At 40.2% G+C, this 72089-nt stretch overlaps 1 protein-coding gene across 1 annotated transcript; it reads left to right on the top strand.

Annotated features, from left to right (window-relative positions):
* The first annotated feature begins 25684 nt into the window (after positions 1-25684).
* On the top strand, positions 25685-57131 carry LOC126094768 (patatin-like phospholipase domain-containing protein 2). Its single transcript, XM_049909318.1, has 12 exons — positions 25685-26018; positions 44465-44577; positions 45107-45226; positions 46168-46356; positions 46474-46557; positions 46692-46868; positions 46954-47129; positions 49584-49738; positions 49821-49902; positions 53056-53212; positions 53325-53481; positions 56416-57131. The coding sequence occupies exons 1-12, from the start codon at positions 25841-25843 to the stop codon at positions 56667-56669; spliced, it is 1842 nt and encodes a 613-aa protein (XP_049765275.1). The 5' UTR covers positions 25685-25840; the 3' UTR covers positions 56670-57131.
* Positions 57132-72089: the final 14958 nt, after the last annotated feature.

The following is a 72089-nucleotide window of genomic DNA, read 5'->3' as shown; positions in this document are numbered from 1 at the left end:
AAACTATCACTATTAAAATTAATATAAAGGTATATTCATACATGATTTTAATACAGTTTCACAATTCACATATCTGAAACCAGACCAAATTTGCAGATTCATTAACCAATATATGCTGCTTTTTGTCTGTGACACTTGCACTCTAGGAACTTTCCCTGAACCCTCATCCCATACCAAAAGACACACTGGGGTTAACATTTTGATTATTTCATATGGACCCACAAATTTGGGCAACATCTTACTCATAACCTTATCAGCTCCCTCACTGACCGCCCAGAACATGATCTCCGATTTTTACACTCGTGGGTCGTCTTCCCTGCTTTTACTTTTTTATCTCTTTATGATGCACCGATAATACGTTCGCCTTTGCCTTATGTCAGTTTTCCTTGATACTGGTGGGATCACTCTTCTTAGGAAGAAATCATCTACCCTCTATAAATTAAACAATGGCGCATTAGTTGCGTGAGCCGACATTAACTTAGCCAGGAAGTTCCTATGACTCTCGTGATCTGCAGTATTGAAAGGTGTAACGTCGTTGCCTTAATTTGTGGTGTAAGCGGAACTGATAGACAATAAAAGCGGGTTAAAAGCTGTGAGCTGTCTGGGGAAGTTAACCTTGCATTACTGCGCAACTGTTTCACCAGGTATCCAGTCTAGCTTACCAAATTCCCAGCCAGACTAACATTAATTATAATTTTTTAATAGTCATACGACATCCAGTGATATGTATATAAAAAAGAGAATTTAAATAAAAATAAATAAATCAGTTTATATTTGGAAATTTATTTTAATATTGATCATTGAAATTTCAGCATATTAAACGTGAGTCATTTAGGATTGTGAAAATGTGAGTTTGTAATCTTACGGAACACATCAAATAGGGAGCCAAGATTGGGAGACTGCGTACAACACTGCATTCATAAAATAACATACGAAGAACGTTGAAACATATGCAAGAGAAAATTAACCACAACCAACCGATTCAATTTTCACCCAAAGAAGTTACATTCGTAGCACAATCCTGTCCGTCGTGTAATTACCACACACTAGTATACTAAATTCATACTAACTCTCTGTGAAATCTTCCCAAAAAGAATAGCTGAGGGCTATTTGATGCTTACACCACATGCTTCACGTGGTCAACTTGGTTTACACAAAGAGTGTAACTCCACAATAATTTGATAATTAAAATGAATTACAGTGAAACGCGATTTGCTAAAGAAAAACCTCGAACTGGTTACTATCGTCTTACTATTAACCTGATGGGTCAAACAACTGTATAAGCACGTGGTACTGGTCTCACAAAGTACACCCCACGTGGGTTGAACATAAAGAAAATTTGCTATATTGAAAAATATTGTCAAGACGAGACGTTATAGTCTCACGGACATTCGCATTTAAGATTGATGATCTTAGTAAGAGTTACTGATCAACACGTGGTTCCACTTCACTCACAAAGTAGTGACAAAGCAACTACCGGAAGATATTCTGAACTTCACACGTGAATTACACTGCGTTGCAATTTAAGATAACATTAGATATTTTAGAGCTAAACCTGAAATAAAGGTGATTAAATTTTCAGTTAGGCTGAACTTAAGAAATCCATTGTCCTACGGACTTAGCAGACACGCGCTTAGCCGGAGATCTTACCACTTCGGACGCTCGCCACGGACAGACTGACGTGATCCCTTCCTGAGGGGTGGCTCACAAATACAAACGGAAGTGGCCAGAGGGGCAGCTTCCTATACCAACATGACAAGAGACGGACAGGACCATACTAAGGATAGAAACCTCTTTGCTTTTAGAAAGCGTAGCTACCTGTTCTGACGTTGGTCCTACTGTTCTCTAGCAGACAGGCTTGTCTGCTACCCTGAGGCATGCAACTAGAAATACATTTGCTCATTCATCCTCTCACACAGAAGGGAAGGGGGATGACAGTATCTTATCATATACAGTATATAAAAGAAAGCGGATGTAGGTTCTGTATGAGACTGTGTGACAAGAATTACATATAAACTGTGTTTTAAAGTGTAGTAGTGTGACAGATCGTTCTTGTTTATGTGTAAAAGTAACACATTTCACTGTTCAGTCTCCTCCCAGATAGTCAGAAACACCACAGTAAATTTAGAAGAGGAATTTATGCCGTAAATGACAACAGATTTAAGAAATTAACATGAAAGGAAACCAACAGAGGCCTTTCAGTATTAAACGCGTAACTTAGCCTTGGAATGAATTGGTCCCATCTCGTGTGATCTTCCTGGTGGTACATAATCAAAGCCACCTTAAGATTACTATTTACCCTTTCCGCAAAGGAGAGTTGAGGGTAATAGGGAGTGGTGGTTACATGGTAATGACGTGACTAAAATAAAACGTTTTATATTGATTGACAGGAATGCAAGTGCCTTATCGGTTACCAGAGTGTTAGGTAACCCACGGCTTGCAAGAATGTTTCTCAAGGCCATTATACTTATCTACCACAAACAAATAATTATTTCCATACTTCGATCTAGGAAGACGGCCCAAAGAGCCTGTAAACAATCTACCCATAGGAGACTGTTCCCTAATCGATGCCAATCAACCCTGTGGTTTATCATTATTCACTTTACTCAGTTTACACACTTTGTCTCACTAACCTTCAGATATCCACATCTATTCCCTTCCACGTAAAATAATCCCAGATTTTCGTCCTTGTCTTGTATATGCCTAAATGGCCACCTATGGCATACTCAAACACCGGTACCAGTAATTCTTTAGGCAGTATTACATTCTCTTACTGTGAATCTGTGTCGGTAACATAATATACAGGTTTTGAGAGAGCATCTATTTACATCTTTTTTATTTTCTAGTTTTTTAATATCACTTAATTCACTATTCTTATCCTGGCATGGACGCAGGTCCTTAAAGAGTTCTGGTAGATTCACTAATATATTATTCACCCTTACTTCAACTTTCTGTAGTTTTCTCCTATTCTCTTTTTCCTGATTTTCCTTGGATTCTTCCTGGAACATATAAAAGACTATCTGCAATAACATTTTGCGTGCCCCGTATCTGCTTGACCTCAAATTTGAGAACAGACAAATGTATCGCCCATCGAGCACATTTTCCGGTTTTATGGGCGAGCCAACTCCAACTCAGTGCCGATTTGTCAGTTTCCAACGTCCAATTTTTCTGCTCCAGAGAGAGATCAAACTGTTCTATACAGAATAATATTGCTAGTGCTTCTGATTCATCCACTGAATAACGAGCTTCTAATTCCGACAATACCCTGGATGCGTATGCTACTGGCCTACTTCATCCACCATTCTCTTCCTGCAAAAGGATAGCCACTATCCTGGTCATGGACGCATCAGCCTGAGATATAAGCGTTTTTCAAAATCAAACACAGGCAACACCGGAACGTTCATCAATGCATTTTTCAGTCCTTCAGAAGCAGCTTGTTGCGAATCTGTCCAACTTAATTGCTTCCCTTTTCTCCTCATTTCGTTAAGGGATGCCGCTGACTGATCAATTTGAGATCCCTGTCGATAGCACTCATCACTTTGTTCGAATAAAGACCTAGTTGTGCAGCACAAGAACGATATTTTCTGAATCCATGCTGATTACGTTTCAATAGATCGTTTTCTTCAAGATAGTTCACAATAATTCGAACACAGTATATGTTCCGAGCTTCTACTACAAATCAAGGTCAGTGATACTGTCTATTATTCATTGGATGACTTCTCCTTTCTTCAGTACTAGTGTGACCAGTGCAACTTTCCAGTCTTTGGGTACCGATCTTTCATCGTGCAAGTGTTCGTATATGATTGCTAAGTATGGAGCTATTGTATCAACATACTCTGAAAAGAACCTAATTGATATACTATCTAGACCAAAAGGACATGTCTTTATTAACTGATTTAAACTGCTCCGATGCAGTAAGGCTATTTACTTCTAAGTTACTCATATTGGTAGCCTTTCTTGATTCAAATTCTGGTATATTCACTTCACCTTCTTTGGTGAATGAATTTTGGGAACTCTGTTTAGTAATTCCCCACTTTAGAGGCACGCTCATCGGTAATATTACCATTGATATCGCGCAGTGAAGGGACTGACTGTCTTTCTGCTGGTGCACTTTACTTGCGACCGGAATCTCTGTGTTTTCTGCCAGATTGTGAGACGGAGTTTCGTAGTGAAAGCTATTAAAGGTATCTCGCACTGAAGTCGAAGCTAATTTTCGAGCTACAGCAAAAAATTGCCAATCTTGGAGATTTTGTGATCTTTTAAATTGGAAAGCTTTTTTCCGTTGCTTCGGCAATGGTGTTCTGACCTGTTTGTACCATGGGGGGTCAGCACCATCTTATATTAATTTATTCAGTATAAATCTCTCTTTGGCGCCAGAATTTAAGCCACATCTGTTCTCTTACATGTCTGCTTTTTTTAAATAGAGATATTTTGCCTTTCTTCGATGGGTTTGGATGTTACGGTGTCCAGTCTAGCTACAATGACCTTGCGAGCAGTAATGCTTAAAAAAAGTCTCTCTGCAAAGGGCACCCTCGTCAGGACCTTGATTCAATGCCGCATTTGAAATTCTCGAACTGCTCCCACTACATAATTCCGTATCTGATCGTCTAACCTACGTTCCATTTGTTGTACCTTCCTTTCTGCGTTTTTAACATGTTTCTGTCTCTTCTGACAGTCAGGAGTACATGCAGATGCTACCGGTTCTGCAGTAGCATGAGACAAATACTATTCTCGACGGTTCCGGTCAGTTGTCTGATCCTGCATTTTGGTTGGTTTCTCTAAGCGTTCGCTGAGATCAGTAACATGTTGTTTTACACTACGTTCAGGAATCGGAAGACGTCCTTTCTTCGTGTTTGGTATATTGTACTACCACATTCTCATTCAGATTTTGATTTTGAACTAATTCTGCAATGGAATGTGCAATTTTGTAATGTGGACGTAGTGATTGTTAATGCACTTCCTATGTTCTTGCAAAGTGCCATTTATGTCTTCTATCGATTTTTCAATTTTTGTCATCAGTGCATTTTGTTCAAGGAGTCTCTCTTCTACTGTATGCTTTAAATGAGAAGATCTCCCTTGTTTTTGTGCAATTTCACGTTCTTCGTTCATGTGTTTCATTTCGTATTAATTCATTAATTTTCCCTATTTAAGTTCGAAATTTAAAACAAAAGGATCCACTTCAAAGGCTGTAAAAAAGGGGAATATGTGACTATTCTCATTTACAACGGAAATTGTTACGAACACTGATTATTTTTATTTTAGAAGGAATCGTGTTCATTGACTGAGATAGACTGACAAACTTGAGTTTTGGGCTATAAAATTCATTGTTGGTCAACGGCACGTTTCTTGACAAATGACCATGTATATATTTAATGCCCATAGAAAAGTACGTTACTGTGTAAAATGCATGTTCGACTTTCCTATAATAAAGTAAGAAAACAAGTTGCATCTAACTTAATTTAAATGGCCAGAAGTTACATTTATTGATTACACCAGGGAAATGAGGTTTGTCGTTTTAAAAAATGAAACAGGTTTTAAATATAATACTCCAATTATTATTAGTAAAAGTTACAGTAGGTACACTTACAGCCATATTGCTGTGATGACCGAAAAGGAAGCACGAAACAATCTAATGTTGCTCATTCTATACATAGAATAATTGAAGCTTCATAAAAAATTGGTGTAATATCTAGTGTCACAGAGGTTAATTTTCAGACGGCTTTGCTTCTTCATAAGTACAACCAAAAGAAATAGTTTTTTGCCGTTCATTCAATGGAATTGTTTCGTGGAAGTCCACAAGCAGGAATGTCACTTGACATTATTATTATCCTGTGCCTTTCGTATTATTCACTCATGTCCAAACGTTCATCTTTGCATTTCTATCAAAAGATCCGTTATACAGTCCCCTTCAGTGGTGAAGGTAGCGTTCATTAGTGTAACCTGCTTTCACTATTTGACCACATGTTATTCACTTTAATTGCTATATAAAATTGTAGAAAAGTAGAAGATATCAGTCATTTTGTTACTGCAGTTGATTATATAGTGTTAGAAGTAAGATAATTACTTGATTTGAACAATGTTGGTCGCCATTCCAATGTGGCTTTGCAAAACAAACAGTATCATAAGGCAGGGAGTGATCTGCTAACGGACTTGCCGCAGTGGTAACACCGGTTTCCGTCAGAATATCGAAGTTAAGGATGGGTGACCATCCGGTCTGCCGAGCGCTGTTGGCGAGCGGGTTGCACTCGGCCCTTCTGAGCCAAACGGAGGAGTACTTGATTGAGAAGTAGCGGCTCCGGTCTCGAAAACAGACATACGGGTGGGAGAGCGGTGTGCTGACCGCATGTCCCTCCATATCCGCATCCAGTGACGCCTATGATCTGAGGATGACACGACGGCCGGTCAGTACCGTTGGGCCTTCATGGCCTGTTCGGGAGGAGAGAGGGAGTGATCTGTCATTGAGTGGAAAGTGTTCTCATTTCGTTGGGGACATGTACGTATGTCAATAAGAATTATCTGAAAGCTTGTAAATTTGCGGTCTAACGCACTGCTTCCCGAGCGGGAAGGCGTGCCAGTCCCGGCACGAATCCGCCCGGCGGATTAGTGTCGAGGTCCGGTGTGCCGGTCAGCCTGTGGTGGGTTTTTAGGCGGTTTTCCATCTGCCTCGGCGAATGTGGGCTGGTTCCCCTTATTCCATCTCAGTTACACTACGTCGGCGATTGCCGCGCAAACACTTTCTCCACGTACGTGTACACCATAATTGCCGGCCGGAGTGGCCGAGCGGTTCTAGGCGCTACAGTCTGGAACCGCGCGACCGCTACGGTCGCAAGTTCGAATCCTGCCTCGGGCATGGATGTGTGTGATGTCCGTAGGTTAGTTAGATTTAAGTAGTTCTAGGGGACTGATGTCCACAGATGTTGAGTCCCATAGAGCTCAGAGCCATTTGAACCAATACCATAATTACTCTACCACGCAAACATTGGGGCTACACTTGTCTGGAATGATATGTAAGCGTCGTCGTCTTTGCTATCGCCATTAACCCTACAATGATCTGCCCCCTGCCGAGCATCTACGGCTCTCTTTTTGTTGACGATTTTGCTATATATTGCACTTCTCCATGGACATGTCTCACTAAGCGGCGTCTTCAGCACTGTCTTGATCGTCTTTACTCCTGGAGCATAGACAGTGGCTTTCGCTTTTCCCTGACAAAACCGTCTGTATGAATTTTGAGGCGGCGCAAATGGTTTCTCTCGCCGTCTCTACATCTTGGGCTGTGGCCCTTCTGTTCGTTGAAACTACGAAATTTCTGGGGCTCACGCTCGCAGATAGATTATATAATGGTAAGACAGAGATTCAGGAACCAGGTTTTAAATTGTAAGACATTTCCAGGGGCAGATGTGGACTCTGACGACAATCTATTGGTTATGAACTGTAGATTAAAACTGAAGAAACTGCAAAAAGATGGGAATTTAAGGAGATGGGACCTGGATAAACTGAAAGAACCAGAGGTTGTACAGAGAACAATTGGCAGGAATGAAGGAAAGAAATACTGTAGAAGGAGAATGGGTAGCTTTGAGGGATGAAATAGTGAAGGCAGCAGAGGATCAAATAGGTAAAAAGACGAGGGCTAGTAGAAACCCTTGGGTAACAGAAGAAATATTGAATTTAATTGATGAAAGGAGAAAATATAAAAATGCAGTAAATGAAGCAGGCAAAAAGGAATACAAACGTCTCAAAAATGATATATCAACAGGAAGTGCAAGTGAATGACTAGAGGACAAATGTAAGGATGTAGAGGCTTATCTCACTAGGGGTAGGATAGATACTGCCTGCAGGAAAATTAAAGAGACCTTGGGAGAAAAGAGAACCACCTGTATGAATATTAAGAGCTCAGATGGAAACCCAGTTCTAAGCAAAGAAGGGAAAGCAGAAAGATGGAAGGAGTATATAGAGGGTCTATACAAGGGCGATGTACTTGAGGACAGTATTATGGAAATGGAAGAGGATGTAGATGAAGATAAAATGGGAGATACGATACTGCGTGAAGAGTTTGACAGAACACTGAAAGACCTGAGTCGAAACAAGGCCCCCGGCGTAGACAACATTCCATTAGAACTACTGACACCCTTGGGAGAGCCAGTCCTGACTAAACTCTACCATCTGGTGAGCAAGATGTATGAGACAGGCGAAATACCCTCAGACTTCAAGAAGAATATAATAATTCCAATCCCAAAGAAAGCAGGTATTGACAGATGTGAAAATTACCGAACTATCAGTTTAATAAGTCACATCTGCAAAATACTAACGCGAATTCTTTACAGACGAATGGAAAAACTGGTAGAATCCGACCTCGGGGAAGATCAGTTTGGATTCCGTAGAAATGTTGGAACACGTGAGGCAATGCTGACCCTACGACTTATCTTAGAAGAAAGGTTAAGGAAAGGCTAACCTACGTTTCTAGTATTTGTAGACTTAGAGAAAGCTTTTGACAATGTTGATTGGAATACTCTTTTTCAAATTCTGAAGGTGGCAGGTGTAAAATATAGGGAGCGAAAGGCTATTTACAATTTGTACAGAAAGCAGATGGCAATTATAAGAGTCGAGGGGTATGAAAGGGAAGCAGTGGTTGGGAAGGGAGTGAGACAGGGTTGTAGCCTATCCCCGATGTTATTCAATCTGTATATTGAGCAAGCAGTAAAAGAAAAAAAGAAAAATTCGGAGTAGGTATTAAAATCCATGGAGAAGAAATAAAAACTTTAAGGTTCGCCGATGACATTTTAATTCTGTCAGAGACAGCAAAGGACTTGGAAGAGCAGTTGAACGGAATGGACAGTGTCTTGAAAGGAGGATATAAGATGAACATCAACCAAAGCAAAACGAGGACAATGGAATGTAGTCGAATTAAGTCGGGTGATGCTGAGGGAATTAGATTAGGAAATGAGACACATAAAGTAGTAAAGGAGTTTCGCTGTTTGGGGAGCAAAATCACTGATGATGGTCGAAGTAGAGAAGATATAAAATGTTGACTGGCAATGGCAAGGAAAGCGTTTCTGAAGAAGAAAAATTTGTTAACATCGAGTATAGATTTAACTGTCAGGAAGTCGTTTCTGAAAGTATTTGTTTGGAGTGTAGCCATGTATGGAAGTGAAACGTGGACAATAAATAGTTTGGACAAGCAGAGAATAAAAGCTTTCGAAATGTTGTGCTACAGAAGAATGCTGAAGATTGGATTGGTAGATCACATAACTAATGAGGAGGTATTGAATCGAATTGGGGAGAAGAGGGGCTTGGGGCACAACTTGACTAGAAGAAGGGACCGGTTGGTAGGACATGTTCTGAGGCATCGAGGGATCACCAATTGAGTAATGGAGTGGAGCGTGGAGGGTAAAAATCGTAGAGGGAGACCAAGAGGTGAATACACTAAGCAGATTGAGAGGGATGTGGGCTGCAGTAGGTACTGGGAGATGAAGAAGCTTGCACAGGATAGAGTAGCATGGAGAGCTGCATCAAACCAGTCTTAGGACTGAAGACCACAACAACAACAATGCTCGATAGGAAGCTCTCTTGGTCCTCCCATGTGTCTTACCTAGCAACCTGCTGTACGCAGTCACTCAGTCTCCTACGTGTCCTCAATGGTACTTCCTCGGGTGACGATCGTACCACTCTCCTTCGTTTGTACCGGTTTCTTGTCCATTCGAAATTCGACTATGGATACTTTGTTTATGCGTCTGCTCGCCCAACTCTCTTACGCCGTCTCAGCACTATCCACTATCATGGCATCCGTTCGTTCACTGGCGCCTTTTACGCCAACCCAGTTGAGAGTCTGTATGCTGAAGCTGTCCTACCGCCGTGACTTTCTCCTAAGCAGGTATGCATGCCGTTTGTCTGCCATGCATGGCCACCTCTCGTGTGCCTCCTTCTTTGATGATCCTCTGATTGTCTGTATGGGGCTCGTCCCTCTTCTCTGTTACCTCTTGGAGACCGCTTTCGCCTCTTGCTACTGCGGGTTAACTTCTCACTACCTGCAACTTTCCCGGTGGGTGTGAACCCTTCACCATCTTGGCCTTCATTCGTTTCCTAAGGACACTACTCCAGCCTCTGTCTGTCGCCTCCAGTTTGACGACCTTCACATGGAACTTCGCGATAGTACCTTTGTCTACACTGATGGCACTCGGACTGACCATGGGTTCGGGTGTGCCTTCGCCATTGGGACCCGTGTCTTTCGGTATTGGCTTCCGGCACACTCCCCAATATTTACAGCCGAGCTCTTCGCCTTGCATCTGGCCACAGAGTACATCCGGCGACATAGCCTTTCCAATTGTGTCCTCTGTTCAGACTCAATCAGTGCTCTCCAAACTCTATGTGCGCTGTACACTGCTCATCTCTTAGTGCAGAGGGTCCAGGAAAACGGTCACTTGTTTACTCTTCGTGGAGCCAGTGACATGTTTCTGTGGGTCCCTGGCATGTCAATCTGCCAGAAAGCGAGGATGCTGACGCAGCTACCAAGACTGCAGTCCTCGTACCTCAGCCCACGAGTACCTATAATCCCTCCGATGATCTCTGTGTTGCCGTCTGTCAGGAGGTGGTGTCCCTTTGGCATTGTCAATGGTCCTCCCTTCACGGGAACAAGCTTCGGCTCATTAAGCCTCTCCCAGCGCCATGGACGACCTCCTCTCGGCCCTCCCGCCGGGAGGAGATTACTTTAACTCGGCTGCGTATTGGGCACTGCGTTTTTAGCCATCGTCATTTGCTAAGAGGCACTACCGCACCACTTTGTACATATTGCACCCAAATTTTAACTGTCCACCACTTCCTGCTGGAATGCCATTTTTTTAACAACTTCTGTTCCAGCTTGGGTTTGCCGTCTGATTTGTCAGCCGTTTTAGCGAATGACACGCGGGCTGTCGACCGAATTTTACTTTTTATCCGCCGAAGCAATATCGCGAAGGCCATTTAATTTTTAGTTTTGGACCTCCAGTTCTGCATGGTGTTTTTTTAGTCCTTTTTCCATGTGCCTGTTTTTAGCTGTCTCCTATTCTGTCCATTGGAACTGACGTATGTCGTTTAACTCCTCTCCGTGTTTGTGTTCTATAGGTTTGGCTTGGGTGCGTATGGCCCCAGTTGTTTTTTGCGCCCTAAAGCAAAACAAAACCCAAACAGTACAATTCAACATATGTGTAACAACAGTAGCCCTGTGGCTAGCTGTGTGTTTGTTTTCTCTGGAAACTTCCATCAAATCTTATCAGTAATCGCAAAAGGGACGAGGTCAAATGAATTCAAAGCATCTACATTTGCCAATTAGCAGAGCATGTTAATATAACTCCAAAATTAACAAAATAAATGAAACGTTGTACTAGCGAATACGAAATCACACAAAAAAATTAAACTTAAACTCAAAATTAATACATATCCGAAAATCTTCGAATTCCCAGGACAGATATCTTGCCATCGTACACTACTGGCCATTAAAATTGCTACACCACGAAGATGGCGTGCTACAGACGCGAAATTTAACCGACAGGAAGAAGATGCTGTGATATGCAAATGATTAGCTTTTCAGAGCACTCGCACGAGGTTGGCGCCGGTGGCGACACCTACAACGTGCTGACATGACGAAAGTTTCCAACCGATTTCTCATACACAAACAGCAGTTGACCGGCGTTGCCTGGTGAAACGTTTTTGTGATGCCTCGTGTAAGAAGGAGAAATGCGTACAATCACGTTTCCGACTTTGATAAAAGTCGGATTGTAGCATATCGCGATTGTGGTTTATCGTATCGCGACATTGCTGCTCGCATTGGTCGAGATCCAATGACTGTTAGCAGAATATGGAATCGGTGGGTTCAGGAGGGTAATGCAGAACGCCGTGCTGGATCCCAACGGCCTCGTATCACTAGCAGTCGAGATGACAGGCATCTTATCCGCATGGCTGTAACGGATCGTGCAGCCACCTCTCGATCCCTGAGTCAACAGATGGGGACGTTTGCAAGACAACAACCATCTGCACGAACAGTTCGACGACGTTTGCAGCAGCATGGACTACCAGCTCGGAGACCATGACTGCGGTTACCCTTGACGCTGCATCACAGACAGAAGCGTCTGCGATAGTGTATTCAACGACGAACCTGGGTGCACGAATGGCAAAACGTCATTTTTTCGGATAAATCCAGGTTCTGTTTACAGCATCACGATGGTCGCATCCGTGCTTGGCGACATCTCGGTGAACGCACATTGGAAGCGTGTATTCGTCATCGCCATACTGGCGTATCACCCGGCGTGATGGTATGGGGTACCATCGGTTACACGTCTCGGTCACCTCTTGTTCGCACTGACGGCACTTTGAACAGTGGACGTTACATTTCAGATGTGTTACCACCCGTAGCTTTACCCTTCATTCGATCCCTGCGGATCCCTACATTTGAGCAGGATAATTCACGACCGCATGTTGCAGGTCCTGTACGGGCCTTTCTGGATACAGAAAATGTTCGACTGCTGCCCTGGCCAGCATATTCTCCAGCTCTCTCACCAATTGTAAACGTCTGGTCAATGGTGGCCGAACAACTGGCTCGTCACAATACGCCAGTCACTACACTTGATGAACTATCTTATCGTGTTGAAGCTGCATGGGCAGCTGTACCTGTACACGCCATCCAAGCTCTGTTTGACTCAATGCCCAGGCGTATCAAGGCCGTTATTACGGCCAGAGGTGGTTGTTCTGGGTACTGATTTCTCAGGACCTATGCACCCAAATTGCGTGAAAATGTAATCACATGTCAGTTCTAGTATAATATATTTGTCCAATGAATACCCGTATATCATCTGTGTGGTGTCACCGCCAGACACCACACTTGCTAGGTGGTAGCCTTTAAATCGGCCGCGGTCCGCTAGTATACGTCGGACCCGCGTGTCGCCACTGTCAGTGATTGCAGACCGAGCGCCGCCACACGGCAGGTCTAGAGACACGTCCTAGCACTCGTCCCAGTTGTAGAGCCGACTTTGCTAGCGATGCTACACTGACAATTACGCTCTCATTTGCCGAGACGATAGTTAGCATAGCCTTCAGCTACGTCATTTGCTACGACCTAGCAAGGCGCCATGACCAGTTTATATTGAGATTATATAATGTATCAACAAGAGCGATGTTCACCAATTATGGATTAAAGTTAAGTATACAAAAGCTTCGTACTTTATTTATTAGACTCAACTCCTTTAACTGTTCCAGACCTCACGCCAGTCTGCGTGAGCTTAAACGCGTGCATTTCGGTCTCCTCTAGCAACACGGTGTTGGCGCTTTCGCCAACACTACAATCTGCATTTCTTCTTGGTGTAGCAATTTCAATGGCCAGTAGTGTAATTGTCCGATCTTTCTAACTCATCTTTATTTTCCTCCCGGAAAGGAGAGATCAAACACTTTTAGTTCTTTTGAGCCACGCCAGCCTACCCAGAATTGGGACAGGGGGAACCTAGCTCGGAAAGATAACTTTTCTCACGGCAAGGTATGTTTGAAATTGCACAAGAGTGCAGTCGCAGCAACAAGAGCTGCAGTTGGACCCACAGGGAATGCTGTCATACAGTCTTCAGCGGTTCGTGTATTCTACAGTTCGTAACTTGCGTCAGTGAGCTTCATCAGTCACCTCGTTATATGTGTACCTATGCCACCCTGATGTGAAGGGATTGCGGCCCGGCGGTACTAGCAAGACTGTACATCGCTGGTTTAGAGTCAATTGCCAGTTTTCGCACCTTAAATACATAAATCATTTTTCAGTTCGTTCTGATCTTTTGATGGCTTTACTAGATGGCAAACAACAGCCTCATCAGCGAACAATCTAAAAGGGCTGCTCAGTTTCTCTCTTAAATCGTTTTTGTAGATTAAGAACAGAAAAGGGCCTCTAACACTTCCTTGGCGAACCTCAGCTATTACTTCGGTTTCACTAGATACTTTCCATAAGTTACTAAGAACTTTGACCTTTCAGGGAACGATACTCCACAAGGTACGCATTTTATTAGAAGCTGCGTATGAGGAATGGTGTCCAAAGCCTTCCGAAAATCCTGAAGTATGCAATAAAACTTCAGGTCCCCTGCCGATAGCACTCGTTACTTCGAGAGTCATCCACAGAGACAGAAATAATTCTATGCGTCCCCTTTGCACTATGATAGTGCCTTACTGTTGTTATTTACAGGCCTTCATCCCACGTAATGTGTTTATCTATGGGAGAGAGCTATGCGTCAAAGAATTTAGTAGTTCAAACAAGATGTTGGCAAGAGATTGTCCTTTCATAAAGACTAACACTTAGTCCTAAACAAAGATAAGTAATGTCTGTCTACAGTAACCTTCAGCCATACCATTAATGAATCAACTGAAGTGAATGTTTTCGTAAAATGTATTTGGGAATAGCAATTTGTGAGGATTTGAAACGGTTCAAATGGTTCTGAGCACTATGGGACTTAACATCTTAGGTCATCAGTCCCCTAGAACTTAGAACTACTTAAACCTAACTAACCTAAGGACATCACACACATCTATGCCCGAGGCAGGATTCGAACCTGCGACCGTAGCAGTGCCGCGGTTCCGGACTGCAGCGCCTAGAACGGCTAGACCACCGCGGCCGGCGATTTGAAACGGAAAGATCACATCAGTCCTGTCGTGACTACGGCAAATGTTGGGCTGAGATTTGTTGGTGAAATATTGAGAAATCACATCATGTTTGCTGAAGAAACTGTTTATTATGTGTCCATACAACCTGTAATTAAATGTTAAAAATATTCAGCGTATTTCACAATTCCTGAGGGTTGTATAACTAAGTAGATCAAGTTTTGATAAGGAATCTGTGTACCGTTTGGATTTAAAATAAGTTTTAAGATCGGATCACTTTCAAATCCCCCTCTTCACGGTACGAACACAAATTTAGAAGAGGGAGCCGTCATCAGTCCCTGTTGTAATTATGCCGTAATTACCATTTTCGACCGATTGCAACAATGGTTGCGAGAAACTGGCACGTTCGCAGCTAGGAGGATTGACTGTTGTGCTCCAAGGACACAGCGCACTCTCTAGTTTGAAGGGGACATCCTTCGTCAGGTCAGGTAGAGGAGAACACGACGACGAGTACTCGTTAACACAGCCCATGTCATGGACTCCTGTAGCGCACACATGTTGGAGCTCATTGTCTCCACCGTATGCGTACCGTGAAGAGGGAGACTTGAAAGTGATCCGACCATCAAATGTACTATACATTCGAGCGGTACATTCCCAGCCAAGGGTTCCTTATCAAAACTTCATCTACTAAGTCCCCTCCATAACCCCTAGAAGCCTATAACAGGAATTGCGAAACTCTAGCATATCACAAAGCCATCAAAACACGTACAGGAAAGGATACATAAATATTTGTAGGCCTGTTAGGCTAGCGGAAGCTTCAGTTGTGCTGGAAGACAACTGGTCCACGCCCAAGAACCATGTCTAATATCTAAAGTCTCACGAACGTCTACTTAGAAAATCCCTTGGAGCAGTGTCCCGGGAATAATGTGCACTTCATTCCTCTAGCGTATGACTACTTCGGGGATAGTACAGGTAAACTTGACGAACAAGAACTCGTAGTTTTATGAGCAGTCATTCCTCCTAAGCGCCATCAGTGAATGACAACAGGAACAGCTTTTAATTCACTGCACAGTCTGCCACGCACTCTGAAATGATTTTCATAAGAGCATAGATGCAGCAATCTAAATGGCTCGTGGAGTACGATATTTCCTCCGTATTTTTTTCCCCGACTACTTGATCTGATTCATCCATGACGGACACCCAAATGAGGCTGTGTACCAGAGTACCCTCTGTTGTTAAAAATGGCGGGGCTTGTGGCGTAGTGTGGGCGAATGTTTCACGGTTTTTTCGCTGTTAATCTCGAAAGACAAATTAAGGCCAAACAATGTGCGGATATTTTAAGTAGCCAAATACATCATTAGCACAGACCTTTCCTCCCCTCTCCACTTTCCTGTTACGACATCGTCTATGATGACAATATCCCCCTTTGTCAAAGGATTGGCATTAGATATGATCTGACGATCATCTAGATGAATCGTTACTCCTTATCTGATACCTCCAGTCACCCGACTTGAAAATTATCAAGCATCTGTAGCCGGCCTTGGAGCAGAAAACTGCAAAAACTTCCCCGAAAACAGTTCACGAATTGTGTACGTCTATCCCCGCGAAGTATCGCAAAGATATGGTAGAATAAGTGCGGGTCAGGTTTGCATTACGCATTTTGTATTATTTATTACACTGATAACGATTTGTGATAGCACATTTCATCTTAAAGTTTGCCTGTTTCTATTTATCAGTTTCACTAACCTTCGGTGCTCAGTTAGGTTCACCTGCGATCTAGAGTTTCCGGAAGAGATTTGCATCGATTTCTAATCGAAAGAATTTGTGATCTTCGACGTCGTTCATTGCTTGCCTATCATTTCTGAATATAAAGGTAATGTTCTGACTGACTGACTCATCATGCCAAGCCCAAACCGCTAAGGATAGAAACTTGACGTTTGGAGAGGGATTGTCCGAATTTCCACTCATGGCAGGGGTGAAATAGGGGACGGAAGGCTTTTTAAAAGTATGCCGTTATTAAGGGAATTTTGAAGCTAGAACTACGAAAACTGGTATTTGGTTTCTCAGTCAGAGAATAAAAAATACGTGTTTCAGAATTTTTGGAAATTCAACCACTGAGGGGGTAAAATGATGGGTAAAAGTTCTTTTGAAAATAAATAGTTACGAAAGGATTTTTGAGGCTACATCTATGACAATTGGTATTTGACTTCTCGATTAGAAATAAAAAAACACGTGTTTCAGCGTTTCTGGAAATTCAGCTTCTAAGGGAGTGAAATAGGGGATGAAAATTTCTTTTTTAAATATTTTGTTACATTAAAAAAATTTTAAAGCTACATCTATAAAGTTGGTACTTCACTTCTCGGTTAGATATAAATAAATATTTGTTAGGCAAAAAAAATCGCTAAGGAAATATTCCAAGAACCCAAAAGGCATGATTAACATAAACTTTTGACTCGAACTACCAGAATCGCTTTGTGGTCAGAAGTACACTCGGAAAAGACCATGTTTATATGGCCTTAATTAGTGTGAAAAGCTTAGAAGGTGTTGCAATTTGTGAACAACATACACTTCTATTAAATAAAAATATAAAATATCTGCGGCCCATACAGTCTAAGCGAGCGAAGCAACGGCCGCTAAGCTAGAATACGAAAACACTTCCCTCTTAACTGAACTATGAGTCAAAATCAGCATATACTGTGACCATATATTTGCTGCAAGCAATATGCCCCGTTTTGTGGACGATCTACAATACATTAAAGTGCCTCTGTTATGTTTGAGTACTCTAGGAACGAAATGTTTCTTAATTACGTGGATCGTGGGTCATATCAAAGATCATTCAATAAATTTACCGTTCACTAGTCTTATCAGTTTCGGGAGACTTAATAACCAAATTTCCATTGTAAATAACGCAGCACCAAGCAACATTTGCACACACTATCTACATATGTGCTGTGTAAAGTTAACGGTTCAGTGTGTTTGCAGAGGGGGCGATTTTGAAATTCTGTCCTTCAAGATTTCACTAGTAGCGCGTACAAACAGAGCAAGATAAGAACTGCGTGAAGAGCAAAACTGGCAGTTGAGCCCAAAACACAAATCACGCAATGCAGAGCTATTAAACTTGATTGTCTTACGGAAAGCAACAACCTCAAAGCCTCGGACGTCAAACTAGTTGCGCCATGTCGATAATTTTTGGCAGTGACAGCATCGATTAGCATCGCCAAAGCAAGTGTCTAGAAAAAAGTGGTGTGTTACAACGCATAGCTAGATTATTAGTTGTGCGTATTCAATACTGTACAGTGCCTCCATGTACCGAGAAGCTAACTTTAGGGCGATGGGGGCTTACCACTATCTTTCTGTACATGTAAATACATGTTAACAATTATTGACTACAAGAAAAAAAACGTTAATTAGTTACAAACTACGGCGTGCATAGACTTTATTCGACATGTGAATGTCACTATAGATATTCGGATTTAGGTTATGACATGTTCGATGTGCCTGCCATCGTTGGCGCAGATGTGGCGCAAACGAGTAGCGAAATTCTGCATGCCCTGCTGAAGTGTCGGAACATCGATGCTTTCGATGACTTCCTGAATGGCTGTTCTCAGCTCAGCAGTGGTTTTGGGGTTATTGCTGTACACCTTGCCTTTAATATAGCCCCACAAAAAGGATTCGCATGTGTTCACACCCGGAGAATATGGCCCATGTACGTAGCCTCTGGACATCTCGATGCCAAAATGCGGTTCCCAAAGTGCTCCTTCAGGACATCAAACACTCTCAGACTTCGATGGGGTAGAGCTCCGTCTTGTATGAACCACATCTTGTCGAAATCAGAGTCATTTTTGATAATGGGGATGAAGTCCTCTTCCAAAACCTTCACGTAACGTTCCGTAGCCACCGTGCCATCAAGAAATATCGCACCGATTATTCCGTGACTGGACATTGCACACCACACGGTCACTCGTTGAGGCTGAAGAGACTTCTCGATCGAGAAATGCGGATTTTCAGGCCCCCAAATGCGTCAGTTTTGCTTGTTAACGAATCCATCCAAATGAACGTGGGCTTCGTCGCTAAATCGATACTGATACGCATACTAATTCCTATCACGCCCCGCGGCCAACCGTGCAGTTTGGACGTCCTAACGCAAACCGTTCGGGAGTTATTACGATTTTATTTCATGTAGTTGAATAATTGTTACCCTCTAAGGGCTAAACGTTTAATTTCACTATACTCGTATGATTGGTGAAAGCTTGTATAAGGGATGTTCAAAAGAAAAAGTGCAGAACAGCACTGTGGGTGTAACTGAAGTCTTTATTCAAAAGTAATCGCTAGAAGCCTAAGCTCCACTATCTCACTGTTTCACAGATAAAAGGATTCCCTGTTCCCAGGATTTCTGTAGCTGTGAAAGGAGCCAGTCCTGCACTGTATCCAGTTTGTCGTCCGAGTTGAAATACTTCCTTCTGAGAAACTGTTTTAGCGAACCAAACACATGGAGGTCTCAGGGCGACATATTGTTCGATTTGTAGGGCGGATGCTCAGATTACTCCGACTTGTATTTGTCCGTTACGCTTTGTGTGACCTTAGAGACGTATGGACGTGCGTTATGTGTAGCAGGATCACTCCCTCCACGAGCAGACCAGGCCGTTTGCTCTTGATTGACTTCCGTAGGCTACGGAGTGTCTCACAGTACACGTCACTGTTAACGGTTCATCTGTGCTCCAAAAATTCGATGATAATCGGACCTCGGGCGTTGAAAAAGGCTGTGAACATCACCTTGTCTGCTGAGGGCACAGCTGTGAATTTTTTAAGGGGAGGTGACAACGCTACATCCGCATCCCTAGACGTGTCACTACGTTATATCAAAGCGGCATAAGTATATTTCAGCCCGTTTGTGTGTTACAGCGTTTCATACCTTTTCATTCGACCAGTTCTTATAAACAGGATAAATGGTTGGTTTCAATGTCCCGTCCACGTCGTAGTCGTTAGAGGCAGAGTACTAAGACTGGATTGGACAAGGATGGTGCGATAAATCTGTTCACGGTCGTTTTGAAGAAATCATCTTGGCGTTCGCCTGACGTGTTTTACGGAAACCCCGGGCTCTTACTCGGCATGCCCCAAACACACGTTCAGTGCTCTAACTTGGGATGCCCCAGGCATACGTTCCGTATTACTCTGCCGCGTGACTAGAAAACAGTAAAAGTACACCTCAAAAACCATCGGGCTAGGATCGACTTTGAGTACCAGATCATTGAACTTAATAGCAAAATTTAGGGATGTCATGTATAAATTTTAGAAAAGAATGGAAAGAAAAGCACTTAGTCTGCTACTGCAAAAGAACATCGGCGGTGTAGCCGAGTTCAACGTCCCTATTCGTCGAATGCCTCACAATTATGGGTTCTTGTGCCCTCCATTGCATTCGCATGTGGAATTTAAGTAGTCACTTGCGGACAGTTTGGAAATCAAGAATGGTATTTTGCGCACATCTCCTGTAGCCAACTAGATCGTGACATGAAAATTACTTCCACCACCATCAACGCCCGGCTGGTTATTCATCCCATTTAATGTGCTTCAGCTAGATTGAAATAAAGATGAGTACAAATTAAGTATCAAGTTATTAAACAGGAGGTCTAAAGCAGGTCTTCTCTTTCGCCTGAGCGTGAGACACCAATGACAGATGAGATTTTATAGTCGAAGCACACCGAACGAGATAGCGCAGTAGTTAGCACACTGGACTCGCATTCGGGAGGACGACTGTTCAAACCCGCGTCCGGCCATTCTGATTTAGGTTTTCCATTATTTCCCTGAATCGTTTAAGACAAATGCTGGCATGGTTCCTTCGAAAAGCCACAGCCGATTTCCTCCTCCGTCCTTCCCTAGCCCGAACTTGTGCTCCGTCCCTAATGACCCCGTTGTCGACGAAACGTTAAAAAAAAGAAAGAAAAAAAAGAAACGCGCTAGTCGAAGCATTCTAACAACTAAAAAGAGGAAGAAAACTCCTGTTGAATATCAACGAAAGCTATCACCTATAGGTGCCCCACGTATACTTTTAGAAGTGGGGAAACAGGGAAGAAACTTTAAGAAACTATTATGCAACTTTGGTGCTATCTACATCACTGCTTGTTTACAAACCTCCACATCTGCTCACATTAATGTATTTGCCACATTGTTTTCACGGCACCGTTTCTTTTTTTTTAAATGGTGATCGGCACAGTAAAGTTGAACAAAATGCGTTTTGAATGATGCTTCTTTTTTTGGATTGGCTAGGTGACGTACAGCCTAGGACCGATATACTATTCTCAGACTGACGGGCATAATGACCTTCTAACAGCCTATGACTGAGCCAAAGCTTTCTTCGTTCCTCCAATCTCTCATATTGTTGTGGATCCATGTCAACTGGACTGCAGAATTCACAGTTCTATGACTACATGTGGCACTGTTATACATCTCATAGGGTTAAGATAGCCACAGTTCCCAGTTTGGTCATCGTTGGAAACTTGAAATTATTATTATTTTTCCATTCTTCTAGTTTTCCGACTGATGAATTTGAACCTAAACCTTAAGTCTAGTTGTACACACCTACACGGTCGTCTTCTTCACAAAGCTGATGTTAAAATTAGCAAGCTATCACGCGTCTTACCCGGTCGTTCACAGAAAACTGGATGTCACATACTGTGAGATCAACGAGACTATAGCACCGCACAACACGAGTCAGTGGAAGGAACGGAAAAAGACTGTGTGTCAATTAGCGAGCAGTTCACAGAGCACTGAGGTGGTGTTCTTAGTTACAACATAGCTCGGAGGCATTTGGATGATTTCACTCGGCGAAGAATCAACGGGAAACTGAAAGAAAGACGAAGTGTTACAGATGGAGCGGATGGGAGCAGATTCAGTCTGAGTAGTGATTCAGGACGTACCCTCATATGGTGAAAGGTGGCAATACGTAATGTATACAGGACCACTGTCGCACATTATCGCTTTGGTGGTGTTAGTGTTATGGTGTGCGGAGGCATAGACCTAATGTTGCATGGGCGTACTAGCCTCCAAATCTTTGACCACGGTACGCTTACTCGTCAACTTCGCTGTGACACTGTACTCCTGCCCCACACGCGTATTTTCAGGGATACATACGGCCCTGACTTCATTTTTACGGGTGGCAATGCGCGACCGCATCGATCAGCGCAGGTGATAGAGCTCTTGGGACGAGAGGATATTCGCCAAATGGATTGGCATGTCCGTTTCCCCGTCTTAAATCTCATCAAGCTGGTGGGAGCGGTGTTAGTAAGACGTATTGCAGCACTTCTTCGTGCAGTTGTCAACTGCGCTGGTGGATGAGTGGAACGCCCTACCCCAAGAACATCCTAACGAAGATGCGGCCAGCAAGGGGGCACGTTGCAGAAGATGCATTTCCGTCCGTGATGATCACACACGCTAAGACCCATGTCCCGCCTTTGGTAATGTTCAGGCGACCATCATTAATCGCGGTGACTTCATTGTAAGTTGTTGCCTGTGTATAAAAGTATATTTCAGTTCGTCTTATTGGGTATTTTTTTCAGTTACCTTCTGCACTATACTATAGCAGTTCTTCCTATGTATGGTCCACGTTTTATCGAGCTATATTACTAGGCAGTGACATTATGCTAAAGTTACTTTCGTCCTCAAGTTTTGCACGCCGGTATGTTGTTGTTGTTGAGGTCTTCAGTCCTGAGACTGGCTTGATGCAGCTCTCCATGCTACCCTATCCTGTGCAAGCTGCTTCATCTCCCAGTACCTGCTGCAACCTACATCCTTCTGAATCTGCTTAGTGTATTCATCTCTTGGTCTCCCTCTACGATTTTTGTCATCCACGCTGCCCTCCAATGCTAAATTTGTTTTCCCTTGATGCCTCAGAACATGTCCTACCAACCGTTCCCTTCTTCTTGTCAGGTTGTGCCACAAACTCCTCTTCTCCCCAATTCTATTCAATACCTCCTCATTAGTTATGTGATCTACCCATCTAATCTTCAGCATTCTTCTGTAGCACCACATTTCGAAAGCTTCTATTCTCTTCTTGTCCAAACTATTTATCGTCCATGTTTCACTTCCATACATGGCTACACTCCATACAAATACTTTCAGAAACGACTTCCTGACACTTAAATCTATACTCGATGTTAACAAATTTCTCTTCTTCAGAAACGCTTTCCTTGTCATTGCCAGTCACCGTTTTATATCCTCTCTACTTCGACCACCATCAGTTATTTTTCTCCCCAAATAGTAAAACTCATTTACTACTTTAAGCGTCTCATTTCCTAATCTAATTCCCTCAGCATCACCAGATTTAATTCGACTACATTCCATTATCCTCAATTTGCTTTTGTTGATGTTCATCTTATATCCTCCTTTAAAGATACTGTCCATTCCGTTCAACTGCTCTTCCAAGTCCTTTGCTGTCTCTGACAGAATTACAATGTCATCGGCGAACCTTAAAGTTTTTATTACTTCTCCATGGATTTTAATTCCTACTCAGAATTTTTCTTTTGTTTCCTTTACTGCTTGCTCAATATACAGATTGAATAACATCGGGGAGAGGCTACAATCCTGTCTCACTCCCTTCCCAACCACTGCTTCCTTTTCATTCCCCTCGACTCTTATAACTGCCATCTGGTTTCTGTACAAATTGTAAATAGCCTTTCGCTCCCTGTATTTTACCCCTGCCACCTTTAGAATTTGAAAGAGAGTATTCCAGTCAACATTGTCAAAAGCTTTCTCTAAGTCTACAAATGCTAGAAACATAGGTTTGCCTTTCCTTAATCTTTCTTCTAAGATAAGTCGTAGGGTCAGTATTGCCTCACGTGTTCGAATATTTCCACGGAACTGATCTTCCCCGAGGTCGGCTTCTACCAATTTTTCCATACACCAGTATATCATGCTGGAAATCCGAGCGTGACGGTGTTGGATCGGTCTTTGCTCCAGTTCGAAAAGAGCTGTCGAGGAAGAGATAGAAAAGACTGAGACACGGTTTCGGAAATGACTGCAGAGCAGCACTGAAATCGCCGCCGCACAAAGGAATCGGCACAACTTCCCCGTAAATAGCGTGAAAACAAAACAAGATAAAGTGATTTATAAGTCTCAGTATTTCTAGTGTCGCTCGACAATGTTAAATCTGCAATTTGGTGCAGTTGCAGACAAACATAGCTAGAAAACTGTGATAACTGTGTAACGAATGAAAATCCTGTACCAAAATTACTTGAGAAGCAACGATCTTGAACTGAATGATCTCCCTTTAAGCTGCGACTCCCCTGTTGTATACAGAGAACTAAAGAGTTACTATGAAATAATGCAACGACCAATTCCTAATAAGTCTTAGCCATCTGAACTGATACATTGTATTGTATGATGCTCAATCTTCCTTTCTTCCAGCAACCTGAACATTGAAGATCATTCAGTCTGTGAGGTATTCGAGCTAAATTGGATGGGTTTTCATTGGTGATGGTAGGCAGAGTGAAATATTCAATGGTTAAGATATGGACTCTATTTCTGGAAAAGCAGGTTTCCAAGCTTTATCCAGCCGTCATGAAAAACGTTGGCTCTATATAACTTTGTTTCTTTCAATAAGATTATTGCCATATTTTACAAAGCTGTGCAGCGATAATGACGAAATCAGTCCTTGTCTCACAGCAGAAGTCTTCCATGTCTTTTTGGAGCGTCTTCGAGTACGATAAAGCTGAAGATCGAGATCCTAATTTATAAGAGCGCTGATCTGACTCGCATTTGTGCTTTTCCCCGGCTTTTTGGAATTTTCCTCCGTGATCGCAATCGCTTCATTTACCAGACGTCACTTCCGGCGTTTATTTCGCAAAAGATTTAGGCTTAAGTAGTCTTATTGGAATGTGCAGTTCATACTAGTACATCAGATTATTGCAACTAATAATCGCTAAAGTTTGCCTTTTGGCATAGAACCCCTCCCATGACGGTTTGCCTGGCTTTCAACCTCGCTCTCCACAGGCACATAGCAGAATGAGGCACTGCGCGAAATCCGGACCTGTATTTCAAATTACAAAACGAATTGTTTTCTCCTTTTGTATTCGAAAGGAACATTGGAGGAACTGATTAATAGCTGCAAGTATCCCCCTCCCTCAAGGAACTGTACAGTGGCGTTCAAAGTGCATTTGCAAATGTAGATTTCAATATATTCAACTTCACGAAAGGTTCGAGATGTCAATGTAAATATGATTGTATTCTTAAACCACTAATATCTATGGTGTGTCTATATGTAGGTATTCACCATGGGTGACATTCAACCCAGATACGATTATGTCATCTGTAAGAAGTCAAGTTATAATCAGTCAGTTTTCAAATAAACATAGGAAGAGATAAACTGAAAAACAGAGTGAATGGAAAAACTTTTCGCATTCAAACAATCGCTCATTTATGTGTTTGAATGTCTTACTAGAAATTAATTCAGGCTGAGTTAGTACGAAGCATAATGTTTGAAGTGATTCCGGTCTATTGTCCGACGACGAATATCATTGCCAGATATACATGAAAAGCATCCATAGGCCAACGAACGACACTTTTTCTGTCGTACACTCTATCTTGAAGTTGAGGTTTCACACAGCCTTTACTGGTTTCGCTTTGGCCTTGAGAAGTTGAGCACTCATCACTCGACAGATACCTCAACATCAGCGTTATCTCGCACTTACAGCTATCACTTGATCTGCAAACACAACTCGTCATTGTCCCTCACGTAGTGACAGACCAGCGCGCGCATCAACTCGCACTGTTACAAGAAACCCCATGCACGGCAACGTCCTATTAATCTTACGAGAACGTATGCTTCATAGATAGGAGAACGTAACATGAACGCCCAAAGAAGAACTATTTTGTTATTGCTGGACAGACACTCAACAGCAAGGCAACTGCTCCACACAGAACCAAGTAGCTACAAGAGCGCACATCCACGACCTCTGCTGGCAACATTCTGTACATCACGATAACAGAAGGCGGAGCCTTGACCACACCACTGCGCGTCGACCAATGAAGACACGCTACGTCACGCTGACGCGCCTTTCCTTTTTCCCCTCGCACCACAGCAGTCTGCGCTCCTTTGTGACGGAAGCAACAAAATCAGTAGTAAGTGAGTAAGAGACGGTAGTCCCGTGCAAGCAGGCAGCTGGGGACATACATCTAGTTTGGCAGCTGGCATAATACACAACTCCCTGGGTAGACAGCAAACAAGACGCACAGAGTCTTCGTGTTTAGCAGCGCCATGGCTTCGGCTTCGAAAATGAACTTGTCGTTTGCTGGCTGCGGCTTCCTTGGAATATATCATATCGGAGTCGCCGTGTGTTTTAAGAAGTTCGTACCTCACGTGCTGTTGAACAAGATTTCTGGAGCGTCTGCTGGAGCCATCGCTGCCTGTGCGCTCCTCTGCGAGTTGCCAATTGGTGAGTAAAAGCTTGCTTTATTTCCACATAAAATAGTATATGACAATGACAATATACATCAGTTTACAGTTTAATCTGAAAATTTGAATCATTGCAGAGCAACAGTGGAAGCCCTCATCAAACATAAATAATATAGCATTTTGAAACTGTTAGCTGTCTTGTGTACCTAGCTGCGAAATTTGTTTGTTATGCAATGAACCTTGCGCGCAATTTCGTTAGTGCTTCATGACAGTTATTTGGTTTTACACTAAGATTTTACCAGAAAACTTGTTAGTTAATTCAACACAACGAACAATAACCAACGGTGTCATATTTATCAGTGCAACTTTTGTTTACAGTAGGCTGTATAATCACTGTCTCATAGGCCTATGGTGCCGTTCACAAAGAAAAGATTGTAGGAAGCGAAATAAAACAGCATCGTAGATAGGTGATTAATTCACAATGGGGAGTCTAAGAAAAAGTAATTTTCTCCGCAAACAATTGCAGCTAGGGAAAACAGGAGATTGCTGTTAACCTGTTCGCTATCATTTTACTGTTTCACGACAGCGTAATGCATAAACTCTGTTGAGTGAAATGAACGCGCTGATTCGAGAGAGCTCCTCAGTTTGGTTTTTGTGTAAGATTGCAACTACTAACATTTATTGTTCATGGCTAACGTGACTGTTCCCCAATGACAGTTATATTTCAATGGTATTTTAAAACAAACGAGTACTATCTATTACTAACAGGGACCACGAGAATTCTGTCAGAGTTGTATTTGCAGGAAAACTGAGTAAATTTGAATGGAAAAAAAAGACAAGGCCTACCTAACAAATTTTAGGTCACCTGTGCAGCCACGATTAAAAAAAGGTTTGCTCGCACGCAACCCATAAGAAAGGTGGTGTAGAAACTTACAACCGATAAATTCAAATAAGCTTAGAGAGAAAAGTGTTACGGGACCATTACCGAAAGGAAGAACCCTTGAGAAGTCTTAAATTTGGGAAACTTTAATAGCGAAAGACTGAAATTGGCGATAATGGAAGATGTATTTCCTGTATTCCTGCCTTGGGGAGATACTATAGAACATAGCAAAAATTTAACTCTGATATTTCTAGGTATAACATTTCAGTTAGGGCCTAATGTCTTAATTTAAAAATATGTGGGGAATTGATTATTATTTATATGGAATTTATTAACTAGTTGTTCACGAAGAGATGCTACTCGTAGCTTTATTTGGACTGCAGTTCAGTACATAAAATAATCATTAAATGGGTTATGGCTGAAAGTCTAGTTTAGCGTGCATTCAGATAATCATTTCTGCAGTCGTAATTGCCTAGAACAGATTTGCAGCGTTTCAAAGTATTCTGCTAAAATCGGACACATTTGATAAGTGATCAAGGAATTTTGCGGTAGCACCAAATCCTTCTTAGCCGGCAATGTGGTTACGCCGTGTGCTCCGTCATTTCCAATTTTGACCACTAATACTTTTAAATCCGGATGGTACAAAATGTTTATCGACAACCAAATGTATTCTGTCAGTGTTTTCTCTAACAGGTGCTTCAGAAAGGTACTAAAAGAGTGAATTACCACAATTTACCAGATATTTATGTCAACTTCTTATACTGGTATGGAACTTAACGGCTCTACCGTGGAGCCTGTATTGAAACAGGTCTATGTCAGACTGAAATTGCTTATCGTACTAAGATTTGAGTGAAACAAAGAACCATGGTCAATACTGTTAGGGCCCTGTCATTGAATTATGAGAAGTTACATCTTTGTATTAGGTCTGTGATGCGAGTTCCAATAGCTGCGGATCGGCAACTTTCATCTTTAAATCTTCTACGGGAATAAGTACAGCCCATATTTATTAAGGATTATGAATCTGTGACTTGATTCAGTATTTCTGCAGATGCTCTCAACGTTCGTACATTAAAATTTCAAAAATACCAAGGAAGATAAAACGCATTGGCTTTCCTCGCACAACCTTTCACGTTTGTGGTGCATTGTTAAGAGGAATGAAACTGAAATAGGCAGACGAATATTATTCTGCATGTTTTAATATGGCTTCATTCATTCAGAGAACGCAGTTCACTATAAATTTATGATTAAATTTACGAGTGAGATCACTAATTAGGGCACTGTGCACTCAGTGTTGTTTTTTCTATCACCCATTACATTGTATGCTGTAAGTAATGTAAACACATTTAATTAATTCGAAATGGCATTTACTTACTGTGTTCTAGATCAGTAGTTGCACGGGTAGTTGTGTTTGAGTTGCTATCTTGCTTGCGCGTCGCCCGCTGCTGCTGCAGCCGCTCAGCTGATGTTACGATACTGCCGCCTGATGCGGTGACGTCATTTCTCCCGGCCAGACCACGTGTAACTGTCGTTCCGCCATGTAGGTCACATAAGTTTTCAATGTCAGGCGCACTTGACAGAGCATCTTAAAACGTCGCAGCAAGAGCGCGTGCGCCGTGAGTTCAGTATCACGCGAGTAACCGGCTCAGCAAAACTTTACCAAATAAAAGCATCCATGTCGATGAACTGGATTCTGGATTATCAAGTGTTGCGCAACCAATAACGGAAGCTATCTGTTTAACTTACGAAGGAGGTGGAAATAACTAAGCTTAAAACAAAAACACAGTTCAAAACGTAGTTACTGATATTCTTTCACAAAGCTCACCCTACATCTCGTCCACCGAACAAGGTACAATCGACGGAACAGTTGCAGATGAGGTACAAAGGAGTATGTGCCTAATTAATACATTTTCGGGTAAGATTTACACCATCGCATTAGTTAATACTGTTGTAATAGTAGGCGTCTGTCGGTAGCTAGAAAGGAAGTTCAAATATGGTCAAAATTAGCAGTAGCGTAGGTTTGTAACAGTCTTCGTCATTCTGACACAGCGAAAGTTTGTGCAATGGTTAAAATAATGAACTCGCATTCGAGGGAACCTGTTTCAAATTCCCGTCCAACCATCTAAATTTAGGCTTACATAAGTCACTTTAGGCAAATACTGACATGGTACCTTCGAATAAGACCAGACTGTACTCCTTCCCCAATCTGTTTTTGTGCATCATGTAACTCGTCTACGGTACGTTAAACCATAATTTTCGTTCCTTCCATAATCGTGCAAGTTGAGACATTAATAAGTAAGATTGATTAATGAGATGACTCTTCCACCTACATTCGTCGTTTCGCACATGAAGCCATTGCTTAAAACCCACGCCTTGGACGGTGTAACTTTTTAGTTCTCGATCGCCCGAAGGGTTATGAGTGGCATGCTTCGTGCAATTTGGTTTATGCCTTGAAAAATGAAATTGTATACACGATGATTCAGCTGCCCCTACTGATATCGTTTTATGCAACGTGCAGTGTTAGCCGGCCTCCAAAATCTACGCGCGGGATTTTAGTATTCTCTCGCTGAACAGGACCTTTTGTAGGAAATTTAGTTACACTTTGTATTGGGATAAGTTTTGGCTAGAGACCGTAGTTCAAGAAAAAAATTGTTCAAATGGCTCTGAGCACTATGGGACTTAACTTCTAAGGTCATCAGTCCCCTAGAACTTAGAACTACTTAAACCTAACTAACCTAAGGACATCACACACAGCCATGCCCGAGGCAGGATTTGAACCTGCGACCGTGCGGTCGCGCCGTTCCAGACTGTAGCGCCTAGAACCGCTCAGCCACAAAGGGCGGCGTAGTTCAAGAAGAAACGTACTGAAGTGACCAAACGCACCCCGATTCCCACTCTCAGCCTCCACAGGTCAAGATTTGTAGTATGTTGTTCATCGCGCCAGTGTACAAAAATTTGCGACTGCACGTATCGTTTCCCACATTTGGCCGTGTTTGGTCTTGATTGCCTGCCCTTGGTACGCCACCGGTTTAGTCGAGCACTTTCAAATTGTAAAATTGACGTTTGTGTACATTTTACCTAACTATTTTGAGAATTTTAAAATCATAAAATAATCAATTATAATTGTATTTGTCCGGCCTTCAGACTAGCTGTTTTAACTACAGCGGTGTGGTACACACGTCGACCTGGGCGGGGTCTTCATCGATGTATTACACACAAACCATTAATATACAGAGGGGTCCAAAAACTGTATCCACTGTTTAAAAGTCCATAACTGGCAAACTAATTGACGGAGTTGTCTCATTTTTGGTAGTGTAATAGTTTGTAGTTCCGGCAATCGCCACACAAGCATTGTATTGCGTTGTTTTGTCAGATGACAGTCGCCAGATAGTCAGTGTTTTGCTCTTAGTTGCACCTGGTGACTCGAGTAAGCATGGCTGGCGCAAGACTTACAATCGATGAGCTTCAGAAGCTTCGGACACCCATTTTACCTGCCATCCGAGACTTGTATGGAGACGTAAGAATGTAACCTTCAACAAGATGGTGCTCCAGCCCACTACCAAAATCGTGTTAGGGGGTATCTCGACGAAAATCTACCAGGAAGATGGATAGGCCGTAGAGGTGCTGTGGAGTATCCACCACGTTCCCTGGACCTAACTCCTCTGGACTTTTACCTGTGGAGAACACTAAAGGTCGTCGTTTATTGACAAAAGCCACGCACATTGGATGAACTTCGAGAATCCATCGTACATTCGTGTGCAAATAATCAACTGAACACGTTGCAGTCAGCAGTTCGTGCGGGAGTTCGGCGGCATCGTTTGTGTGTAGATGTTAATGGTGACCATTTCGAACCCCTACAGTGATATCTTTGTTTGATTTTAAGCTACACTTTCACCAAAAATGAGACAACTCCGTCAGTTTACAAGTTATGGACTTTTAAACAGTGGATACATTTTTTTGGACCCCTCTGTATAAAACATATTTTTCACGAATCGCATATATAGCCTGTTGACATTCTGAAATAACGTAGTTTCGTACTATCAGGAATTACAGTGCAGAACCTAGTGCAAATCCACTATTAGCTAAGCAATTTCATCTGTAGGTTATGCTGTGACAGTTGATTAATGTCGCAAGTGAATGAGTGATGGCTAACAAACGACGAGTGTTGTTTTATGTGCCGAAAACTGGCAGGTTCTGGCGCACCTTTCTATCAACTCACATTGTGTCGTTGATGTAGTTCCACGGAAGCCGTGTAAGCCTAACAGTTGAACAACTCTTCTTGCTATTGTGCCACAGAGGAATATAGCCCAGGTATTCTCTCCTACAGCAGTTAATAGGGAATATTACTGCGCAAACAATAAAAAACAAACACCGTCAGAATAAGTCTTCGAGGCCCAACGGAACCGACCGGCCGCCGTGTCATCCTTAACCCCAGCCGTCACCAGTTGGGGATACAAAGGGTCATGTGGTCAGCACAGCGCTCTCCTGGCCGTTGTCAGTTTTCGTGACGGGTGTTGCTACTCCTTAATCAAGCAGCTTCTCAACTGGCCACATAAGGGCTGAGTGCACCCCGCTTGCCAACAGCACTCGGCAGAGGCGGACCGTGACCCGCACAAGTGCAATCCAAGTCCAACAGCGCTTCACTTTGGTGATCTGACGGGAAGCAGTGGTACCACTGCTGCAAGGCTGTTGGCACATGTCGTAAATAGTACACAAAAATATAGAATAGTCTGACTGAAAGCAGTATTGGCAACTAGTGTCAATAAATCCATGTTGTTGTTGTTGTCTTCAGTCCTCAGACTGGTTTGATGCAGCTCTCCATGCTACTCTATCCTGTGCAAGCTTCTTCATCTCCCAGTACTTACTGCACCCTACATCCTTCTGAATCTGCTTAGTGTATTCATCTATTGGTTTCCCTCTACGATTTTTACCCTCCACGCTGCCCTCCAGTGCTAAATTTGTGATCCCTTGATGCCTCAGAACATGTCCTACCAACCGATCCCTTCTTCTAGTCAAGTTGTGCCACAAACTCCTTTTCTCCCCAATCCTACTCAATACCTCCTCATTAGTTATGTGATCTACCTATCTAATCTTCAGCATTCTTCTGTAGCACCACTTTTCGAAACCTTCTATTCTCTTCTTGTCCAAGCTATTTATCGTCCATGTTTCACTTCCATACATGGCCACACTCCATACAAATACTTTCAGAAAAGACTTCCTGACACTTGAATCTATACTCGATGTTAAAAAATTTCTCTTCTTCGGAAACGCTTTCCTTGACATTGCCAGTCTACATTTTATATCCTCTCTACTTCGACCATCATCAGTTATTTTGCTCCCCAAATAGCAAAACTCCATTACTACCTTAAGAGTCTCATTTCCTAATCTAATTCCCTCAGCATCACCCGATTTCATTCGACTACATTCCATTATCCTCGTTTTGCTTTTGTTGATGTTCATCTTATATCCTCCTTTCAAGACACTGTCCATTCCGTTAAACTGCTCTTTAAGTCCTTTGCTGTCTCTAACACAATTACAATGTCATCGGCGAACCTCAAAGTTTTTATTTCTTCTCCATGGATCCCTACTCCGAATTTTTCTTTTTTTATTTTACTGCTTGCTCAATATACAGATTGAATAACATCGGAGAGAGGCTACAACCCTGACTCACTCCCTTCCCAACCAGTGCTTCCCTTTCATGCCCCTCGACTCTTACAACTGCCATGTGGTTTCTGTATAAATTGTAAATAGCCTTTCGCTCCCTGTATTTTACTCCTGCCACCTTCAGAATTTAAAAGAGAGTATTCCAGTCAACATTGTCAAAAGCTTTCTCTAAGTCTAAAAATGATAGAAATGTAGGTTTAGCTTTCCTTAATCTTTCTTCTAAGATAAGTCGTAGAGTCAGTATTGCCTCACGTGTTCAAATATTTCTACGGAATCCAAACTGATCTTCTCCGAGGTCGGCTTCTACCAGCTTTTCCATTCGTCTGTAAAGAATTCGCGTTAGTATTTTGCAGCCGTGACTTATTAAACTGATAGTTCGGTAATTTTCACATCTGTCAACACCTGCTTTCTTTGGTTACTACAGTTTAAATGAAACTATAATATTGTAATGAACAGCGAAATTTCAATAGTAACCTATTTGGAGACTAACAACAACGTGCGTGCGCGTGCTAGCTGTCCAAATGCCGATTAAGATAATTCTATTACGTTATGTTAATGTTCTAGGTATCTTTGCCCGATACTATAATTGACGACAGAAAATAACCAAGGAACGAAGGTGAAATTATATTACTGTCGAATAACATTTAGGCCAAGCATTGCAGTATCACTCTCGGAGAGAGCTGCTGGAATATTATTCACCGTGACATCATTGGAGTGCAGAGTAACCAGTAGCCGCGGCCAAGGTTACCCCCTGTTGCATAGCAGGAAGCTCTTCGGGCGTCCCATCTGCGCCAACCCACTGCGTAGCGCAATTGACGCGCCACTTTCCTTATGGAAAAACTTTGCTATTCTCTGTCTCGGTGGTTTTCTAACAAAATGCAAAAGCTTTGTGTTCAAAGGCAGCGAAGAACAAGGCTGAGTCATTACTTAAGACAGCAGAGAACAGTAGACTTCGGCCGCATTAGTTCCCCAGTCCACGCTTTCGGTCTGTTCCTTATTACTTAATCGTCGACTAAACATGAACCTTCCTTCCTGCCTTGTTTTTCCAGTAGACGTTCTAGCGCAGAACCGCCACTACAACAGGCAAAGGTCTGTCCGTAACAGTCTTTCTCTGTAAACAGTTAAGTAAAATTTAGGGAGCATTCTTAAACTTAATTAGTTTCCACAGTATCAGGACACAACTTTGTTTTTTCTCGCAAGTTTTGTGCTTTTTGATCATCGCTAAGTAACTCGATAAAATGATGGTATCCTTCTCTTCTACTTAACATTCTTCTTTATACCAAGACTCTAACAAGACTGCAGCACCGTTACAGATGTATCTTTTAAGTAGCAAGTTTAGAGAAATTTTTTAGTTTGAGATTCAAGGCTTCGTTAGGAACAACCTCGCCTACCTCCGTCGTACTGAAAGACGGAAAATACAATAAATCGTTTTGTCCGTCTGTTTTCATTTTATGATAAATGATCCAGACGAAAACCGTACGAAATAATTCAGGGGTGTTTCATGCAGCTATTCCTTTCAAAAAATCGTACGCATAATAAACATTCGATAGCAAAAGCTCCTAAAGTCATAGCAACAACTGTACGCGCCTTTGGCTAGACATTAAATTATCTGAATGTACCATTAGCACTGTTTTGACAGGAAAAATAATTTAGCAATGTATAGTAAAAATCTAACAACGAAAGCAAATGTCTAGAATGCAGCTAGATAGGCATACCAAACTTCGTGCAGAAATTAGAGTATTATTAAAGTAAGAAAACGGTCTTAGCTGGGGTTTTGTGAAACACGATGTATGCGACTAGTCATTGCGTAAGCTCAAATGTACAGCTAGCAGGTCAGTAGCTGAAACAAGGAAATCCCACATACATATTGAACAGCCACGTATGATGAAAAACAGTAGAGCTTGTTAATGAAACTAGCCACAATTGGAACTGTACTTCCCACTGAGCAGATTACTACTGTATTGTCAAACTGTTCCCTGGGTCCTGTGACCCATGACATTCGCTTAGGATCGTCTCTCAGAAACAAAATGCACCTGTGATGGAAATACAGTTCGTTGGGGGCATTAATTGTGACTGGGAAAAAGAATTTTGTTTCTTACAGTAAATCTTGAACAGGGAAACGATTACCTAGAATGTAATTAGATGTTCAACTTGGTGTGTAAATTAGCCAGTAAGCACGTGAAGTGTAACATAGATAATGAAAGCCCAAGAGGGCTAGTAAACGGCTAACCTTCTTACATTTTTTCAATACTGGTGCCAACAGGGACAAACTAACGCACAGAATTACTGAACAGGGCGACAGAATTTTAAAGGAAAATTAACGTCCCATCGAGAAGAAAGACCGCCTGAGTTGAACGAGGAGAGGAAAGGAGATGGACATGTGAATGCTGGAATGTTACCTTCGAAAAGGATACGGCCTATTTTCTTCCTCATTCTTATTCAGATACCGAGTTTGTACTAAGTGTCCAAGGACTTAACGCTGCTATGAGTCGGTAGACGCTTGTCAACACTTCTTAATCTGTTGTTGTTGCACTCCCCCCGCCCCAAGCGATGCTTATACACAAATCAAAAAAAGTTTTGTATCATCTCGATTCCGAGAGTGACGGAAACTGTACAGAAAAATGGAGTAGAGCTCAACATAAACATCATTTTTGCCCTTTTTATAGGTCATAAAAACCACATATTGCATGTTGTACCACCACACAGCGAGACCTTCAGAGGTGGCGGTCCAGATTGCTGTACACACCGGTATCTCTAATACCCAGTAGCACGTCCTCTTGCATCGATGCATGCCTGTATTCGTCGTGGTATAGTATCCACAAGTTCATCAAGGCATTTTTGGTCCAGATTATACCACTTCTCAACGGCGATTCGGCGTAGATCCCTCAGTGGTAGGTGGGTCACGTCGTCCATAAACTGCCCCTTCCAATCTATACCAGGCATGTTAGTTAGGGATGATGTCTGGAGAACTCGCTGGCCACTCTAGTCGAGCGATGTCGTTATCCTGAAGGAAGTCATTCACAAGACGTGCACGATGAGGGCACGAATTGTCCATGAAGACGAACGCCTCGCCAATATGCTGCCGATATGGTTGCACTGTCGGTCGGAGAATGGCATTCACGTATCGTACAGCCGTTACGACGCGTTTCGTGACCACCAGCGGCGTACGCCTGCCCCACATAATGCCACCCAAAAATATTAGGGAACGTCCACCATGCTGCACTCGCTGGACAATGTGTCTAAGGCTTTCAGCCTGACCGGGTTGCCTCCAACCACGTCTCCGACGATTGTATAGTTAAAGGCATATGCGACACTCATCGGTGAAGAGAACTTGATGCCAATTCTGCGCGGTCCGTTCGGCATGTTGTTGGGCCCAACTGCACCGCGCTGCATGGTGTCGTGGTTGCATAGATGGACCTCGCCATGAACGTCGGGAGTGAAGTTGCGCATCATGCAGCCTGTTGCGCACATTTTGAGTCGTTGTAACACGACTTCATGTGGCTGCACGAAAAGCATTATTCAACATGGTGGCGTTGCTGTCAGGGTTCCTCCGAGCCATAATGCGTAGGTATCGGTTATCCACTGCAATACTAGCCCTTCGGCGGCATGAGCGGGGCATGTCATCGACGGTTCCTGTCTCTCTGTCTCTCCTCCATGTCCGAACAACATCGCTTTGGTTCACTCAGAGACGTCTGGACACTTCGCTTGTTGAGAGCCCTTCCTGGCACAAAGTAACAATGCGGACGCGATCGAACCTTGATATTGACCGTCTAGGCATGGTTGAACTACAGACAACACGAGCTGTATAATACCTGATGGAATAACTGGAACTGATCGGCTGTCGAACCCCCTCCGTGTAATAGGCGCTGCTCATGTATGGTTGTTTACATCTCTGAACAGTCAAAGGGACTGTGTCTGTGATACAATACCCACAGTCAACGTCTATCGTCAGGAGTTCTGGGAACCGGGGTGATGCAAAACTTTTTCGATGTGTGTATCTTTCGATAATGCGCCTAACCACAGAACTCGCCGAACACACATGGAATACGTAATGGGCGTACCACTTTAAGAGGTCAACCCTAATAGGCCACAAACGGTGCAGAAAGACACGAATATTTTGCAGCTATGGTTTTCTGTTAATGTAGTCGCGTGTGTATTTCAATAGCATTTCATAGATCTTGAAAAAAGGAATGCAATGGTATATCGCTATTTCACCTCGCTGGCACGCAAACGTTGCACGATATGGCAAATACTTTATGGTGTCTGCAGATTCGAGTTCGAATTTAGCACTTCACACTTGACACCAGCGCACCAGGAAAACTACGACGAAATATTAATGCTATATGAAATATCAGCCTCTTCCTACTGGCGCACAGTTGGCTAACTCGCTTGACATGAATTTAATAGAAAATGGATATAAAATCCTAAAAACTGTTGTATTTTGATTCTTTCGGCCGCTGGTTAGGAATCTGATGTCGGAACTACGAAATTCAAAATGGCGAATTCAGTATTGTGGATCAACAATTACGTATTTAGCGCATTCATGTAAAACTGTAACCTCAAGTATTGTGAGCTCTCTGATAACGAACCGGAAGTCTAAATTGCCGTGTTTGAAAAGTTTTATTCGATATTTTACATTTTTCAGTCGAGATCTTAGTCACATTTGTTGCGTGTCATTATTGACTGCCTTCAGAAAGGTTGCTATCGGGTTGAGCACCGGGAGAAGGCACGAAAAGCACATTTTACCTCAGGTAGTATGTTTTCTTCAGTTGTTATTTTCAGGACTCTCGAGTGGATGGATCCGAAGATGTCAAAAGGCGATGGAATAAGACATCCATCGTTTTCACACTGGGGTATTTTCGTGTAAATCTTCTCGGTAATGCTGTGTATGCTTATTATGAGCTCACTCTCATACCCAGATAGCCGACCAATCGGCAACGAAGCAGCTTTCATTATGGTATATCCGTCCATATATGTAGGCTGATGTCGGCATTGGGCATTATTACAGAATATTGTGAGTGAAATTCACGTTTATTTCAGTTCTTGTTAGATACATTTAGTTAGTTTTGTTATATATATTTAGTTCTAGAGTTCTCTGTACAAAATTTGAATAGTTCTTCAGCATTTCGGGAAAAAGAGACAAATTACTCGCAGAAATTTTAATCTTGAAAAAAAAATGGCAATTTGCGAAAAAAAATCACAATTCCGAATAGCTCCCCAAAAATTTTATAGATAAACCTGATGACATTTTTGTGCACGTAATGGTTTGAGATAGTTGCAGTAATAAAGGAACACATATTTACCATGTACACTGCCGCACCCCTCGAAAAATCACCGCCCACTAAAAACGTGCAAATATGTGCATGCTAATACATTCGAACTCTTCAACTGTACTATTAATGTAGTACGAAAGTCATTTACAAAAGTGAAGCAACGCAGAGGAAATTTGGTAGCCAACTATTTCAGATAATATCGGTAGTTTAGTTTTAAGGTGATATAAGTCATTACACCGGTTGAAAATGACATAAACAAACCTTTCGGTGTGCTGCCCGTCGTATTTTATACTGACAACTGAGCAGGATCGCTGTTTTATATTAAACAGGCCACACAAACAGTAAACTGAGAAAATATATCGTCCGACTCACTTTTTACCGACAACTGTATCGTATCGACTTGAGACAGCAACGACACGGCAGTATTGGGCAAGTCTGCACCAGTACACAAAATTTCACTGGTCTAAAGTCAGAATGCGGACCTTTTTTTTTCTATTCTATCCTGGATTAGAAGCGAGTTAGCCCGCTGTGCGGCGCAGTAAAGGGAAATCGAAATTACAGCTTCGCAGTGTCGTCTCGTTGCTCCAGATACAGTCTCATTTAACTGCCTATAGGATTGCTATTAAAGGGATTCTACTTAATAAGGATCCATTCATACACCTTTGCTTACCACACAGCAGAAGACAAGCATTTAAGAAATACATTCACTGGCGAGAGAGCATACTCAACTGTCGCCGTACATACCGGGCACATGCTACGGTTAATATTTGTAGATTGAACGCCAATTAGCTCAGGTCTGACAAAAGGCAATACAAGAGAAATATTTTTACTCATTCAGTCGTGTGTATATGCGCTATTGAAAACAACATTGGTCAGCTCTCCAGCTTTACCGTTTACCTATTCGAAACTGTCTTTATCCCTTTCCGGAATACAAAGACACCGTTACCGAACGTGTTCCGTAGTAAACCCCAGATTATGATTTGAGACGTGTTAGTCCTCGTAGAAATTTGCAAACCAGGTGCAATTCGGACGTTGTTGATCTGATTGGGAGGTTTGGCCTGGTGTTAAAAGTTGTCATTGTCTTTGTCACCTAAAGATAATTTTATTCACCCCTCCCCGATTCGACTCTTAACACGGGAAATGCAGCAGAAGTTCTTGTAAACGCTTTCGCATAAAAAAGACGATAGAAATTTATCTCCGAAAGTATGAAACAACGAGGATAAAACTAGTGGATTCCCCTGGGCCTGTTCTCAGAGTGGCGTTATTCATTTTTCTGTTATCACCGCTTACTCAAATGTTGGCTACAACATCTTCAAAGTTTCGGCACAACGCAGTTGGTCGAATATGATGTTGGCGTTGTTCATTTCAGTAGTTAGCAGTTGAAGCGTTAAGATAGTGGTATTAGTCACTTGCTGCATACTGAATAACTCGCCAGACCACTGAACAGATATACGTTGGGTCACAAACAAGCGTACACGTGGTATTGACGTTCTGCGCAGCAGACAGCGAACAACGCTCGCGACCTGCTGGTCTGTCAGTGTCCAGTTATTTTTGGAGACAAACCAACATGTCAATCGATAACCCTAGCATGTGTGTTTGCGCAGCGATTCGATGGCCTCGTTTACCATTCTCGTGGATTCGTTCATAACAGCTATAGGTTAGCAGCTGATGTTTCGATTGTCCTAAAGCTTTTTCATCTAAGAAAGCAATGCGAATTATAGCTTTTAAAGTAAAGTTTGGGGGTCCCTAGGCGTGAGTAGTAGTTCAGCCAGTAACATCAGAAACCATAGTTATCGTATCGCAAAACTCTTACATCTGTAGTCTTCATAAGCATTCGCGTACGCTAAAATTTTATACAGTTTTTTCAGGTCGAGAAATTGTACGTACCTGTGCAGCCGTCAAACATCATAGGGAACAGTAGTGATTTCGGAAGAAATTGCGCAGTGGTGAAGCCATAAAACTCGCCTTTCCTCCCGACCACCCCGATTCGTATTTACGGTGGGCTTCTCTAAGTCACTTTAAGATGGATACTGAAATGTTTGCTTTCACAAAGTCACTGCCGATTTCTTTACCCTTGCCTAGCCACCAGTCTTGTCTCGGCGACATCATTGTCGGACCAGCGTTAAGCCTAACCGGGACGCTGCTTCGATAACACATTAGTATGTTGCATGTAGTGTGAAATTATAGTGTATGACCCCAATTCAAGTGTGATAAACTGGTCTAATTTACAGGACATTCTCAAAGAAAAATAAAAATATTTTATTAAAAAAGGAAAAACACAGCTTACTTTGAAGCTGTTGCCGCGTTGAGTGCGCAGATGCGTTTTAACAAAACAACTTCAATCTAACGTTTTCAGGCGCTGTAGTTGAAACCAAATCAAGCAAGATATTGACGTTAGTCACACCACTACAGTTTAATAAGAAGACTGGATAACCAGTAGAACATGATTATTCTAATTGATTGATTGGCTAGCATTTATCGAAACCAGAGCTTAGATTGGGCATTCCGTGTATTATACATCCAAAATGATGTCTAAGGGTTGTTTTTTTTCCTAGCTATAAGAGTTGACTCATTCGTTCATTCATCAATCAGTCGTGTGTTTCTTTTATTCCATCAAACAGGAGAACATTCAGTGATGCGGAACGTGTTTAGGGATTTACTAACAAAAGAGAAGCCACTGTTAGAAAGTGAAGTATACGTCATATTAATAATAAACTATCACCAAACTGCTTAATACTATTCGGGTCTAAAACAGCTAAATATGAAGTAGTAAAATAACAGGAAAACCGGAACTCTGAAAAAAGCTGCTTCTTTCTCAGTTATGTTAATGTGGTATATATTTGTCTCCTGCTGGTACGGAAGCTTACGTGAATTCATAGGGGTTTTCCAAAGAAAATAGTAACTGAAATTTATAAGAGGTCAATTTGCAATACGCTCTGAACGTAGCCACTTGACACGCAGCTTACAGGATTTTTCAATCCTTAATTGTAGATAATATATTTTGTTCAAAAAGTGGCTGATGAGGTATGATTTTACTTTTCTTTTCAGTTGGTAGAGGTTCCCAATTTATTGGTTACGTTAGAAGAGAGCTTGTTGAAGACTTCAGTACCAGATTATGTAATTGCAGTCTAGTCTGCACAAAGAGGCACAGTCGAGCTACATGACAATTGTTTTTGTAGCTTTCATTGTGATTATGCAAATCACAGTTCTATCAGCATCTGTACTCAGCCATAGGTGTGTGGGTTGTGGACTGTTCAGCGAGAGCTTCGGCTCTGGATACGAGGTATAAAGCAATATTCATCTTCTACTTGTAACACAACCTGTAGACTTCGAACGCTGCGAATGCGGTTTGCTCTGCCTTTGAGCACTAAATTCTCGGTACCTTCTGCTGATGACCCATCCATCCGCATTTACCGTCCCCCCACTCGTGCGCAATAGGTTAATTTCCTTTTTCAAGCACGTGATGTTCTCGCGTGCGCTCGAGTAATGTAATGGTGATAACACCCCTGCATCGTGGACTGTGCTCGCGACGAATATTGGTGCAACGACTAACATATCGCCAGTCTCGAAAATGTTTATGCTTTGCGATCATCATAAGCTAGAAATATCGACATCAAGTGGGATAAATTATGTACACGAGTAGAAAGCTGAATAAAGCCGACAGAATGTGACAAAATTGCGATTGTTAGCCGTCTATAAGTAATGGAAGATTTAGAAATATTTGATACGCTCTAAAAACAATTGCGAGAAACTAAAAATCCTATAAACGAGAGAAAATGTTACTACAGCGATAATTAATAAATACACAAGTTTTTATTTGCTATTTGTCATATCTGCTTGAACTATTAAAAAGAAGTACTTCGCAAACTTGTCTTTTTCACACCCACGGGAGCAGAACTCAGTGACATCATCTCATTTACACGTATTCTGAATTGAATTTAAAAGGTCTTACAAGATTTCCATGAGTCTTCAGCTTCTTCCTTTTCACTGCTTCAGAGATCTGACTGCAGTCTTTTTCGGCTGTACATTTCGAACCGTCCTGTATGCTGTCTAGCTAAATTTGTGTCGTCTTATATTTGCGTGGTAATCATGTCACTAATCAGTCAACCATTATTCGCTAGTCGATTTTCACTTTTCATGTAGAGCTTTCATATTCAAAATTTAATACCTCTGCCGGTAGTGTCACTTTCCGCGGGGAATTCATTTTTGATGTCTGCATATTGGAATTTGGTCCCAGCACTTGAAGCATTAAGCCATATTCTTATCCTTTTTGCGGCAGTCCACCAATTTCCTATTTTTATCAATCCGATCTATTTTATATGATATCCTTCCAGTTATTACGAATTAAATAAAAATGAAACGGCGAACAAGTTTTTGATTTTTGTTTTTCTCTTTTTTGGCTGAATAACACGTGATAAATCAGAAAACAGGTACTTCTCAGTCTCGCTGGCGACAAAAGAAAACTGTGTCGAAGGGGGACATTCTCAGTTCGTTCAGATCACTATTTATCTAGGTACTACGCAGAAACTGCTCAATGAAGGAGAAAGGTGGAAGCTAGACAGCGGCCACGGGTATAAATGAGATAATGAAAATATCCGATACGAGAGCAGACGCACATTTGCAGTCATTTGAGGTCGACAGCCTTACGATTATCAGCTGTGACCCTGCCGCCCATGGATTTTGAGGTCAGAGCAAAAGTGTCAGGAGAGATGTTGAAAATGACGGACAGTGCGCAAACCGCGGAAACACAGACTTAGTCACGAAATAAGTTTCATGGGCTGGACGAAACTGCACAAATACCCACCAATTTTACTATGGCGCGCGACAATATTTGGCATTGAGAGCAGATTCCTACTCCAAAAGATTTAGTCGTGTAAATCTTGATCAGTGCTCAATGATGTTTTATAGTATTCCTTACAGTAAGTGTTCTGTTCAAATTCAGTGAGAAATAATGAAAGCAAAGGCGCCTTTACCATAGTTTGTTGGAGAGAGAGGGTGGGGACTCCTAGACTGCGGGAATGGAGTATTTTTATTATTTCGGAAGACGAATGGCGACTTGTGTAAGTATCTCGTAAAAAAAGGCCCAGTTCCGAAGATGTTAAAAACCTACATAGTACAGACTTTTAAATCATTTTCTCGAAGGAAAACCATAAAACTACACCGTATTTTTTTCTTGTCCCTGAGAACTAGACTGGGGAAGGTCGTGCACGCCCCCCCCCCCCCCTCCCCTTTGCCACCAGGTACGGGTGCCCTGTATAAAGGACACTAACAGGCTCTCAACAGCCTTTTTCTCCCTGGGAAGGATCACGATGTAATATTGTAATCCAGTATTAAGTGCAAGCTAGGAATAAAGTCATTTTGTTCTTGCATTCATCAAATTAAACCTGGATACTTCTAGTACACTTTTGAAGACGTGATTGGTTAGAAACAATGCCTATGCAGTCCAGTGAGCATAGTCACCTAAAATGATTTAATATACCTTTTTCATGATGCCGGAATGAAATTTTCACTCTGTAGTGGAGTGTGTGTTGATATGAAACTTCCTAGCAGATTAAAACTGTGTGCGAGACTGAGACTCGAACTTTGGATCTTTGCCTTCCGTGCGCCAGTGCTCTACCATGTGAGGCACCCAAGCACGACACACGACACATTCTTACTGCTCTCATTCCGCCAGTACCTAGTCTTCTACCTTCCAAACTTCACAGAAGCTCTCCTGCAGACCTTGAAGAACTAGCACTCCTGGAAGAAGGTACTGGTGGAACTGAAGCTGTGAGAACAGGTAGTGAGTCGTCCTTGGGTAGCTCAGATGGTAGAGCACTTGCCCGTGAAAGGCAAATGTCCTGAGTTCGAGTCTCGGTCTGGCTCACAGTTTTAATCTGCCAGGAAGTTTCTTTTTCACGGTATTCACAGGAAACAGTAATCTGGCAGGCCACTGAACACCATAAATATGTATCACAGCTGGATGAATAAGCCAGATTGTATTTGTTTCTCAAAGTGCTCCCTGTAGGTGAAATGCTTTCTATAATAGCATGCATCTTCTGTAATATATGGAAAAATTATTTCACAGAAGTTTATGGAAACTTTTCAGGTGTACTCCTGTACGAAGAACCTCTATAGGAAAAGATTATGACAGTGAAAAGAGGTTTCTATGGGGTATAAATAATTACTGGAGTGTGGTGAAAATATTTGGGAATTTGATTTAGCGAACTGATTAATTTAGACACTGAAGCATAGAATAATCACAGCACCAGTGATCATTATCCAGTACAATAGGGAAGAAAAGAAAATACCACATACCACAATCACATGAGTTGTGCCTTTATTTATACACTTAAATTTCTTTATAAATAGGGGAATGTGCTATAGTGATGTTAGTATCTGGCATTCTGACCTTCAGCATGTAGATGCTGAGGGAATTTTAATATTATTGAAGATGTGCTTGTCTGGACTCCGCAGAAATATTCCATTTAAAATAACTTAATATTTTGTTTTTCCTATTTTGAAAATTATTTTCCACTTTGAGCTGCACTCTTATCTCATGAAACTTGCTGCAGTGTTTAGTAGTTCTTCATTTTTTTTGAAGATGTATTTGGAACATTCTGCTAACTTTTATGATTAGTTTAAGGAGTTACATACAAATAGTAAATTGCAGCATGACATTGTGTTTTGCAGGTGAAATCACAACAGATGTTTTACGTGTTGTACAAGAAGCTAGAAAGAAGACACTGGGACCATTTAACCCATCCTTTAATGTCCAGAATCTTTTGCTTGAAGGCCTCGATAAGGTTAGTAATAATTTAAGTATAACACTATCTTTTTAGAATTTGTTGAGCTGTCTGTCTAACAGTGAAATAGCAGAATCTCTGAAACCACAAATGAATGTTCTCCATGCTTTTGTGTTTAGTCATGTCCTGTGCCCCATAATAATTTGCCCTAAGGAACTCCCTTATTTCACAACACTATTTATTACCATGCTCTTTCTCCCATAGCCTAATCCAAATAGAAAACCTTCAGTGCACTTAATTCACTCACCGCTTTTATGTGATACATCGGCGATGTTCAATTTCAGCTTCCTTTGCGTGGGTGCTATGTATTGTATGAGTAAGATAGAACTATTGTATCTTAACTACATCTCAGGTATTCGTATTGCTGTGTACCTTGCTTAATGCTCTGTCGTTTTTGTAATTTTTAATTTTTTGTGACCGTCATAAGAACAGATTTTTTTTTCCCTGAACCCTTTCATTAATAGCTACAGTAATAAGTATTATGGATTTGCCTCACATGAAGTGAACAGTTTAATTTCTGTGTTTACAGGTACTTCCTGAAGATGCTCACCTAAGAGTGAATGGAAAATTGCATATATCATTGACAAGGGTATATGATAGGAAAAATGTAATTGTGTCGCAGTTCAACAGCAAGGAAGACTTAATGCAGGTAAGCCCTCTGACAAAAATTTAATGCTTTTGATTGTGATTAATCTTGGACCTAAGCAGACAATACAGACAGTTTCTTTTTGGGGAGCTATAAAAATGAAAACATGTTGTACTAAGTATAATTTTGTTTAAAATATAGCCAGTTTTACACTTTTTTAAATGTAGACTTCAAATGTAAAGCCCGTATTTTACCAAGATTAGCAGTGACATTTTATCATAATTTCAAAATGTATGTACTAGCTCCTGTCACAATATTCTGAGCAAATATTTCACAGGTGTGTTCCAGTGAGGCTTATAATCAGATCTCAGAATAATCAGTGGCCCATCTGTTCCCCAATAAAGACCATTGAGTATCTATCACAATTTTTTCTGACTGTAGTTTAAAGTTAATATTCACTGAAACCAAGTGATATGCTTATTTCTGTTTCATTGGATTGAATGTACTCAGTCTGTTATATTGTGAAATAGGCTGCTGCATAATTTCCTTCGCTGTAGCCTTACAAAAGATATCCCCAATAACGTTCAGAGTTATTGTGTGTATTATACAGACTAACAGCTTTCATTTTTATGAAAATGTTGTAAAAAAAATATGTGCAATAGTCATCTTAAGTGCAGTAATAATATATTGACAATGTGACAAAGAAAGCAACATGAGGGTGAGGTCTACAGTAGTTTATCAGTCAATGAGGCAAATGAGGCACTTTGATACTGGACGAATACTCTACAAAAGTAGAGAACATTTGAAATACTTGATGTGAAGGAACTGCTGGCTGTAAAAATGGATTTGCTAAAGTTGCTACTAAGTATACATTTACCTTGACATAGTGCTACGCCTACACAGTCCACAGATCCTTATGGGCTTACGGTTGTGGCTCAGTTACATAAGCATTCTGTTACTGCTTTTGACCTTGTTTATTATGGTATTATTATTGTCATTTGCAGGCTCTACTAGCAAGCAGTTTTGTTCCAGTCTTCTCTGGGCTTCTACCACCTAGGTTCCACGGAATTCGGTACATGGATGGTGGTTTTAGTGACAATCTTCCAACTTTAGATGAGGACACAGTTACTGTTAGCCCTTTCTGTGGCGAATCTGACATATGTCCACGTGATACTTCGTCACAGCTTTTCCATGTGAGTATTTACAATCACAGTTCTATTTTACTAATATTTCACCATAAAAGATATGAAATTATTTAAGTTAACATGTAAGTTAATAGCTGTCTTACCGAGACATTTCTCTTTTCGTAGATAAACCTTGCCAACACCAGTATTGAACTTTCACGTCAAAACGTATATAGATTTACAAGGATTCTTTTCCCTCCTAAACCTGAGGTAAGTTTTAAAGTAAAATGTGTTTGCTCCTATGAAATACAGTAAAACTCTTCCATGCAAAATGAATGCAGCTTCTTTAACAGTATAATAGTTATTTGTCCCATATTCTATTCTGTTGTATAATTCATTTGCAGACTTTAGCAAAAATGTGCCATCAAGGATTTGATGATGCAATGGCATTCTTGGCAAGAAGAAATATGATAAACTGTAACCGCTGTTTAACTATCCATGCGTCATATGAGATTAAAGATCCTCTCAATTTCAGCACAGAGTCAGAATCAAATTGTGAAGAGTGCATTGCACACCAAAGGGTAGGTAAATGTACCTGGAAATTTTTAAGCTGTACTCACATTGTTTTGTTCTGAATTTGTTGCTATAATTATTTTTTTGTTACAGGCTGCAAAAATTGCTAAGTTACCAGAAGCTGTTGTCTCAATTTTTCAAGATGCAATAGCTTCAACTAATAATGGTTTCACTAACTGGATTTTCCAATACAAAGGAATGAAGCTGTTATCAATATTGAGTTTGCCATATGTACTGCCAGTTGACATCATGTATGCCACATTCACAAAGTGAGTCAACATCTTGTGTTGTAGTTATGTTCAACCTTAAGTCTCACAAATAACAAGCAATTCTCTTTATTTCCTCTTCAAAGTTACGTATGTATGAAAACATAATTTTTGAAATTAGTGTGATCGGCAACAAAATGGAGAAGCGTTCCCATCAAATGCGTGTAGTTGGAAACGCAATCATTCAGCCAGAATTGCATGTATGTGGCTATAATGGTGTAATTCCGCCACATGCCCACTCACTATTGGAAGCTGACAGGTAAGCAGTTCAGTGTACTTATGCAACAGCTACAAAACATGACATTGTCAATGTGTTTTGTCAGCTTCTGTGATTACAAATCTGCCTACCTGTGATGCTTCCTAAGTGACATGGGCTTTGTGTGAAATGTCTCCTAGCATTTTGTAACATTTTGTCTAACTTATTCAAGTGAGGTGTGCTTCTGTTATGGTGTTGAAAATTCAACCCAGGCGTCAAACTTAGTCCTCGTTGTTCATTTTGATGTTGAAGATGGTTTACCTGTTACCCGATACAGTATTTTGGCCAAGTTTTGATCACCTATTGTTTTGCTCCATAGTTCCTTTGTGGAATGTTATATACGCTTACAAAAAAAAGTGTTGGAAAATGTCACATTGTGACCAAGCTTTCCATGTCAGAATCTGTTTATGATCAATGTAGTTCAGCACTTAAAATTCTGAAGTCTTATGTGGACTGTATGCTAGTACCCACTCTATTCACCAAATCGGGCATCCTCTAATTTTCCCCTATTTCATAGTAATCTAAAAATATTTGTAGCTCAAAAAACCTTTGTAATCTTATCTGGGGCATCACTATGATGGTACCACAGCTTTCCAAAATCATGAAAATTTTCTTCGTAGTACTTAGATTTTGTTGATCTTGTTCCAACTGGTGTTGGGTCTAAAGTATGAGTTTTTTTGTATATTGTTTTTGTATTAAATTAACTTCCACTGTTAATATTATTTCTTAAAAAAGATAGTGTCAAAACTAGATCAAACTTAAAAAGAAAATGTTTGTGTGTGTAGACCTTACCTTACCTTAGTTTTCAAGTATTATCAAAGTATTGAGGTTATTTCACAATTGTGATGTTGATATGATTTAAGAACCAGTCTTGTCTCATAAGTAGGGACCTGAAAAATTCATGCAAATCGTGGCTCAAAATGCAAAAATTATACAATAAATTGAATTTCTGAGCAAATTGTATCCAGTTGAACAGTTTTATCAGAGATGGCCAGAAATAACTTTTTTCCGTATATAAATATTGAAAAAGTACTCAGTTTTCATTTACTGGAATTGCAAATCATCTATTGAAGCCCAATTTCTAAAGATAATATGCGTAAGAAGTGTTTTCAAAATAAAAAGTGCACAAATGCAACATCGTATCAGTGAACTCAAGGATCTGATGTCACATCAATTCGGGGCATGATAATTTGGTGTGAAGCCAGTCGTGAACAACTGATCGGTCTCTATAAAATACATGTTGTGTGATGCAACATAGAACTCAATCACGGGACCTAGCAGCTTAGAACAAAGAAATGGATATGTTTGACTGCTGGCTAAAGTTCAAAAGTTGGTGTAATGCAGTCAGTTTAACATGGTAGTTTTATGTGGTGGATGTTTGGAACTGTGGTTGCATCAAATACAAGTAGGGCCTAAATTACCCTCTTTGCGATATTATCTACGTCAGCAAGCAGTTGAACATAGCTGTTACCCAATGCTTTGAATTTTGCGTTTCTCGTTGCTTTCTTTTGTGGTTTTGATAACTCTCATTTGCTCACACATACGGCCAACTGCCTGTTTATAATGTCTGCACTCCGCGCTACAATGCGGTCAGAAAGCGAAGCCTGATTCGCTCTCTCATAAAGGCTTACCTTAATCCGCAAACAGTTATTTTTGGTACCACTCCTACCCAGAATACCTTGTCGGTTCTACCTGTAGTGTTTTCAAGTATGAGTCGCGTAGCTATGAATGTCCACGATAGGTGAAAATCAATACTCAGCAGATTTTGTGATTATTGAATAAGGTGGGAAAAGAAAAAAAAATTGAGAAACACCTTAAATTAGAGGCCTGAAAGCGATGTTGTTCTTGACAGAAGTGGTTATTTGTTGAAAGCTTAAATAGAGCCAAAAGGTGAATACGCGAAAAGATCGTTACGGGGGAAAAAATGAAGTAGTTGCAAAAGCAAACATTCCAGTCAAAAAGATGCCAAATGGCCACTATTCCTATTTTGATGCAAGTGAAGAACATGAATTCAGATGTTCATGCACTAATTTATTGAGAATTTCAGAAAAATTTGTGTATAACATTAGAAAATATTACTATAATCTGTTTCTACCACTTGTGACAATTAAAAACAATGTCGGTAAATGCCTGTTCATTAATAATAGCTTGTAATATTATTGTTATTAGTAGTTTCCAAACTTCTGGTTTTATCATCTCAGGTTCGTGGCTGCAGCACCACACATTGGTAATAACTTATGGAATATCAGCAAATTTCTGATTCAGCAGGTGTCAGAACTCTTCGAAAACATTAGTAAAACACAAAAATTAGCAGCATCAATAAACTGCCAACTTGCAATCACAAACTTTGGAGGCTGTAAGTATTGCTACTGAAAATAAATAATTGGAAATAGCTTATAAAGATATGCAGATTGTAACTATTTCATTTCATATTTCAGCTAAATATGACATTGACACTGGAGTTGATGCTCCCTTGAAGTCAAAAATGAATTTGAACTTCACACTGAATATGGCAAGCAGGTATGTCTACACTTTTAATGGCAGTGTAACATTACCACTTCCCTCCACCTATCATTTTTTATCATTATCTGGATGATTCCTCTTTAATTTACTATTACGGCAGAAAGTCAGTACTGCATTTTATTGATCATATGAGTAGTATAGGTTATGTTAATTTTAGGGTGGATGTGAAGTAGGAGATACAGCAGCCCTTTCTTGCAAGGGGATGCTCCAATATGAAATGTAAAAATTTGCTCAGAATTTTATTTACTCACAAAGTATACACTGAAAGAAATGAGCAATAAAAATTTTAGCTGCTGAGAGAGATTGAAGGATTTTAATAAAATTTTTGCCGTTTATTTTTGTTGCACGTAGAACCACTTTTAATAGCAGTTTGTACAGGCCTACCTACAAGTCTACCTACCTAGCATGCAAATCAACAAATGGCAGAAGTAACTGTGACACAGCAAATTGTCACATAGAGTGAAAATCCAAGACTACTGAGATGAAAATTTAATGGTACCAGAAAGGTCACATATCATTAATTTTTGGATAACTTCCAGTTCACATCAACAATTGAACTTCCACAGATTTAATTTTTACAAAGGCAACTAGCAGAGAAGGGGAATTATTGCAGAGTTTGACATCACACTACATTATCTTCCATCACTTCAGTCAATAGTTGCTTTTTTGAAATGGTATAGCAATATTGTTGCAAGTTCTCATAACTTTTGAAATAGATGCATTTTACCTATAATGTGATAGTTCTTTAGTTTATTCCTTGTTGTTGCTTCAAAAATGTGAATTGCTATTGAGCACCTGGGACCAGTTCAGTGTTTTCTTGAAGATATCTATGTCGCATATCAACACAAGATGATCACCACATAATGTTTCTTTTCTCTGTGTAGCAATACTGAGTAAAACTACGCAAATCTTAGATGGGGGATTAAAACCATTTTCAGTAACAAATAAAATTGGAGATACTGCATCTTATGAAGGATATTCATGACCTCGGAGTTAGAGATTTGTGGTACCATATGAATGTGGCAGTAGTCTAATAGAACAGTCCAGTAAAACCATTTCTCAGCACTCTACTCAATGCTACGGGGCTAGTGGCTCATCAGATACAGCAATCTAGGTAACATATTATTGGCTGAACATAGTTAAATTTATTTATTCCATGCAAGTGGGGCTTCAGTGGAGTAGATTCTGAATTTTACATTCTGATAGGAACAGTGATACTGTACATGACATATATGTCATTGGCACTGATGTAATCGCTGATTGTAGACAGGAAGGCAATCATTTAAATCTGTGGGTTTTTATCACCTCTTTGACACTCATTTGTTTCCCTGATACTTGACGATGGAAGATAATGTAACACTCGGAATGTTATACTGATTTGGTGTAGAAAGTCCACTTCATAATACAATATGTTTGTATGCTACATTTTGGTTATGAATGTTTGCCCATTTCTTCATTTGTGACTGTATCTTTTTCTTGTAAGTGGTTAGTTTATGGTTACTGGATTTAAGGGATATACAGTCTATTACGTTTTGTTGCTGCTATAGTTAATACGTAAAACTTGAAAATAAAAATTCAGATGGATTCTGTCATCTTCACTGTATTATATAGGGTGATTCTTAGTAACATTTAAATACACCTGAAGTGATGCAGATGATGTTGAGATAAGTAATGTAATGTAAGACACATGGGCTCACAAATGTTGGGAAATCACTAAAAGTGGATCACAATGTTGAACATATGTCGTCATGTATCTTGCTGCACATGTAGCAGTGGGGCTCATAGATCCTATCACCACTGGCAGGAGGCAGTGTTTTACGTCACCCCACTGAGGTACTCTGTTTCCATTCTTGCATTATCCAGTGTGATATGGTAGTACTTGCAGTAGTGGTACAACAATACAATTTTTGAAACTACAGATGAAAACTGTGTGCCACACTGGAAGTCGAACTCGGGAGCTATGCCTGTTTCAGGCAAATGCTCTACCAATTGAGCTATTCTTGCGCAACTAAGGACCCATCCTCACAGCTTTACTTCCACCTTCCATACTTCACAAAAGTTCTCCTGCAAAACTTGCCAGAGTAGCATACATGAAAGAATGGAGTGCCACCTGAGTAGGAGGCAACAGGGTGCTGTATATGGTTGTGATAAATATGATAGAGTTATCCCAAAATGCTTAATAAGATGAAAATAAAGATTATGTTGATGACCAAGGCAAATGGAAGTCCACTCAGTGCTAAAGGTGGTTGCAAATGTCCGAAGTGACTTCTTGTCTAAAAGGATAAGATATGCTACTTTATTGAACAGAACAAACAGCCTATGGATAAAGTTATGAGTATTTACGTGGGAACAGTTCTTGTCCTAATAGTGGCAAGTCATGTAGAGTTGTGCAAAACATTTCTTTCTAGTGATAACTAAATAGTTCACGGGAACATTCAAATCAGTTTACTACCACAGATACCATATTTTTCATTCATGTAATGTGATAACTGAAAACTTATGCCAGACCAGGCAGCGAAAGTAGACCAATATTACAGGAATAGTCAGACTGTTGTTATAATTCTCACGTATTGTCTCAAGACTGTGGTTGCAAAAACTCCACAGTATTTCTAAATTACAGTTGCTTGTAAAGTCAGGCAGGATGGTACGAGTGCTGGGAGTGTGCTCATAGAAATTCTCTTCGTAGTCACATTGTGGATAGTTGGCATGATTCACTCATGCTGCAACTCGAGAGTGGAAGCAAATTAGTTCTGCAGTCTCATCACATCACTTAGTGTTTTTGCATATTACAGAATCTGAGAACTATGACAGCAAGCACTTTCATCAGAAAGCCTCAAACACCACCAATAAAAGTAAAATCCACATAGTTTACAAATTATTATCTTAGTTCTGGTGTTGCACAATTATCTGATCTCTGTTAGTTTCTCTACATTATATTGACTTTGGATCTAAAATGTTACAACCACTCTTTCATGCCAAAGATTACTGCTTTGCTCTTTGTGCCTGTATAGCAATGAACGTTTCATTCTCCCAGTGACCTCACTTAGACACTGAGTACAAATAAGAAACTTTTAATGTAACTGTTGATAGATCTGCTTTTCAGTCATTATTAATCATATTTCACAAAAGATTGATGAATTTTTCTTTCAGGGAACGAAAGAATATAGTCAGAGCTATAGAACAAAGGAGATGTAGTTCGGCTATGAGTGAGATGCCACTTGATGATGACACTTTCGAGCAGATACTTAGAGTGACATCCGAGCATGAAACAGTCATAGGATTTTATTACCAAGACAAAAATAACAGGGTAAATCCACTGCTACTTCTATTATAATAAAAATGTTTTATCCTAAGAACTTAAAAGTGTAATTCAGTTGTACAGTAGTGCTGGACATTTTATCTGGGTTCTGTTTGTTCAGGTAACAATGACTGAAATATATGATGTGACTGATGTTGATTTACCTGGAGCACTGTCACCTGAAGAGCAGGAGAACAACACTTACCTGCAATTTGATGAAGACTTTGATGACCCTACCTCAAGTACATGGCCATCTCAGCTTACTCTTAATGGGCCATGTAAGTAAATAATCTTTTTTTGTTTTTGTACTTTGTTGGAACTGTTAGAAACAAAAACTTTCACTTTGCACTTTAGTTTTCAATGAAGTTACACAAATGGTGATTACTGGATGAAGTCACACAAACAAACTTTTTTAAAGGAACATTGATCTTTTAAACAAGCAATTTGTAGTAGGGGTTGAAGGAAATGGTGACGAGAATTTATGAACAGCAGCATCAGTCTATATTATTGAGGCTGTATTGTAAGTTTAAGTTATGAAAGAAATACATGTGCCTTACCACAAATCTGAAATAAGTTCACCAGTGAACACATTACACAGTCTTTTATGTGGGAGGAACTCATTCTGTACCTTTAAGTTCAAAATCAGTCAGAAAATAATTTAATTACCATAGTCAGTCATTGGAAGACAAATTTAGTAAATATGGAAATGTTAAAATAACATTCGTCATTACTCAGAACAAAACAACAAAACGTGGTTTTGAGACACTAAATATCTGCCACTCGTGATAAAGTAATTTGAATTGGTAAGGACAAAATAGTGAATGGTTCCCATATTGTTATATGTGAGTCGAGTGATTGGTATTGAAACTTCAGGCGGACAGACAGCAATGTTGCCAAACATGACTTACAGCATTCCGCCCCAGTCTCTATTTGTATGTGTTCTCTAGCAGCAGAAACAAAACCATCGACAACATGCAGGTCATATTTGTACGTGCGAATTTATTTATAGTTGTTACTTGTAATATATTATCTTGAAAAATTGAAAAGAGCTATTTAGTATGTAATACGCTGAAATATCATGAAGTTGTCAAATTTCACAATATAAATGAAAACTATTTTCTCACTTCATTGTCCATGCACAGTTTTTATTTCCATTGTTAAATATTAGCAACATTAATTATTTCTAGAACAAGTGGCTGAAAATTTAGCAGTATATTCTGAAGATGGTACAATATAGTAATAAGTCGATGGCCTGCTCACTCCTCACATTCTTTAGTTTGTTGTAGTTGTGCTAATCAAAAAACACCATTCTCATTACTCTCATAATCTGATTTAAAATAGTCATCTTTAGCACTGCTCAAACTATCACTGCTCCCCCCAGTTCTGTAGTTGAATTTTCTATGCATTCTTCCACAATGCCTTCATTTTTGGCTGCCTCTGTGATGACACTTGTACGTGAACAATTTCATGCCTGTGCCTTTTAGCGATCACATCAATTACATATGTCAGAAATCGTGGTTTATTTTGTGCCACAATTTTGAGTAATTGTGCCTTCTTCAAAACTTCTCTGAGATCCACTTTCCGTCATTTCAGCCGCTGAATAATGTCTTCTTTTTTCATTGTCAAAGTTGGTGTCCTATCATGAAAAATGCAATTGATAAGGGGCATTGCCCATCATAACGCCACTACGGTGACTTGCAAGTGAATGAGAATGAAATGATGATGCAAGACACAACACCCAGTCATCTCAGGGCAGAGAAAATCCCTGACCCCGCCGGGAATTGAACCTGAGACCCCGTGTGCGGGAAGCGAGAACGCTACCGCAAGACCACGAGCTGCGGACTTCATGGTAATCACATCTTTTTTGAACGAAACATTAACAAGCAGTTTGGCACCAAACTGTCCAATATGCCTGCATATAAAAGAATAATTCGCCCTCCTTTTCCAACAGGCACTGCCGTGGTCCCCTTGGGTGTTCCATCACTCCAGCCTCTACATAATGAATGGCTGGTATTAACCCGCGTTTCTCCTACCCATACTACATTTTAGAATCTTGCACCCATGATTCTGTGCAGAAATCTGCACCATAATGGTTCTACATGTGTTCTCTCCATCAATATTTTCTGTCTGTTAAACACTGGATAGCTGAAGCCTATGTCTTTCAGCACTGTACGTAATGAAAAATTGCTTTCTTTAAAAGATCATTTCTCTGAAGTGATGCGAGTAATTTAGATAGTGGGATGTTCCCTTCTCTTATAATAGCCATATATATGATGAACATAGCGTCTTCCTTGTAATCTTCAAAGCTGTCACTTGCTCCTCCTTTCTGGTGTGTGCAGCCTTGTGGCACTCTTACCACACTCTATACTGTACTGTTCTTTCCCTGTTGTTACAACCGTGTTCTTGCTTATTTTCAATGCTGCTGCAGCCCTCATAACAACCTGAGCATCAGGAAATAAGGGCTTACCATTTTCCTTTCCTTTTTCAAAGTCAGTTCTCACCGAACACACCAATTTGCGGGCCTGACTGTCTAGTACACTTTACTTCGTCCATTTCACTCACATGTTGGGCTGGCCCTACTTGTTGCAATTAATATTGTTTAAAAAGAAACAGAAGCAAATAAATACTAACATCAAAAATGAAATAAACCATGAACTGAACTATTAACACACGCGATGAAACGACAGCACTGGTTGCACATCACACTTGCTGGTATGCTCATGACACACGCATGTCAGGTTTGCAGAGCGTTAACGTGGCTTGTGCTACCTGCTCAAGTGCAGTCCGTTGTTGGCTGGCTATCTGTGGTCACTAAGCAATGGAATGACGCTACTGAGCTGTCAGTACCAAAGACTCTTCTCCCAGACTATAGCTGGGTATGTGGTTGTCATGAGACTATAGGGTTCAATAGTCTTCAGGCCTCAACCCTTGGTATTTGTGGAATACTAGTAGTCCTGTGTGACTAAGCACATTTATTATTAAGCTGCTGTTTTGGTATTTCCTTCATTTCCCTGCAACTGTGTTTAATAGTGCCGTACACATCGCTCTTTCCATCTTATATTTAAGAGACCTACACAGTAGGTTTAACTTAATAAGTGAGATAGTATTATCATTATTTATGCTCAACCTTACGTATGAAAAATAGTGTATTGTTTTGTGTGTATTACTTTATTCTTTTATCACAACTCAGTTCCATTAATTTTCTTTCACAGTCTCTCCCTATAACAACAGCATGGCTAGTATTTCTGATATATCACTGGATGATGCTGACCATATTGCTGCAGAATCAGCCAATGTGTTTTCGGATCCAGAAAGTGAGTGGAACGGTATGCACAGTAATGGCTCATTCTATGCCGACACATCACCAGACAATGGTGAACAGTCATTACCAGAGTCGGAGCAACAGACACCAGAAACTGAAAGACTATTGACAAGGAAACCATCCTATTTGGTGTTGACAGATTAAATGAGTCCACAGATTATGTAAAATGACTGATGTACTGCACAACACTCAAAACGTACTGTTGTGAATTACACCGTGAAGATATTCTGCCAATTCAAAGTAGAATTTCTATTAAAAACAGTGTATTTTAAATATTAAACTGTTCAGTGGAGTCATTGCATAATGATAATAAACCTTGCTGCAATTACCTGATATTTACATGCCAGTGTTCATACCAATAAGTCAGTTGAACAGTTATTCATTAATTAGACTCCTAAATCAGCAGTACTACATTATGTCATGTAACTGGTCAGGAAGTTAAGTACACCAACTATCCAGTGACCTTTCTCTGTTGTGAAATGTACAGTCCTTCAAAAAAGACAGAGAAAGCAAGTTTTAAGAACATTGTAAAACCGTACTTAGTAAGTGGAAGAGTTATTTATTATTTAATTTATTTATTTATAAATAAAGTTATTATTAATATGCGAATTTTGTAAAATGTTTGTAAATAGAAATAAAAGCCTCCCAATACCATAGAAACGTAAATTAATTTTGCCTCTAATCTGCTTTTATGAATGTCTCGATGTTCAAACACCTAGAAAAATGTTTTCAATGTAAATTTTATTATAATGACATAATTGTGGACATTTGTCTTCATATTATTATTATTTTTATTATTATTCATAACCAATGAACTGTGATAACTGTATATATGTATTATAATGTAAATATATGCCTTGTTTTGTAATTAAACCATCATCTTTGATAAAAGGTTTGCACAATTAATTACTCTTGGGCCCCTTAACTCCCATTGACAAATAACCTGAGAGTTCTGATAAAGAACCTGAATGGTTCAGTTAACTGTCAAAAACAATCTGTTAATGGTTACTGGATTCTGATCAGAATATGTACACAACACAGAATTGTAGTGACATTTATGAACAAAGACACTTACATACTAAAAATACCTTAACTTGCACAGAAATTGAGTCAAGACATGAGTAGCAACTTAAAACCTAGATGAAGTACAAGCAAAATAATAAAGTTACTTTATTTTCCATGGGCAATAAGTTACTTTATCCCTAGCTAAAGGAAAGGACAAGGGAAAAGAGGATAAATTCTATATTAGATTTAATTGCATCCATTAATTCAGTCATACACGGTGTTTCATAATTACCGTTATGGAGGTAGGATGTGAATCTAGTTAGGCAGTAACAGGCAGAAGCAGCCACTGTAGGCTTATTTTGAAATGTACATTAACAACAGATTATGGTTAGTGCTAAACTACTCATACAGACATCTGAGAGAATTACCTTGTATTTAAATATCATGTCACCATAACCATTTTTCAGGTGCTTTTATTACAACTGATTATTATTATTATTATTATTATTATTATTAGTAGTAGTAGTAGTAGTAGTAGTAGTAGTAGTAAGCCTCGATCATCTAAAAAATTGTAGGAGAGGTTATCAGGTTTTCTTTTGCTTTGTTTTTGAATATACTGGAATTTCCTGTGTCTGCCAGTAACCTTTTGTCCCAGAATAAAAATAAAATAAACACTATTCTGAAGTAGGGATTCATAGTTATATTGCTATTTCTTTTACTTCTAGCATTGTGGTTGCGAATTCTGTAGTTCCTCTACATTCACTCTTGTTATTAGACATATATAACAGTTAGGGAATATGTATTGGAAAAGAAAAAAGATGTAAGAATTCCTAGGTTCTTGAAGAGGCTTTTGTATGAGTCAGTTGTGAACTTCACAAAATTCTCTTACTGAACACGTCTGCAGAATTGTACCTTTCGGACCTTAGCTGCATTGCTCCAGAAGATTATCCGACAGGACAGTAGACTAGCTATCCCATCTGCACATCAACACACTGAGATGTACGTGCAAAGCAGACAGAACTGAGCTTTTTGGTTGGCTTACCCATGAATTGGTGCCACCTGAGTTTATTGGTCATGTGGATGCTTAACAGCACAATATCGGAATGGAAATGAACCTTTGTATGCCATAAAACGGGAAGTAAACACTGCCATGCACCTCAGTGGTTTGCAGATTAAGGATGTAGTTGTACCAATGTACACAATTAGTTTCAATAGAACTACCACATTTCAGCAAGTAGCATGAAATATAAGACAATGAGAGAATCTGTACATAGCAACAACAGTAGGGACAGTACCGTATTTACTCAAATCTAAGCCGCATCTGAAAAATGGGACTCAAAATCAAGGGAAAAAAAAATTCCCGAATCTAAGACGCACCTGAAATTTGAGAGTCGAAATTCAAGGCGAGAGAAAAGTTTTAGGCCGCACCTCCAAACCGAAACAAAGTTGGTCCATTGTAATATGAGACACAATTTAGGTCGAATGAATGACTATACAGCTACAGTAGTTTGGTTCGAGTCGTAAGCTTAGCAGTTAAGCTTTACCAGGTAGCCATTGCTATGCGGGGACTGATGACCTCAGTAGTTAAGTCCCACAGTGCTCAGAGCCAGCCATTGCTATGCGTCAGGCGCTCCATCCGTATTTATACGGGTACCCTTCCTTTATCACATGCTTCGTCTGGTTTGAATTAATTGCTTATTTTTCTTTGACCTGATAAATGCCGTTCTTTTTCTTATAGGTGTTCACGTCACGCTAAGCTGAAAAATGCATTACTGTACTGTGTCATGCATTGTCTGTCTCATTCTGATAATGAGTGTTTACTACCTGTCGCCGCTCGCGGCATGGCTTGCTTTTGTGCGCGTTATCGCCACTTAAAAAGAGGAATCCTCTCATTAGTGAAACAATGGCAAGAGACTGCTATTTGTTGTTACTTACACAGCTGCTTTCTTTGATAATGATCAACAAGAACCAAATAATAGACTGCGTATGATAGAAGATGTTCTGAACAAGAGTTTAGCGAAAATTTTTCTCCGTTTGAAAATCTTTGCAGACGCCTCTTTAGTACATTATATTCTGCACAGAAATTAGAGTCATCTTAGATTTAAAAATTTAGTCAATTACCGTGCTTCATTTCTGACTGTATCACTATTAGGCATAAGAAGAATACGAATATAAACATGGCATGATATGTATATTCTTCCGCGTTTGCTGTTGTCTCACTCTAGTTTCGTAGTTTATTAGGCAGACAGGATTTAAATGAGATAGCAGCAAACACAAAAGAATACATGGCAAAATGTTTATTTTCATGTTATTCTTATGTTGAGAGAATACTGCATGTGATTCACAATTCGTAAAAGTTCCTATTAGCAACCACCGCTTCTCACAGGTAGGAAAAAATTCAGAACGTAGAGTTGGCCATATTGACAAACATCCCAAACAGTCTTGCCAGTCAGATTTTCATAGTACATTGAAACGCTGCAACATTCGAAGATGAACAATACGGAATTTGTATTTACTTCCTTGGATAATGTATGAAAATTCAGTGGTCGAAATTCGGGGCGGAGAAAAAAGCTCGTCATCCACCTTTTTTTAATTTATTTACTGACGCAGAGGTTTTGGCGCCAGTATTTATCTTTGTGTCTGCAAATCATACCTGTGTAGCGCTACATATATTCGACGGCAGAAGTTAGTTGTGGCGGCACCTACCAACATCTCTCAGAACTTCCGCTTACTTTGCACTCGATTCGAAGCCGCAGGCGGTTTTTTGGATTACAAAAACCGGAAAAAAGTGCGGCTTAGATTTGAGTAAATACAGTAGTCCTGTTGCTAAAACAACAAAGGAGGAATTTAGACCCACCTAATTGAACTGTACAAAGCTCTCCTTTGATCTCATTGCAGTTGTGTGATGACCAGGAACACCTACTTGGTATTGCATCAACATCTATTGACCACATTTTGCATGAAAAGTGGATGAAAATCACAGCAGTAATTTGTAGCTAAGATTCAACTATTTCTAAGGACACTTACAGTGGAACTGGCAGTAAGGAAAGCTAGTGAAACAAGGTTGCACGATGTAGAGACAAGAACTACCCTGCCAGCAAATAAACATGCAGCACATATACCAAGAAGCTATTGCTGCATCCAGGTATTTTTGCCTCCTACTATTGACCTTAAGTTTCACAGTGTTTCTAGCAATGGCACAAAGAACATTCATAAAATTATTGTTTCTTATTACTGCCAAAACAACAGTATTCTGTCATTATTTTGTTAACATAGTGACTACCCTGGACAATCCTTGTATTTGAAATTTGAATGTAACTTACATAGGTGAGAGTGTGGTGAACAAAGCTGTAGTAACAGATCAAAAAAGGTATGAAAAGAGATACTTTGCAATAGTTGATTAGTGTTTCAGAAACCTGAAGCTGGACACAACTGCACTTACTAGTTCATGAAACTAATAGTGTTCATAGTTGTGTTTTGCATGAATTGAGCAACTACATACTTTAACAGGTTTTTAATGGAACATCTAATTTCAATGTAGGTATTTCTTAAAAAATTACAAATACACACACACACACACACACACACACACACACACTCTCTCTCTCTCTCTCTCTCTCTCTCTCTCTCTCTCTCTCTCTCTTTCTCATTAGTCAGCACTTAACTTTAGAATGTGCAATTCTCAATAATACCAATAGGCACATTTGTAAATGAATACGGCATTCCCAGTTTACAGAACAAAATGTTCCTACTTCAGCCAGGAAACATGATTTGTTTGGCTTACATTGGAAAATGAGGAGAGGAGGGGACACAGGAAATATCAAGACTCCACACTGAGTGTTCCATCTGTTAGAGGAAGGGGGTAGGGTGGGGGAGAGGCAAAGATGGAGAATCTGTCGTAGGGATTAGGAGGTCAAAGGCAACATTAGTAAGAGATAATAGAAAGAACAGTATGAAGTTAAGCTGGATCAGAAGAAGGCAGAAAAAACGAAAGTGGAGGGAATAGTGCTATTAAAAAACAGAAGGGAAGATGGCAGAAAGATTGAGAGGATAGGTTGGAAAATATGTTCCCATCTCCAAAGTTCAGGTAATCTATTACTGCTCAGTGGCACCCAAATAGCTCCTGTGATACAGCATATGGTCAGGTCTCTTGAGTGATTTTTCATGGGATGGATCCAGTTTATTCCAATCAGAGTACTCAGTGTCACATATGAAACGTTCACTGTTGCCAAACTGCCACAACAGTTTGTCAGTTAATCTTATCCAGATTTCTTTCTAACACACACACACAAGAAAAAAACGATGCTAGTGATGTACACGTTTCCTACACAGCGCTAACCAACACTACCGGATCCTTCTGCACAAGACGCGTTTCGGTGTCACTTACACAGTTATTATAATCACAGAGATTGGCTTACATTAGAAAAATTCCACATGAGATTGTATGAAACCAAATTTTTGAAGGGTGCAATTCATCGTTGCTGCTGGAATATGAGTCATATTTATATGACAACTCTCAGTATGGTATTGCCGGTGTGTAATGGTTTGTGCATTAACTTTTCGTGCAGAAAGTTGTAGGATCCAAACTTGTGCAGGACAGTGACGTTTTTCTATTTCAAAATCTAATCAAAAGACTTTCATTACTATTTTTATGTAATTAATTGATTTAAATGTATTTTTTTCTAATTTGCAATACTTTGCTGTGCCATTTTCATTATCTTATTGACTTTTTATTTGCCCTTATTCTTCTTCTTGCTATCATTCTTTTTTCATTTGGAATCTGCCTGTATCATCTATAACCTACAATCATGTGCCAAACAGGACTGCTCATCACTTGGTAAAGCAGCAGTTCATGTAGGCAGTGTAAGGATGGTTTCAGGTAATCAATGAATGATAGCAAGAAATTACAGTCCATTCTTTAGCGCTGCAACAGAACTTTTTCTGTCTTGAGTTTGCTCACAGTGGTTACCTTTAATCACGAAGAACAAAGCAATTGTGATTTTAGTTTTACTGCAGTTTGCTGACCACCATTTGCTTGGATACACTGCACGTCACAAGGTTGTGGTTAGATTAGGACACGAGTTTAAATTCGGTGCTACAATATGTGTCATCTGCTGCAGTTGATTCATTGGTCACTTAAAATTAGCTGTCAACAGAGCATCTCACATTTCCATCACACCTCAGGGGCGGCCACTTCCAACATTGCTCCAAGTCACACATTAACAGAATTTGTGAAGTTACCCGCCGTGTTTAATGTGTTACCTATAATTGAGCCGTAGCTGGCAGCCGATGTGGCAACACTGCAGCAGAAAGTGACAGACATCAACTATCAAGTAATTTTAATCAGGCTACAATTTCATGTGTTACCCTGCCTTTAATGGTTATATACCTTGTCCTTGCTACACAAGGACCCCTCTCATCCTGGGGTCTGAGTGACCTGCCTTCCCTTTCTGACCTTATGCACTTTATCCTCTTTTCCCCAAGAAAGGAACTCACAGTTTTGAAATCTAGAATAATGTCATCACTTTATCTTCTATGTGTGTCTTTCAGCAGCGCTTAACATTTTACCTCCTGAGGGATAAGTAATGGCCAGAAATTAGGTCTTATATTTAAAAACTTGTTTATCAGTGCGGTCACATACACAAAAACTACACTTGGCTACATTATAATAAATACTGTACAGTATACCAACAGAAAAATGTTCCAGTCAGAGCATACGAAAAGTGACTATGTTCTTCTTTAAACAACTCTTGACAGAAAACTGGTGAATTGGCTGCCTCAAATCTCACCAAAAATTTTAGCATGCACACATATATACGCACTCTTTTAACATAGAACATTCCAATTCATTTTACCCACTCCCTCTTTGTAATTAAGGAGTCTGAGTGATCTGCCCTTCCTTTCTAACCTTCCCCAATGTTTCCTTATCTTCTCCGCAAGATAGGAACTATCAGTTTCAAAAATAAGAGCAGTTTATGTACTTTTATGTATGTATTGGTTGAACTGATTTTTCTCCTGAAGGTAATTCATGATCACCAAATCCATCTCATAATTTTACCACAATGAAAAATGCTCCTTTCATAGCACAAAGAAAGGCCCCACCCAGGAATCAAAAAATTGGTCAGCCCTCCACCTCCAGAACGAATCCACACCCAGTAAAATGTATTAAGTTATTACGTGTATTTTTCAGCCATATGATATTACATATTGTTTACTACGACTAGAAAATCTTCTGGATTTTCGGCACAGTATCACGGACTTATCCTGTAAATTACTTAACTCATAAGAAAGAGCAAGTGTGCCAAGATGTTTTGATTTAAATGTTTTTGAAGCTTCCAGATAAGTTGATAAGCTAGTTCAGTTCTTTTACATACCTAACTCTGCCCAGAGTATACTTGCCTTTTTTCTTTTTTTGCTATGTTAGGAGCATTTTCCATTCTGGTTCCCAAATGTCACTCTACCATAATTTTGTCATTACACTGCTACACTGTTATTGCATGTCAACCAATGTGGATTTTTGTTGTTTGAGCGATGACTGATCTGCTATCGGCTGTTTCACTGTCTTTCAAACCATGTTGCTGGCTTTGGGCATAATTAGTGTGGCTCCTCTACAGTTTCCTGCCTCGTATGTTTGAACCTATCTAGTATAGCCTCAGAGAACACAAGCCTCACCGTCACGTCAGTGAGGCACAGAATTGTTCTGTGACCTCACAAAAGCATTTGTTTGTGTAAACCATCAATTGCTCCTCTATAAAATGGAAAAGTACGGAATTGGAGGTCGTGTTTTAGAGTGGTTCAGGTCATATCTCACAAAGAGAAAACACAGAGTAGTTATATCATCAAGGAAGGGAAATTTCTTCTCTGAATGGATGATTGTTTCACAAGGCGTTCCACAAGGCTCAATTCTGGGTCCAATTTTATTCTTACTTTACCTAAATAACTTGCCACTAAACATAAATTCACACTCAGTTTTATTTGCTGATGATACGTCTGCCCTCATCGAAAGCAATCACTCAGAACAAACTCCCCCAACTGTCACATATCTACTGTCCAGTTTAGAAAACTGGTTCCAACTAAATGGGTTAAAATTGAATATTGTAAAAACACATTTACTACACTTTAGAACTAAAACCTCTAAGATAAATGAAATTCATATTATCTGCAGAAATAGGGAACTGAAAGGATAAGATTGTGTTCAATTTTTAGGAATACATTTGGACCAAAATCGATCCTGGTCTTCACTTAGTAAACAAGTTAAACAGCCTGACCTTTGCTGTGAAGATTTCGTCATATTCAACTAGCATGGAGATAAGAAAAGTAGTTTATCACAGTTATTTTGATGCTGTTATAAGGTATGGCATATCTTTTGTGGTAATACAAGCAAAATGATTAGAATATTAAAATCACAAAACTCAATTGTTAGAAATATGTGTAAAATAAGACCGAAAGAATCTTTTCACCCAGTGTTGAGAAATCTAAAAATATAAAGTGCCCCCTGTTTGTACATCTATGAACTGGTTATTTTTGTGTACAATAACCCTACATTATTCACAGACAACAATTTTAATCATCGATACAGTACTACGAATAAGACAAACTTCATGCTTCCCACTCACAGGTTAAAGATATATGCACAAACCCTAGAATATATGCGTATGAAAATCTACAACATGCTAAAAAAGAAACAAATAAACAGCATGGAGCTAGAGCAACTGAAAGCAAAGCTGCACAAGTTATTAGCAGAGAAATGGTATTACTCCACAGAAGAATTTATGAATTATGATGTGGAAGTCTGAGCAAGAAAACATCACCTCTAAATTAAGCTTAGCAGTTTTGTGTCAAATAAATGATTGTAAAAATATGTTCACTACATAAACGCTGTTGTTATATATTACTTTGTAATACATGTAAACTGGAATGTTGATATATTGTTTTTGTAATACTGTATATACAAATTGTAATTGTAATGTAAATGTAATATTGACGAGTTCCCAGAACATCAGATCTGTGATTTGACTTTGTATGTTATGGGATAATAAAAATTATGATTCTGATAAACAGTTTTTTTAATTATATCCAAATGCAGCGCTTAAAGTGCAACGCATTTCTAGTTTAATGTAGAAAAGCTTGTTTTTTTTTTTTTTTCACTCGTAAAACCCGAACGTTGGAAGATTTTTGCAGATGCTTCTTGTAACTAAAATAGAAATGTGTTTTATCATCATCTGTATCACTTTAAACTATTTCAGCGCTCGCGACTCGTGTAAAACTGGATTTACGTTTCACTTTATGTGCATCCTTAGACCGCTATTTCCTGGCACGGGTAAGGCTTTCACAAAATAAAGGTACGACCATTAATTACATGTCTATGTTCTTACAAAATCTGAAACATGGAAATGATACACATAGTAAAAAACTCACAAAAAACGTTTTTTTACATGTAACATCCGAATGAAGCTAGATTTTTGAAAGCTAGTTTCTCAATTTTATCGTAAGAATGCATTCTCTATTTACGTGTTTCACTTTAAACCGTTTCTGTGCATTCAATTTACGCAAGAACTAATTTTAAGTGCTGCATTTAGGTCGGCTTCAAACTCTCGTACGTTGACAACGAATAAGGATTATTGGATAAGAAAAAAAATTACTTTATCTGTCTAGCTTTGCGCTAAGCTAGCCTAGTTTACATGACGACACTAGGTTGCACGCAACTGCACTACCGGCCATTGCGCATACGCGCCGCGTGTTTGCGCAACTCGCCGGTGAAACTAAATAGTTTCGGCGTGTTCCAACTCTCCGTGGGTTTTGAGGTTATATGTGTTTGTAGAGTGTAGGCAAACTTAAATGTGAAGTGGGGAACAGAGAATAGTGTTCGCTTTTTGGATATCTATGCTTTGCATAGGTGTTTGTGGGATTTCAGTAATGCTGACTACAAAAATTAGCAACATATTACTGCTTCTGAGACCGTCACGTGCGATCAGAACATATATATTTTGACACTATCTGAGCTGCAGGGCAAAAGTTATTGAATTCGGAGCACATATACAACTGAATTAAGAAAAATATAAGCAAATGTAATTCTAGCTGTAGAAATGCTTTTGTCTACAGGACTAAGATCCCATCGTTCGAAATGGCTGACTTTTTTAAGGAGTAATGTTGACAAGAAGGAAAGCTACACAGATCAAGATTCATCTATTTAAAACGTCGCAGCAGTACTCCCCATTCACATATGTTTGAATTTTGAAATATTGCCACAGTACATATCTATCTTTCAGACAGTAGTTTGCAAACCATTCTCTTCCTAATGCAGCCTGTTCGAATAATTACTGTTGTTAATGTTAATAATTAATACTGTTAATAATTATTGGAGTTAATTAAAAAGCGTCATTACCAACTAAAACTGCATCTTATAGTATGCCGAGTGTTCTCGATTGTAATGCATGCAATGTGATATGTAATTTTAGTTCATGCATTACAATATCTCGCATAATTAACTCTATTTAGAAGACATGTTAACAGTTCTGGTGACAATCTAAGGTAATTAAAAGAACTTCTCGGGGTCTTGCATTACAAATTATTTCAGCAAGGATGCTGAGCAATCGAGATGACGTCTTTTCTTCATCGAGTCACGAGTCGAAAACACGTTTCTTATTTTTTTTTCTTTTCTTATGCAGCGATTCCACGCAACAAGTTTTAACTCCATCACAGCCCATGCGATGTGCAGCTGCCAAAACTTTCGTTTCAGACACGACTCAGGAAACCACAAAACGACGAAACTGGAGCATATACTGGTTTTGTCGCGTCTACAGTCAAATATGAAACCATTTGCGTGCAAATCATTCCACGCAACGAGTGGCGCAAACCAATGTCGTCGTGTAAACTAGGCTTTATATGTTTAAAGCGTAGGAGTGGCAATCTTCAAATACCTCCAAAAAATATGGTGTTCGCGCGTAAAATCCAAACGAAGGAGATTTTTAACGGTTAAAGCTTATAGATCAAGATCAGATACACCGTTGGATCAGATCTGAACCATCAGTCTCGCCCCACTTCGGTGTTATTTAAGGGTAAATTTTTGCATGTAAATACCAAATGTGGGTGACGTGTCTTTAAAATCCAAACGGTGCACGTATAAATGGCCCAAGAGCTGAGCATTAATTTCAGCCAAATTAAAATCTTTTGCAAAAGGAATTAATGTATTTGCATAATTTGCCTGTGCACCAGCCCGGTTCGTTGTTCAAATCTTGCTTAATATACTGTAACATAGCTATAGTAATATGTATGTTCGAATGCCTATACAGGTGGCCGCTGGGCCAGGCTAAACCGAAAGTTTTTTCCCCATATTCGTAGTTCAAAATAAAACCAAGCACTAAGACACCCCCCTCCAAACCGAAAGTTTTTTCCCCATATTCGTAGTGCAAAAGAAAACCAAGCACTAAGACACCCCCCCGTCCCCCCTCCAAACCGGAATTCTGTGAGCGACTTTTCATGCATATTCGTTACAATTCTTCTGCACTGTAACATTTTTCTCAGAAGAATATTCCTTTTGATACAAAATAATTTTAAGCATAAATACTTTGAGTAATGAAACTTATTTACAAAAATGTAATGAAAAATTTGAAAGGTAATGTTCACACAGTTTGTTGGAGTAAGTTGTTAACAGTGAAGGTGGTGGTGTAGGTGGTAGCAGAGGCGGTGTAATTAGGAGCTGAACAAAAAAGCCCTTTTGCCCCATGCATAATTATTCTGGTGTTGTCTCATGACTGTCATATACATCCACATGATTAGAGTACAGTTCATACCTGGGTATGTGGCAGAGAGTTCACAGAACTACTTTCTGACTACTTCTCTATGGTTCCACTCTAAAAAAAAGTAAACGCCTAAATATTTCTGTGTGAGCTCCAATTTCTCTTCTTTCATCACAGTGGTCATTCTTCCCTAAGTCAAAAAAATATTTTGGCATTCTGAAGTGGAAATTGGTGATTGTAATTTCATGAAATGATCTCACATCAACAAAAAATGCCTTTGCTGTAATGATTACCAGTCCAGCTCACTTACCATACCTGTCTCCTGTTCTGTGATAATACAAAATAAGCTGCCCTTCTTTGAATTTTCTTGATGTCCTCCATCAGTCTATGTGGTAAGGTTACTATAAATAGCAGCCATACTCTAAAGAGGATAGACGAGCATCATGTAGGCAATCTCTCTACTAAATTTGTTGCATGTTCTAAGTGTTCTACCAATAAGACACAGTCTGCAGTTTGCCTTTCTCTCAACATTTCTGTGATTGTTCCAATATACGTTGTTCGAAATTGTAATCCCTAGATATAAAGTTGAGTCAGAAACCTTTACATCTGTGTAACATAATTTTACAGGAATTGTTTAAAGTCTCATGTGGAAGACAGCACACTATTAGTAGACTTTTTTGCTGCAAGGGCAAGAAGAGTAATAGTTCTGGACCAAAACTACAGGGATAGTTGATCCCCACCACCACCTTTTCTGAAGTTTGCCCCATCTAATTTTAATTAATGCCAATTTTTTGACAGAGGATAGCGTTTATTTTGCAAAAATGAAACTTAAGTTCACCCAGGAGCATTACATAACCAAAGAACTAAATTGTAATATGTTTTACATGCATTATCTTCAATTTCAACTGCGGTCCAGAGTCCGCATTAAAAAAAAAGGTCCCTCCATAACTGACTGGTAAGATGGTTCAAATTTCAGAGTAAGGGGCATACTACTACCTCCAACAGGATCGGGCCTCGTTAAGCACAGTGGTGTTGAAACAAATCTTTGGATTATGACCGGTTTATCTGATACAATAAGTAATAGGTTATTTTCCTGTGTTTAATATACACTTCAAATTGTTAAAATCAAACAATGAAACACCAGGCTCGAATATCAGGAATGTGCTACCTACCATAAAGATTGAGAGGTGGCATGAGCCCCCTCTCATATTTCTATCTTACGATTTTCCTCTCTAATTGCATGCGGTGAAAAGTTGCTATTCCTTCACACGCGGACTTCCCACGCAGCGTCTCTCGTTACCCGGGTGGTCCGGTGACAGGCGGGGTCCGTTGATCTCGAAAGGGTAATCCGACAGGTGTGAGGGAGTCGAGTGAATGCTTTCCAGACGCTGACATTGTACAATAGCGGCAGACACGCTCGTTGGGGCCTGAAGTAGTGGCTGGGCTAGAGGTTCCGTTACTTCGCAGAAACTTAGCGAAAACACCTTCTGGCGGACTACCAGCGAGGCGTGGGAATGACTTGTGTACCCAGGCGGTTGTGGCGGGCAAATTCCCGCGCTTTCAGCAAAATCGTAACTGTTATTGGCTTGCTCAGGACATAGCTCCGTGACGTAGCAAAATCGGCGCAGAAATTGGCGCCAAGAATCTGCATTGGTGGAATGGTAGTGCTCCGGCAATAGAGTGGAATTTTCCGCCGGTTTTCGAGTTGCTGATTGAAACGGTTAACCACGGCCACTGTCGTGGGGGCGGGAATGTTCTGTGTTCGGTTTTGTACAGGTGCTCTTGTGGGGAGTCGGCTCTCGCCTTTCGGTCGAGGACATCGAAGCAACCAGCCATCGCCTTCAGTACGCCAAATCGTGTTCTTGCAGTTAAGAAGACAGATGGTAAGGTATGTCCGCAGCACTGGCAGACAGGGATTTTCCTAGGTGATAATCAGAGCTCAGCATAGCGCGCCTGTTCATCTTTTTCTAACTTTGTTCTGTCTTGGATAGCAGCAATTAATGTTGGGTTGGCTATGTGTTTTCTCTTAAGATTTGAGTTGCAAGGAATTGGCTCCACATATCACTTTGTCATAATCCTCACAATCTAGTTTAGGGACAACTTCACATTCACAGCGTTTGTTTGAGTATCCAATTTGAGCCAATTTGATGTATTGTAAATGTTTCATGTGTTTTTGTTTATTATTTTGTGTTTAGTCTTAATAAATCATATTGTTATTTTGGACAGAACTTTCATTCTGTTAATCGGTAGAGCAACCCTATCATTCCTCACTATGTTAATGAAACCTTCGTTTATTTAACTTATTTATCAAATTATATTATTGCAGGTGCCAAACTCTCTTCTACTCCACTGGCAGAGTTGATTAGAGTCAGTTCGCGTACTTTTTTTTAATCCTTGTGCAACAGCAAAAGTCGGAGTTAGAATAGGGGGGCTTAGAGTATCATTTACATATGTAGATTCTAGAAGAATTTAGTGTTAAATACACTGATAGCCCTGGCACCTCGCATAAAATGGCGACCCTTAGCCTCGGATCTTTCCTGTGAATCGCTGATAAGCAAGTATTATTAGTAGTAGGGACATTCAGAATTTTTTCTTGCTTAATTTTTTTTTATTGATTAATACCCAAGTTTTTGTTTTCAGTGTATATATTCTTTTGTTCATTGTTTTTGTGTTCCTTTGATGGTGTGTCCGTATCACATCCCACTTTGTCGGGTTTGTGTGTGGTTTCTGTACCACAACAAATCGTGCGTATAATTACAGCGTTGGAGAGGCGTTGTTCAAATTTTATGTCTATGTGTAAAAAATATATGGAGTAGGTTAATTTTATTGTGCATTTTAGATAAATTTGTTTTTCATGAATGATAACGAGAAGTAAGGCACGACTATTATCGAGCGAAGCTAAAACAAAAGAGGATAGCATAATGGATAAGGGGCAGTTTACTGACGGGAATAGGTTCAGAGATAAGATGGGCACATTTTTAGCAGGACAGGACGCCAGGGTCATTGATGAGGAAGGTGATTTGGACGCGATCTCAGAGCAGCGTTGCGGCCGTGATTATGATAGTGAAGTAGAGGATGAAACAGAGACAGGCACACAGGTCGAGACGGTAGTAGAAGTTTATAATCAAACGAACGAGAGCAGACAGGGGCTAGCTCGGCCACGTCAGAGCTCTAGCGCCCAGGTGTCCAGAGTTACATCTCCCACGTTTGAAGAGGATCAAAAAGATGACGTAAACCCAATACTGAGCTTCCTACGATCAATGAAAGAAGAAGCTGACGAACAGCGTAAGAGGGAGAAGCAAGAAGAGGAGAAATAACGTAAGAAGGAGAAGGAAGAAGATGAGAAACAACGTAAGAAGGAGAAGGAAGAAGCTGACGAGCACCGTAAGAAGGACACTCAGGAAATAATTTCGCATATAGGAGAAATTCGAGGGGAATTACTAACAATCAAGAAAGAATGTGGAGAAGTAAAACAAATGTCAATGGCTGCACAAAAAGTAGCAGGCATGGCCAAAACGGCAGCAATAGGGGCAATGAAAGTCGCAGAAGCAACTTCTAAACTCGCAGGGCGCTTGCGACGTACAACACAATCCCACTCAAAATCCCTAGCATTCTTAAAAACTCAAGGTAATATCGCGGTTGCGAACACCACGAAACGAATGGAAGAAGTAGAGAGTCGGATAGCAAAACTAGAGCAAAACGGGCACACGAGCACTGCGCGTTCGGATACCAATGATGGAATACACAGAATTGTGTCTCCGAGGAAAAGCCCGCCGTGCTCTAGCCCAATGACCGAGTGTGGAACTAACAATGCACACGC

Source organism: Schistocerca cancellata, chromosome 8 (genome assembly GCF_023864275.1).
Source record: "Schistocerca cancellata isolate TAMUIC-IGC-003103 chromosome 8, iqSchCanc2.1, whole genome shotgun sequence".
In the NCBI taxonomy this organism is placed as follows: domain Eukaryota; kingdom Metazoa; phylum Arthropoda; class Insecta; order Orthoptera; family Acrididae; genus Schistocerca; species Schistocerca cancellata.
This window is presented reverse-complemented; position numbering and strand designations above follow the sequence as displayed.

Coding starts and splice junctions, on each gene's coding strand:
- LOC126094768 (XM_049909318.1), top strand. CDS start 25,841: ATGGCTTCGGCTTCGAAAATGAACTTGTCGTTTGCTGGCTGCGGCTTC. Junction 46,357..46,473: donor CTTCGTCACAGCTTTTCCAT/GTGAGTATTTAC, acceptor CTCTTTTCGTAG/ATAAACCTTGCCAACACCAG. Junction 49,903..53,055: donor ACACTGAATATGGCAAGCAG/GTATGTCTACAC, acceptor TTTTTCTTTCAG/GGAACGAAAGAATATAGTCA.